The 72,089-nt window shown below is 41.9% G+C and overlaps 2 protein-coding genes across 2 annotated transcripts in view; both read right to left on the reverse strand.

Annotated features, from left to right (window-relative positions):
• Positions 1–36,929: 36,929 nt before the first annotated feature.
• Positions 36,930–49,784, reverse strand: LOC142152136 (TRPM8 channel-associated factor homolog). The gene is made up of 7 exons (XM_075208447.1): positions 49,168–49,784; positions 47,791–48,749; positions 44,654–44,748; positions 42,814–43,027; positions 40,705–40,944; positions 38,356–38,690; positions 36,930–37,411 (listed from the first exon to the last, which is right to left on the reverse strand). Exons 1-7 carry the CDS (start codon positions 49,782–49,784, stop codon positions 37,154–37,156), a joined length of 2,718 nt encoding a protein of 905 aa, XP_075064548.1. The 3' UTR covers positions 36,930–37,153.
• Positions 49,785–61,867: 12,083 nt separating this feature from the next.
• LOC142152137 (guanylyl cyclase-activating protein 1-like) overlaps positions 61,868–72,089 on the reverse strand; it is a 13,835-nt gene continuing 3,613 nt past the window's right edge. Inside the window, exons 2-4 of the mRNA XM_075208448.1 lie at positions 71,829–71,978; positions 63,343–63,433; positions 61,868–62,062 (exon numbers count right to left, since the gene is read on the reverse strand). Coding sequence (XP_075064549.1) covers positions 61,935–62,062; positions 63,343–63,433; positions 71,829–71,978 — 369 coding nt within the window. The 3' untranslated portion in view covers positions 61,868–61,934. The remainder of the gene's footprint in view (positions 62,063–63,342; positions 63,434–71,828; positions 71,979–72,089) is intronic.

Genomic DNA, 72,089 nt, shown 5'->3' on the forward strand with positions numbered 1-72,089 from the left:
GACTCCCTCATGAAAATGCACAATCTGATGTCTAAAGCAGAAGATTTTAAACCCTTTTCCACATAGCCCTCACCCCCCACCTTTGGAGTTTAGCTGTCAAAGGACGGATCTCCCAAATGTCACAGGGCGAAGTGAGCTAGGGATGTCCTGAGATCGTAATGTTCACAAGATTTCCTACCTTTGCTCATTCTGCTTGGCTAGCTAGATGGTTTTAAACTTTGAGGCTTCAAAGTCCTCCAAGAACATTATCTATCCTGGGCCTAGGTAGTTTTAAAAGATTAATGACACTTGCATAAGTTCAAACTCATGTCATCTAGCAAAGCACAAGTTGAGATTACATTACAAGGTTACATACCATATACATTGTCATACATGAATTCAACAGTAAATAACAATCAGTCATTAGATATACTACATAATCATCACACCTCCCCCTAAACCTAGGGCATGGAGAACTGTGACCTGTCACTGTCTCTCCTGTCCATTCACCACTTCTGCCCCTTGGTGCGAAAGGCCATCTGCGTTTCCTCATTCTGTGCCCTTCCGGTGCTGAATAGTGAAGTCATATTGCTGCAAAATTAAGCTCCATCTTAACAGCTTTCCATTATCCCCAGAAACTCTATTCAGTCATGTGACAGACCCGGGTTTTATAGTGGGAATATCGTGCCAAAAAAACAGTATGTCCACAGTGGGCCAATTGAACTTCCTGTTATTAAATGACGCCCAATGGCCAGATCTGTCATTGCTGTGGTGTCCGGAGAGGGAGGGGGGAAGCAGCTGTGGACCATGTGACATCAAAAAAGAGTGGATGGGGTAAAAAAGAGGAGGGTTAGGACCTTATCTAAAATCAGGAGGGGGTCTCTCCCTGTTTACTAACTATTGTTTTAGCAAATCTGCAACACAGTCTGAATGGCACCATCACCGCAGGTGGGAGACCACTGATGTCATGTTCTAGTTCCACCCCTGTTACCACCCAAACTCTCCACACCACCAATCACAAGAGGACAATGAGCAGGGGGTTGACCCAGGGAGGTGGCCAGGATCGGGTGTCTTGTGAAAAGGGACAAAAAGGATCTGTCTGGGGGAGGGGGGTTGTTGTTGGAATCTTGAGACAGCAAGGACTTGGACTGTTGGAGAGTAAGCGTATTCTCACAGGGCAAGAAAGGAATGCTTGAAGCAGGGGCTTCTTGACGCAGATCGGAGAGTGTACCTCTAGGACTGATTCTGTTACCACTCCATCGGGAGACACTAGCAGAATCTGGGGAATTGGTGAGCCTACATCGGTAGGTAGACTAATACCCTGGGTCCCACCAAGCTGGTGGAGAGTTGGCCAAGCAGCTGGGATCAGCAAGATACACCGACCCACCTAACGGATCAGAAACCCTGGCCCACTTGGATTGTCAGCTGTGGATTTTATTACCAGGAGTTTGGGCCTGCTAAGACTCTGTGCTTAGAGGTAACCTGCTGGGAACTTTGTTGGGGAGTTTTTACTTGCACTGGTGATTTTCTGACACTTGATATATTTGGTGGGGGAAAAAGTTTCTGCATGGGGAGCACTGTTGTATTTTACTAAATGTGTGCACTTTGTTTAATAAAAGGGATTATTATTTCTTTCCTGTCTCCTTACCTGTGTGACCTGTGAACCTAGAGGACCGGGTATCTAGTGAGCTTTGGTTCCAACCCCAGTGTCCTCACAAGTCAGCTTAGAGGATTATGGTCTGTAATAATGGTGAAAGCCCGTCCATACAGGTAGGGTTGTAGCTTTTGCAGTGCCCATACGATTCGTGGGCTTCGTACACAAAAATCACGGTGAAAACGCTAGATTAAATTTATTAAATCAGAGTTACAACTTACTAGTTAAGACCTGGGGGTAAATGTATCAAAGTGCGAGTTTGCCAGCGTGTTTACCCGCGAGTTTTAAAAAAAAAAAATGGAAATGTATCAAGCTGCGATTTTGAGACTCATGTTCACAATCGCTGGTCATCTCTGGCGATTTTGAGCGATGTAAACACTCACGAGTTTAGCAAACTCTCCTGTGTTTGGCAAACTCGCCTGTGTTGTAACAGTGAGTTGTCAATACATCACTGTTACACTGGCCCTGGTTAAAAGTTAAAGAATAGATAAAAGTTAAAAAAAAAAAAAAAAGCGTGAGGTCCCCCCACTATTTATGCTTAACCCTAGTGCTGCCTGACTAGTGCTGGTCCCGTGAAAATCGGGGAAAAATTTTGCGTGGGGTCCCCCCGATTTTCACTTTACCAGCACTAGGCAAACCAGCCAGGGTTGGCGGCACTATAGCAGGGGGATGCGCGGCAGGGGTCCCCCTGCCATAATGACTAACCAACCCTAGACTGTTCAGCGCTGGGCTGGATTCCCTAGGGAGTGGGGTCCGCCGAAAAAAACGAGCAGGCCCCCCTAGAAAGAACTAGCACTAGGGCTCTTCCTACTACCCCTGGGCTGTGGGTAGTAGGGTTATACGGGGAGAATTTTTTTTGGTGGAACTACAAGTCCCAGCCAGCCAGGTTGCCCTAAAAACTGTGGCCATGCTGTTGCTTGTATAACTACAAGCACTAGCATACCCACGGCAGCCAGGGCATGTTGGCACTTGGAGAACCACAAGTGCCAACATGCCCTGACATCCCTGGCTTGCTGGGACCTGTAGTTCCACAAAGAAAAAAGTTAAATAAATAACAACACCCTCTTAAAAACCACATAAATTTATTAAAAATAAAAACCCCACAATAAATACACTAACCACCCTCTTTTTAACCACATCTATTTATTAAAAATAAAAACACCCCAAATACTCACCAAAGATGTCTTCTTTCTTCATCCAAACGTCCAGGCTTGCCCCAGTCCCTTAATATTTATACCTCCAATCTTGCCGGCTTGCCTTAATATTTATACCTCCAATCTTGCCGGCTTGCCCCAGTCCCAGCCATTTTGTACCTCCAAAAACAATTGAAGAAAAGCAGGAACACTTCGCCCAGAAGGGGCCCATATTTGTAAGATCCCGACTCTGTGTACTTGCTTGCAGAAAAATAAAAAAAATCTTTCCCCGCTGCAAACACCTCCTACCTAGTAGGAGGTCCGAATCGCAATGCCCTTACGTTGGTTGCGTAAGCTAAAACTACAGTATAATGTGATTTTCCCACGCTAGTGGGGGAATCACCTAATACTGTAAATAGAGCTTACGCTACGCTACTTGCGTAAGCTCTATTTACAGTATTAGGTGATTCCCCCACTAGCGTGCTGGTAAAGTGAAAATCGGGGGGACCCCACGCAAAATTTTTCCCCGATTTTCACGGGACCAGCACTAGTCAGGCAGCACTAGGGTTAAGCATAAATAGTGGGGGGGACCTCACGCTTTTTTTTTTTTTAACTTTTATCTATTCTTTAACGTTTTAACACTGCCAGGGCAGTGTAACAGTGATGTGTTGATACAACACGCTGCTATCAAGCAGCGTGTTGTATCTGGCGTGTTTAGAAGCAAACTCTCCTGAGTTTGCTAACTCGCAGCTTCATACATTGTAGACTTGTATAGCTGCAGTGGCAAACAGTGGTGAGTTTGATCTCTGGCGATTTTGCAAGTAGCGATTTTGACAGAAGCAGAACTCTGGCGATTTTGTATGAAAACTCAGCTTCATACATCGGCGAGTTTCAACTCTCCCGAGAAAATCGCTGGAGTTGCAAAATCGCACTTTGATACATTTACCCCCTGATGTGTGAGGAAACACAATTGAGGAAAATAGGACATTTCAGTCTTGATAGACTCCCTCATGAAAATGCACAATCTGATGTCTAAAGCAGAAGATTTTAAACCCTTTTCCACATAGCCCTCACCCCCCACCTTTGGAGTTTAGCTGTCAAAGGACGGATCTCCCAAATGTCACAGGGCGAAGTGAGCTAGGGATGTCCTGAGATCGTAATGTTCACAAGATTTCCTACCTTTGCTCATTCTGCTTGGCTAGCTAGATGGTTTTAAACTTTGAGGCTTCAAAGTCCTCCAAGAACATTATCTATCCTGGGCCTAGGTAGTTTTAAAAGATTAATGACACTTGCATAAGTTCAAACTCATGTCATCTAGCAAAGCACAAGTTGAGATTACATTACAAGGTTACATACCATATACATTGTCATACATGAATTCAACAGTAAATAACAATCAGTCATTAGATATACTACATAATCATCACACCTCCCCCTAAACCTAGGGCACGGAGAACTGTGACCTGTCACTGTCTCTCCTGTCCATTCACCACTTCTGCCCCTTGGTGCGAAAGGCCATCTGCGTTTCCTCATTCTGTGCCCTTCCGGTGCTGAATAGTGAAGTCATATTGCTGCAAAATTAAGCTCCATCTTAACAGCTTTCCATTATCCCCAGAAACTCTATTCAGTCATGTGACAGACCCGGGTTTTATAGTGGGAATATCGTGCCAAAAAAACAGTATGTCCACAGTGGGCCAATTGAACTTCCTGTTATTAAATGACGCCCAATGGCCAGATCTGTCATTGCTGTGGTGTCCGGAGAGGGAGGGGGGAAGCAGCTGTGGACCATGTGACATCAAAAAAGAGTGGATGGGGTAAAAAAGAGGAGGGTTAGGACCTTATCTAAAATCAGGAGGGGGTCTCTCCCTGTTTACTAACTATTGTTTTAGCAAATCTGCAACACAGTCTGAATGGCACCATCACCGCAGGTGGGAGACCACTGATGTCATGTTCTAGTTCCACCCCTGTTACCACCCAAACTCTCCACACCACCAATCACAAGAGGACAATGAGCAGGGGGTTGACCCAGGGAGGTGGCCAGGATCGGGTGTCTTGTGAAAAGGGACAAAAAGGATCTGTCTGGGGGAGGGGGGTTGTTGTTGGAATCTTGAGACAGCAAGGACTTGGACTGTTGGAGAGTAAGCGTATTCTCACAGGGCAAGAAAGGAATGCTTGAAGCAGGGGCTTCTTGACGCAGATCGGAGAGTGTACCTCTAGGACTGATTCTGTTACCACTCCATCGGGAGACACTAGCAGAATCTGGGGAATTGGTGAGCCTACATCGGTAGGTAGACTAATACCCTGGGTCCCACCAAGCTGGTGGAGAGTTGGCCAAGCAGCTGGGATCAGCAAGATACACCGACCCACCTAACGGATCAGAAACCCTGGCCCACTTGGATTGTCAGCTGTGGATTTTATTACCAGGAGTTTGGGCCTGCTAAGACTCTGTGCTTAGAGGTAACCTGCTGGGAACTTTGTTGGGGAGTTTTTACTTGCACTGGTGATTTTCTGACACTTGATATATTTGGTGGGGGAAAAAGTTTCTGCATGGGGAGCACTGTTGTATTTTACTAAATGTGTGCACTTTGTTTAATAAAAGGGATTATTATTTCTTTCCTGTCTCCTTACCTGTGTGACCTGTGAACCTAGAGGACCGGGTATCTAGTGAGCTTTGGTTCCAACCCCAGTGTCCTCACAAGTCAGCTTAGAGGATTATGGTCTGTAATAATGGTGAAAGCCCGTCCATACAGGTAGGGTTGTAGCTTTTGCAGTGCCCATACGATGGCTAGACACTCTCGTTCAATGGTAGCATACACCACCTCCCGGGGGAGTAGTTTTCTACTTAGGAAAATTATAGGGTACTCCTCCCCTTGCGCTGACACCTGCCTAAGGACATCTCCTAGTCCATAGTTAGACGCGTCGGTCTGACTATAAATCTTCGTTTGAAAACTGGGGCCTGTAGCACGGGGACTGGGCCAGAGCATATTTCAGAGCTGTAAATGCATTCTCACAATCCTCTGTCCAATTAACCACCTGTGGTAATTTCTTTTTTGTTAAGTCAGTCAGAGGTTTGGCTAGGGTGTTGTAATAGGGCACGAATTATCGCTAATTCCCAGCTGTACCTAAGAAAGACATGACCTGATTTTTCGTGGTAGGGGTCGGCCACGCTGTGATAGCCTCTACCTTGCCTGGTTCTGGGCGGAGGGTACCTCCAACTACACGGTGCCCCAAGTACTGCACTTCATGCATGCCAAGCTGGCACTTCTCTGGCTTGATCGTCAGACCTGCCTCAGTAATTCGGCCTAACACACTATTCAGATGGATCAGGTGTTCCTCCCAGGTTTGGATGAACACAGCAATGTCATCCAGATAGGCAACTGCCTGTCCCTCCTGACCCTCTAGCATGGCATTGACCAGGCGCTGGAAGGACGCAGGTTCATTTTTCATTCCAAAGGGCATGACCAAAAACTCAAACAGCCCAAATGGGGTGATAAATTCGGAGCGCTCACATGTCTCGGGTGAAAGTGGGATCTGCCAGCACCCTCTACTGAGATCCACGATAGTGATGTAACGTGCCTGGGCAAGCTGATCTAGTAGTTCATCTATCATAGACATAGGATAAGCATCAAACACTGTGGCGTCATTTATACTCCTATAGGCTACACAGAACCGGGTGCCCCCACATTTTTTTGGGACCAGTACTATCGGGGCAGCCCAAGAACTGTGAGACTTTTAAATTACCCCTAGCTGCAACATCTCATCTATTTCCATTTTCATTGCTTCTAGCACTTCTAGGGAAGTACGATATACTGGCTGTCTTAGGGGAGTCTGGTTGCCTGTGTTTACATGATGTGTGACCAAGTGTGTTTCTTCAGGTTTCCCTGTAAAATGGGACTGATAGGACCGTAGCATGTCAGCTAGCTGCTCCAGCTGAGAGTCAGACACCTCTTCACTGCAGTTTGGGTCTTCCTTGGAAACCCTCCTCTCTAGCAACAGCTGCTAAGTCTACTAAGGGGTCAGACTCCTGATCGCTCTCAGGCAAGCTACACACAGCTAATACACCAGCTTACCTGTCATGATAAGCTTTGAGCATGTTGATGTGATATACCTTTTGCCTCTTTTGGCCCTCATCTTTTGCCACTAATAATTGATATCATTAATGCGCTGTACTATGGTGTAGGGCCCCTCCCAGGCAGCCAGCAACTTGTTCTGCCGCATAGGGATCAGAACCAGAACCTTTTGCCCCACCTCAAATATTCGTTCTCGCACATTGCGGTCATACCACAACTTCTGTTTTGCCTGCGCAGCTTTCGGGTTGCTCTTTGCCATCCCCATTAAGGACTGAAATTTTTTACTGAACTGCACTACATAGTGTACCACTGACATTTCTGAGGTGATCAATTTCCCTTCCCACTTTTCCCTAATCAAATCTAATGGGCCGCGCAACCGGCTCCCATACAGGAGTTCAAAGGTGAGAAGCCAGTGGGTTGCTGCGGTACCTCGCGGTATCCAAAAATGAGGTGCTGCAGATGATACGGGGAAGTAATTAAATGATTCACCTGCATCTTCTTAAAAATGCTCTGCATGAGGTTAGACATGAACTGGGTACCTTGATCAGTTAACATTTCTTTTGAGAACCCCACCCTGGAGAAAATAGTTATAAGGGCATCTGCTACTTTGTCTGAGCGAATGGAGGAAAGAGCTATTGCTTCTGGGTGCCTGGTAGCATAATCCACTCAGGGCCTGATCAGCCAATAGGCTGACCAGGCTGCAGCCTGGGGTGCTGGAGCCTGGGGGGCGCAGCGTCACGGAGATTAATTTTTTTCCACTGCCTTTTTTTTTTTTTAATTTAGGCAGCGCCGGGCCTGCATCATCGGGATCGCCCCTGGTGTAAACGGGGCGGCCCGACTGTCACTACTACATGACAGGCAGTCTGGCAGCGATCGCTGCTAGCTGCCTGTCAGGACGGCCGCGGGAGCTTCTTACTGTGGTCACGTGAGATCAGGACTTCCGCATCTCACGTGACCACAGTAAGAAGCGCCCATGGCCGCCCTGACAGGCAGCTAGCAGCGATCGCTGCCAGACTGCCTGTCATGTATAGCGCTGGAGAGAAGACTGCTGTGCAGGAAGAACAGGTAAGTCCTTATGTCTAGGGGTGGAGGGGCTGGTAACAATGCTAAAGGGGGCAGGTGAAAAGGCTAATGGGGCAGATAACAATGCTAAGGGGGCAGGTGAAGAGGCTAATGGGGCAAATGACAATGCTAAGGGGGGCAGGTGAAAAGGCTAATGGGGGCATATAACAATGCTAATGGGGGCATATAACAATGCTAAAGGGGGCAGCTGAAGAGGCTAATGGGGCAGATAACAATGCTAAGGGGTCAGATGAAGAGGCTAATGGGGCAGATAACAATGCTAAGGGGGCAGATGAAGAGACTAATGGGGGCAGATAACAATGCTAAGGGGGCAGATGAAGAGGCTAATGGGGGCAGATAATGCTAAGGGAGCAGGTGAAGAGGCTAATGGGGCAGATAACAATGCTAAGGGGGCAGATGAAGAGGCTAATGGGGCAGATAACAATGCTAAGGGGGCAGGTGAAGAGGCTAATGGGGCAGATAGTGCTAAAGGGGCAGGTGAAGAGGCTAATGGGGCAGATAACAATGCTAAGGGGGCAGGTGAAGAGGCTAATGGGGGAAGATAGTGCTAAAGGGGCAGGTGAAGAGGCTAATGGGGCAGATAACAATGCTAAGGGGGCAGGTGAAGAGGCTAATGGGGGCAGATAGTGCTAAAGGGGCAGGTGAAGAGGCTAATGGGGTAGATAACAATGCTAAGGGGGCAGGTGAAGAGGCTAATGGGGGCAGATAGTGCTAAAGGGGCAGGTGAAGAGGCTAATGGGGCAGATAACAATGCTAAGGGGGCAGGTGAAGAGGCTAATGGGGGCAGATAACAATGCTAAGGGAGCAGGTGAAGAGGCTAATGGGGCAGATAACAATGCTAAGGGGGCAGGTGAAGAGGCTAATGGGGGCAGATAGTGCTAAAGGGGCAGGTGATGAGGCTGATCGGGGCTGATGAAATGGTTAAGAGGACTATTTAAAAAACTAGAGCAGTTTTGGGGGGGCATAATCTTTGTATTATGTGGCGATTATGAGGAGGGTCTCTGTGGTTCTAGGGTCATTAAAATGCTAAATATTAGTCAGGTGGGGCTGATAGAGGTTTATATTTGATTATAGCTCTTTGACAACAATTTTCATATGTTTTATTGCCTACATATGCCTGTGCTATGGGGTAGTTTTATCTGGCCACAATGGACTGTTGTGTTTTGGAGCCTAATCATTCAGGATTTGTTGACATTTAGCATTGTAATACAATTGCTGCATATTTTCAAAACAGGAGCCAGACTTTCCAGAAGCCAGCTAGAAGACAACAAAGCTGCAAGAACAGGGAATAGAGAAGAGCAAGAACAGGTAAGAGAGAATGTACTGTCTAAATTTGAATGCTGTTGAATTCTCCTGAATATACATATTCAGGAGTATTCCTAAACGCTTATATTGGGGTGGGGGGGCGCTGCGGCGGTAATAGCCTAGGGCGGCTGGTACCCTTGATCTGGCCCTGAATCCACTACAGTCAGAATATACTTTTTCCCTAAGCTAATGGGAATGGCTAGGGGACCCACAATATCCACAACAACCCGTTCAAAGGGTTCTGATATAACGGGCAGGGGAATGAGAGGGGCCCTCCCCACATCACCAGACTTCCCAACAACCTGGCACACATGGCATGTGAGGCAGTACTTGGCTATGTCAGTCAGCATGCCAGGCCAGTAACAATTATGTACAAAATGAGCCTTAGTTCTGGCAACACCCAAATGTCCTGCTAGGCGTATCTCATGGGCTACTTTCAGCAACCTTTCCCTATAGGTTTGAGTTACAACTAGTTGCCTGTCAGCAATTACATCTGGATGCATACTCGTGACATTTTTCTCTCTGTACAAAAGGCAATTTTTCCAAAACATTCTGTCTTCCTTACTTTCCAGACAGGACTGACTGACCCTCCCCCTCACTGCTGATAGACTGGGATCAGTGTTTTGTTCTGTTTTAAAAGTGCCACTTCTGAGATTGTTGCACACAGTATGAGGCCATTCATTCAAATCACTGCCTGAATCTGCAGCTTCTACAGTGAGGAAGGGGGGTGGAGGGGGATAAACTTCTAGTAATTTTTCCTCCACACTTTCAGGGGTTAATGCACAGCTCATCTGTGCTGCTCTTCGGTCACTACTGCTAAAACATTGGAAACATTTTCATACTTTGGGTCACCTTCAGAACTGGGCACATGTAAATCGATCTGACTACCTAAAACATTAGCAGACATGGTATCACATTTAGGTACAATTTCACACATTTTGCCCTGATCAAATTCACAACCTAGGGCAGTGGTTCCCACACTTTGTCTGTGCGCGGCACACTTAGAGTCTCCATAATTTTTTTCAAGGCACCCCTCCATAATAATTACCGAGCAGTCCTGTTTTTTAAGTATTTGAGTCAAAAATAACATAATAACTATTTAGGTCAGGACAGAAATACTTAGTAATTTGTTTGCAAAAATAATATACAGTACATAAATCCAAGGGAAAAGAATATTTTTATATATTTTTTTCAATTATATGTCTGTCAAATAATAATTTACAGCTAATATTAAGAAGAATAAGATCAAACAAAATAAAACAACAACATGTACAAAAATCATCGCACTGTGCCCGTGCACCTTTACACTGTGTCCCTCCATCCACACACTCTGTGCACCTTTATCCACACACTCTGTGCCCCTCTTCATCCAAACACACTGTCTGCCCTTCTTCATCCACACACTGTCTGCCCCTCTTCATCCTCATTGTCTGCCGCTCTTCATCCTCACTGTCTGCCGCTCTTGCCCCACACACTGTCTGCCCCTCTTCGTCCTCACTGTCTGCCCCTCTTCATCCACACACTGTCTGCCCCTCTTCATCCACACACTGTCTGCCCCTCTTCATCCTCACACTGTGCCCCTTTATCCACACACTGTCACTGACTACGTCATGGGGGCATGTAAAAAATGACGCGATTTTGGAGCCTCATCCCCCATCATGCCCACCTTCCCCGGCAGGCTCCCGGAAGTCGACCTTAGAGAGTGGGCAGGTATGATTTTGATCACGCCACTCTGCAATATTCCACAGTTTCATGTTATGTACAAAGTTAGACATGTTTTATGTAGTACGGAGAAGCAGTACCCTTAGTTCTCATGTCTGCATTTATTTTAGAGATGCTCACTGACCCCCATGTTTTGGCTTTGGTTTTGGTTTTGGATCTGGATTACCTTCGGGTTTTGGTTATGCCAAAACCGCCCTCGCATGTTTTGGTTTTGTTTTGCTTTTTTTGACAAAATGCCACTTTTTGGGCTAAAATCACATAATTTAGCTATTATTTTGTACCTACATTATTATTAACCTCAATAACACTAATTTCCAGTCATTTCCAGTCAATTTTTAGCACCTCACAGGTCACAATATGATTTTCATATACTTTCGCCCAAAAGACTGTGCCATAGCTCACCCCCAAATAGTTGCCAGTGTTCAGTGCCAGTGTTCAGTGCTTCAACAGAAGTAATCGGCCACTCACATTGTATTGTGCTATAGCATTATTAATAGGCCTGGCAGTGTTCTTTAAAGTGTAGTGACATTGTACTGTGCCATCGATATGGATTCACATCAGTCGAGAGAAGACCAGGAGCACCAAGCGGCTGCTGTTAGAAAAACTTGCAACAAAATACATATATCAACAATCTTACAATAAGGAAACCCATCCCATATCCCAATAAAAAAGTCCACGCTCATAATAAATAAAGCCCATAAAAATAGAAAAGTCCATAGGCCTTCATGGCTAACTTAAACTGGTTATATGCACCATAATAAATCACAACTTTAATGTTAAAGCAAACTTTAACTGTACCAAAACTAAAAACAAGCATAGTGGAACTAAACTAGACATATGCAAGCACTTACTAAAAAAAAGGAACCAATCAAAATCTACTGGGAGGTGAAGAAATAGAAAGCCAACAGATGGAGAGGCCCCAGATTTCCGCCATCCACTAAGGGGGTTTCAAGCCACGCCAAACTAAAAACAGTGTGACCAAATCAAAAGCCCTAAGCCTCTTGAGCGCCCCGTAAATCCACTCAGGGTAACTAAGCCCCGAAAGACACATGAGAACCCATCATAAACCTCTATGTTAAAAGGACACCTCAACAAGAAATGATCCATTGTCTCCTCCTCCCCTGGACACTCCTCCCGTGGGCATCCACGATCATCAGCATTCCTTACCTTGAGGTTTCTCTAACATAGAGTCTCCCATGGAAGGAGAGCCAGGCAATGTCCCTGAGCTTCAGTGGTATCCTCTGATCAGTGATCAGAGATATGCCATCTGAGCAGACACTGCCCGGGCAGTTCCTCAGTGACAAAGTGAGACCGCAAGACTCTCCTCTCCAACTCCCTTCTAGAGGAGCTGTTGACCTCTCCCACCTCCAGTTGCCATTTCCTTGTCACATTCAAACCCAGTTTCACTGGGTAACCATGTGGAACTCGAATGCTCTTTACCGCTCCTCCCTCTACCCAGGAATTGAGGAATGGATGCACTCAGGCACGAAAGCCCTATACCCATCGAGGAGGAGTCTCCAAGATGAGACTGTGCAGATGTAATTTAATAAAGGTGAGCATAAAGAAGAGCACTGGGTTTACCATACCCAGGCCCCCCTCCCCCCTCGATCTGTAGGTCACGCTACGCTTAACAAGGTTCAGCCTGTTCCCCCAAAGCATCTGCAAGAACACTGCATTCACCCTGGCCCATAAAGATTCTGGCAAAAGGCATACATAGCTGATATACAAAAAGACTGGAATCAGGTAAGTGTTGATCAAGTCCACCCTTTCCCTAAGAGACAAATGCCATCCTTTCCAGTGTACCACTTTAGCGGAAGCTACTCCCAGCCTAATCTCCCAATTTCGCTTGGCATAATCACCAGGGTAAAAAAAGAAGGAGCGCAAATAGCCGTGGATATAATGAAAAACAAAGGAAAGAAAAACATAGATCAAAAGTAGCAATGTTTACACTTATTTGCAAATATAAGCAGTCCAGTGCATGTCTCCAGTAAACCTCTTCCTCAATCTCACTACCACTTACCCTACCTCTTGATGTCTCCGCGAGGTAGGGAGGTGATGTGTCCAGGTTGTTCCTCCGGAGCATGTCAGCACACATGTCTCCTGTATGTTTCCGACGATGTCTGTGCAGCTTCTCTCGGCGGCGGTTCCTGTTACTATGGTGTGCCGGATAGATCAAAAAGATGCAGTCAACCTTCAACGTGTTCCATCCACTGGTGACTTTGTCAAGAATACTGCTGCATTATTAGCAGGGCTTTTTATTCATTCTTCTTGATTGTTTTATTGCTTAATTAAAATGTATATAAATAAAGCTCATATGGTAATGTTGTCAATTATTTGACACAAACTACTGAAAAGTAAAGTATATAGTTATAAAAAAAAGGAAAAAGAGAGAGAAAAAAATAAAAAAAATAAAAATAAATAAATAAATAAAAAACACCACTTTATTGAATTAAATGTGAACTTGTTCAGTATGTTAATCTAAAAGGGTTGCAATACTGAACTAATAAATTCTTATAGGAATTGGCTAAGCTCAAAATCCAGATTTAGTCCGTGTGGAGCGCACGTTTTCATATGAAATATCCATCTGGATTCAGACCTAGCAATTTTTTGTATGCAATCCCCTCCTCTCCAATCTGGTCTAATATGTTCCACTCCCATAAATTTTAGACCTTTGGGATCTTGATTATGCACTCTGCAGAAATGGTCTGATACACTATGGGTTTTGAGTCCTTTTTTAATATTATAAATATGCTTGGATATTCTTTGTTTCAATTTCCTTTTAGTCATCCCTACGTATTGGAGGCCACAAGGGCACTCCAATATGTAAATTACCCCTTCAGTGTTGCATGTTATATTGGTTTTAACTGGAAAACAGTGTGAATTACTATTGGATTTTACCTCTTTTATATGTTTGTGGTCTTAATGCCAAGATGTTTACAGGCATTACAGTTTAAACAGAAGAAAAATCTTTTGGAGGAATGAGTGCCATTACTTCCCAAGATGGGTGGAATACAACTGGCAGTAAGAATGGATTTTAGATTGCTCGCTTTTTTATAGACCATTCTTTGTCTGTCTGGGATAATTTTATTGCAGTCCTCATCCATCTTCAACACATGCCAGTGTTTTTGAATAATGGTTTTTAAAAACACCTATATTGCTATTGCATTGAGTGATCATCCTAACTTCCTCAACATCAGAGGAGATTTTATATTTGTAATAAAGTGTGCCTATCAGTAGTTTTTACTTCATCCAGAGCTCTTGTGACTTTGTTGGCATCATAATTTTGTTCAAGAAATTTCATCTAATGCGTCTAAATTGACTACCTGGAATGTTATAAATCCATCTTCCTAAATGGTTACTCGATGGAGGTACAAATTTGTCACAATCCACCTCATTATGGAAGGTCTTGGTTTATTTGTGCTCCTTTTTCTGTTTGTATCCTTGCCATCTAATATAGGAGCTGCAGTGCAATTGGAGAGAGCGCTTATCTTTAACTTTTTATTGTATTTATCCATGGAAAGCAGCACTCTCAACATCATGATTATTCACCACTCTAGGAATAGAGATTTGAAAGATATATTTAACACAACCCTGCCTGGACATAATGATATAGTGATTGAAGACAACTTTTGTGCACAGTATATTCAATATGAGAAATTATGTGAAACAGAAACCAGGCTATGGTGGGATGTCATTACATTATCACACTATTTGAAAGAGAATCTGATACCTAGAGGTTTGAAGATCTCCAAAAACTCCACTTTCATACCCAACAAAAGTAATTTTTTTGAAAGATGGAATACTGTATTGGACAGCTGTTCTAGACAATTGATTGAATTGATTATTGAAGATAGAACAGCAACTCTTGAACAGATCAATACCAGCATTAATACTATAGAAACCAACTTTAGCCTTCTTAAAGATCTAGAGGACTTCAGTAGTCTTGTTGCCTTGACCAATGTAAAGATTGACAAATTAGAGCAAGATATAATTACTAGGAAGCAGAGGAAATTTTTGAGAGATGTAAAAGAGAAGGAGGCAGAAGATATTACAACTATTATATCATTTAGCAAATCAAAGGAACCTGTGACTGTACCTAAAAAGAATATTAATATTGGTAATAAAGCACCATTTATCAAGAAACCACCTAAATATGTAGATAAGAAAAGAACATATTTGCCTTATAATGCAAATAATTTTTATTATTCCCCGAAAAAAAGAAATTTAGATCATAGAGAGGGAACTATGAGGAAATCCTTTCTTCAGGGGGAGAAGAATGCAAGTGTTCAGTTGGGGACCACAGCCAAAACCTTAATGTCCAACATTCAGAAGGAAAATATTAATGTGAGAAAGAGGATTCTATCTAAAGAATCAGAAGATTTTTTTAGGCCTTCTGTTTGGGATCGAGGATGTGTTAACCAACTCCGCCGCAAATCCCACCCCCCAAGTAAAAAGAAAGAAATTTCGAGAGGCACACAAAGATGGAAACCACCAGAACGTAAGAAATCTGGTATTTCTGGGAATGAAGAGAAGAATTACATATTTAATCTTAGTCAACATACCCTAACTGATGATCAGACATCATTGTTGCAGAAAGGTCTTAAATTTGCACCACATCCACAACCTAATAAATTTGAGATGTATCTCGATCTGCACAAATTTGTGAGGAAGCTATGCCTCAACATTGAGCACTATTTACAGGATCTGGTCAAAAATCAGCATAGTTACCTTAAAGATACGACATCAATTTTGCAGATTTTGGATAACATCAAATGGAAAAGTTCTTACCACCTCGTTACATGCGATGTTAAATCGCTTTATACCTGCATTAGGCATGCAGAGGGATGTGAACATACCTATCATTATTTGTGTTCTCAATCAGCATTAGAAACAGCTCAATTATTTTTGGTACAATGGATCCTTTTATAATCAAGTAATAGGCACCGCGATGGGCACACGTTTTGCGCCCAGCTACGCTAACTTATTCATAGCCAAATGGGAGGATGATTGTATTTGGGAGAACAATCCATACCAGCAAAATCTCATAATTTGGAAAAGATACATAGACGATCTTTTCTTTATTTGGGAGGGAGAAGTATCAGTGCAGGAGATGTTGTCTGTCGCCTGCACCATTCCTGGGTATTTTTGACATTCAGCAACTGCATGTAGAACATTGCAGAAGCTGCAGAAAAATGTGATCTTACATGCCACCACTTGAAGCAAGAGGTTTTAACAAGGTGGAAGTCAACACTTTATATGCTTCAACGACTGGAGGAACACCAATATGCCATCAAGACCTACACATTATGCCACACTGAAGAATCTTTTTGGTTTTATGCAAGCTACTCAAACCATTACCTGAGTCGAGCCATATCCCTAATCAAACTATTGGAAAAACAGCTAGAGAAGCTGTAGGTGTGTATCAAAGTAAGCGATTTTGCTAAGTATGTTGACTTTGTCATCATCATCATTTATTTATTTATATAGCGCCACTAATTCCGCAGCGCTGTTGTTATGAGCGGCTCGTTCCAACATGTCCGGGACGCCGTTCTAGGTCAGCGCCTTGTCCCGGCAATGCTGAAAGCCGGGCGTGTGTCTAACACCTGTGGAGCTAAATAGCCCATTAATCAGTCTACTCCTGGGGGCCAATTACCCTATTCCACATCTCCCTGCTGATTGGTCCTTTTCAGTATTTAAGGCAGGGAGGGCTATAGCGTTCCAGTCCTCCACTGTTACTGACCTGCTGTTGGATTCCTGTCTACCTGATCTTCCGTTGTGACCTTTGCCTGTACCTTGGACCTTGCCTGTTTGCCTGTGATCCTGACCCTTTGGCTTGCATTTTGGACTTCGCTGTTTCGCTACAGACCTCTGACCTCGGCCCGCCTCTATATGTATGTGTTTGTGCCGCTGCTCTGTCACTATTCTTAGCCAGCCAGCCTTTGGCCAATATTGGTGAAAATATTGACAGTTATCAGGTGGTCCATTCAAAATAGACTATAAATGAATGTTAATTATATAAATCCTAATGCAGGAACAAAAACAGCTCAAAAGAACATGGTTTTACCTGTTTTGACCATTTTTTATGAAATCCAGATCCAACACCAAAACACATTAGGGTGGTTTTGCCAAAATCAAAATATGGAGGTGGTTTTATATCCAAAACCAAATCCAAAACATGGAGGTCTCCGCACATCTCTAATACAAACATGTATCAGTATAAACAAAGTATCCCTCCTCTGGTTTTAGAAACTGGGTCTGTATTCTCTCCTGTCGATCACTCTCCTCAAACCGAAATGCTATTGGATGACTAGAGAAAACTCCCAATGTCCTGTACTGCTGATATACCAGACTGACTCTTTAGGTCTCTGTCAATACATAAAAAGCGCACTTAACAACTGAAATGCCAAGACCAATAAGATGACATATGCTACTACCACAGCCCCCTCATGGCTGGACCTGTATGCCTCTGGTTCCTAGGAATCCAGCATCTTACAAGTTGGTTGAATCCTTTGTTCAGTGTATGCTTTGTTATGTGCGTATTGTCGCTAACCAATAACGATTGTCGAACCTCGATTTGTGTTTCCTAAGCACAAAGATTTATTCGCAATAAGTGGAATAATATGCTCAAGCGAAGTAATAGTAAATACAGCCGTTACTTATCGCAGGCGCTCTGGATCCAGTGCAGTCATTCAATCCTGAAGTCTGGGGACAAGATGTCTGCACTCTGGATCACAAGCTGCTGCTTATATACACAATCAAATACAGTAATACAATGAAGATGGTATAGCTTGCATCTATTGGTCCGGGTCTCAGGAATGTCCAAGGGGTCGTCAATCATTGGCTGGTTCATCCTAAGGAATCCAAAGGAGGGGGTCATCTCTGCAGGGGGTATGCTCTGCTCTTCCCACCCGGATTCCTTAGTCTTAAGTAGTTCATAATTCCCTATCATTCATAACTTGCGTATGCACTCTGCGATTCCCTCGCAGAGTGAACCAAACAGTAGGATATATAATAAGGTTCATTAGGATACCACTCATGATGTTATTCCTTTAACCCATTCCGTGTATTTCACTAATATGCATGTAACTCTGATATAACATATAAATACTACTATATTTCGACATAACTGACTATGTGTTGCAATTACCATTAATGTGTACTATTTTATAAGTATGCGTGTTTGTGCGAATGTATGGTAAAAGACCGATTACTGTTGCTGCCACGTGTAGTGGATGCGTACGCCTTTCACGCCGTAGCGTGCCCTTGTACGTCATAGCGTACCGTACGCATCTTTTCAGACAAAGACAACCAAGTTTGCTAGACTTTAATTGAAATGACTTTATCCAATTTGCTGACTTCGACAGTTCCACCCTTTGATAGTGTAATAAACTATCACCCAATCACCGTTTCAAGTTCAGGATTATACAATACTTCTTCACAGACCATGATCTCAGTATCTGGTACCACCCTTTCAGTCTCTTTCTCAGTGTTACTCCCATGAGACCGTTTTCCACACTTCAACACAGTAGGAACACATTTGACAACTAAACCAATTGCTAAGATGACACCCAGTATAAGTAGAAGGAGCTTACCTACACTCGCAATCATTTCCTGTACCCACTCCCCCAGACCGGAGAACCATTTTGCTGGGTTCAACCATGAAAACAAACCCGCCACCTTTTCCCCGACCTCATATAACGAAGAATTATGGCTCTTTCGAAATTCCCATTTCAGCTGCAAAATTTCATCCATCTTCCGGTCTATAACCTCTTTAGGGTCTTCAGTATTATTAGTAATGTACGTGCAACATTTGACACCGAACTGGGTGGCCAGTGTCACACAGTACCCACCAGTAATAGAGGTGAGATAATTTAGTACCAGTCTATGTTGCACCAACTCCTTTTTGTACGCTTGTAGCTCCCTTCCAGTATACCTGAAAGTGTCATCATACATCTCGGTGATATTATCTATTAATTTAGCTAGGTCTTGGATATATTTAAAGTTTAATGTTCCCCGAGCGGTCCTGGTGAGATCTAGAGCAACCATAACTTGGAAACCAGCAGTTTCACTAATCAATTTTGTAGCTATGGGTTCCTCACCAGGAATCATATTTCTCTTGCCACGGTGTTCATACTGTGTGTGTATGTATGGTGGTGATGTAGTCTTGTGAATATCTACCATTTCTTCATGAGTAATAGTCATGATTTCAGGAACCAGTTTAGCTAGGAAACACAAGCCCTTGGAACTCGGAGTCACCCAGGAATAAGCTTTCCTTCCACAGACAAAATACACATCATCAGGGAGAACATAAGGAACAGTATGCCCATGAATTATATCACACAGAGTTTTGATAAAACTACCCATGCCTAGTGTCTCCATCTGCTCTAGACACGTGTCGGCATTAATGATATTTTCACATTTATCTGTAGAGACTTTTCCAATAGATACCTTCTTATGTTTGGTTATACGCCCTAACTTGTGACTTCCATCAACATTCCTGCCTAGTAGTGACCTTGTGAGTCTCTCTCTAAAATGAGTGTGGCGAGCCATTGTCTGATCTGATAGGTCAGCCTCCCAATTCTCCAGGCGCTTTGCATGAGATATGTTTAGGCACAGCAAAGATCTGCCTATGGAGTATTGTCGAAGCGTGAGACTAGGGGACCTAGTGTTATTGTACCTCCCTTCTATGGGCCTCCCACCCCTTAATTCGAGTACTTCGGATATGTTTAGAGGGAATGGCACTAGTCCTATGTTATGCTGCCCTTGAGGCACGTGAGAGCACACCCAACACTCGGTTTGGTTTAGCACCTTACCCACCAGGGAGTGATAATCCTCCAAAGGATGCCCGCCTATATTCAGAGTACTGGGGGACTGGCATCGTTGGATGCATCTCTCTTCAACTAGGGAGTTGCAGAACTTGCAGATACAATACTCATCAGACAATAGCCCCTCACACTGCCTCCGAGTTCCTGAGCTAGCAGACCTTTTCATAACCCCTGGACCAAGTTTGATAATGGGCTGCTCAGGATATCCTATTAACTTTTCTTCGGCCTCCATTTCATCCGTATCACTCCCAGAACTCTCCTCCGTCCTCCATCCTCCTTCACAAAAATAGAATGTCCTAGAAAAAGTAAAAACAAGGAAAATCCTGGAACAAAAGAAAAACAAAAACTGCCACTCCATCGCTGGAAAGATAGTTCTGAGGCAACGTCTCTGGTTCAGGTGTCTCAACTGCAGGCTTTAGGTCTCCCGGAACAGGCTCACAAGTGACAGCTCTATGTCATCGGTCTGAGTCTTGTCTTGCACTTTCTCCGGATTATGGACTCTCCTGCAGTGGGTGGAATGGACCCAAGTGTCTCTCTCTGCAACCTTCAGTGATGTAGTACTGGTCAGCAGCACTTGATACGGGCCTTCCCAACGGTCTGTTAAACAACCTGAACGTAAGAAATTGCGGATCATAACATAATCTCCATGTTCAACATCATGACAGTTCGTCTCTGGCATAACAGGTAACAGCATTTTTAGTTTTTGTTGTTGTTGTTTCAGCTGTCTACTCATTCTTATAAGATATTGTACAGTCACTTCATTATTACACTTTAAGTCGTCTTGTGGACTCACGATCAAATGAGGTTGTCGTCCGAACAGTATCTCAAAGGGGGACAGATTAAGAGGAGGTCTAGGAGTGGTTCGAATGCTGTGGAGGACCAACGGCAAAGCCTCAGGCCATGCCAACCCAGTTTCAGCCATTATCTTACCTAGTTTATTCTTGATAGTACCGTTTACTCTCTCCACCTTACCACTGGCTTGTGGTCGGTAAGGGGTGTGAAGTCTGCTACTGATTCCCATGAGTTTACACATATTTTGGAAGATATCACCAGTAAAATGGGTACCCCTATCACTTTCAATGATTCTAGGGATACCAAACCTACACACAAAGTCTTGTACAATTTTCTTTGCAGTGAACACAGCAGTATTAGTGGCTGCCGGATATGCTTCTACCCAACCGGAAAACACATCAATACACACTAACACATACTTTAGATTCCTGCACGGTGGTAATTGGATATAGTCAATTTGTATTACCTGAAAAGGTCCGTCTGTAGGAGGGATGTGTGATGGCTCAGTTGGAATAGTTTTCCCAACATTTTTCCTCAAACAAGTAAGACATGACATTGCTTTCTTACCAGCTTGAGAGGAAAATCCGGGAGCACACCAGTATGCTCTCACCAGTTTGCACATACCTTCTTTACCCAGGTGAGTCAGGCCGTGTGCTGCTTCAGCCAGGCTTGGATAGTATGTTCGGGGAGCTACAGGCTTACCTTGTCCATCCCTCCAGAGTCCTGAGGACTCTTGACCACATCCCTTCGCCTTCCAGACCGCCTTCTCCTGCAGGGAACACAAATCTTGCATTTCAATTAATTTCTGCGTGTCTAATGTCTGAAAAACCATCATAGTCTCGGTCGATACAGTCATAGGTTGCCCTGCTGCCCATTTAGCAGCTTCGTCTGCCCTGTTGTTGCCCAATGACACTGGGTCTTCTTCAAAGGTATGGGCTTTGCACTTTATGATGGCTACTGTTCTGGGTAACTGTATCGCTGTGAGAAGTCCTTTTATGTGTTGTGAGTGTGCTACTGGTGTACCTGCTGCTGTCGTAAAGTTTCTAAGACGCCAAAGGGCCCCAAAATCGTGCACTACCCCGAAGGCGTACCTAGAGTCAGTATATATATTGGCTGATTTACCCTCTGCCAATTCACAAGCTCTCCTTAGTGCTACTAGTTCCGCCACCTGGGCTGAGTGAGGTGGACCAAGGGGTTCAGCTTCTACCACATCCTGATCGTCTACAACAGCGTAACCAGTACATAGCTCTCCTGTCTCTGTCTGTCTATGGCAACTTCCGTCTGTATAAAACGTAAAATCTACTTTTTCTAAGGGGTGTCACGTATGTCGGGCCTTGCAGTAAAGGTCTGATCCAGGTGTTCCATACAGTCATGCGTGTCAGTATTCTTGCCTAACTCATCATCAACCAGGGTCTCCTCACCTCCCACCCTTTGTGTCTCTTGAGACACATACGGAAGGTATGTAGCTGGATTTAAGGTGTTACATCGTTTGATGGTGATGTTTGAGGGTGCCATCAGGGCTAGTTCCCATTTTGTGAACCTAGCTGAAGAAACATGTCTGGTTTGGGCTGAATTTAACAGAGCTGATACAGCATGGGGTGTATAGATGGTTGAATTATGACCTAATACTACATCTTCGCTCTTACTTACTAAAAGGGCCGTTGCTGCTACACTTCTGAGACATGTTGGGAGTGACCTTGCCACATTGTCTAATTGTGCACTGTAGTATGCTACCGGTCTGCTAGCGTCACCATGTTTCTGTGCGAGGACACCTGCTGCACAGCCATCAGCTTCTGTACAAAATAGCTCAAAAAGCTTTTCATAATCAGGTATTCCCAATGCAGGTGCTCTTGTCAGACTATCTTTAAGGTTAAAGAACGCTTGCTCTGACTCTTCTGTGTGTACAACACGCTCCGGTTTTGAGGAAGAGACTAGCTCCTGCAATGGTAATGCTAGAATAGAAAAACCTGGGATCCAGGACCTACAGTATCCACACATCCCCAAGAAAGTACGAATCTGCTTCTGGCTCTGCGGCAGGGTCATGTGTTGTATGGCCTCAATTCTGTCGGTTGTCAGGTGTCTTAGCCCCTTAGTGAGGCAGTGTCCTAAGTATTTGACCTTAGTCTGACATGGCTGTAATTTATCCTTTGCCACCTTGTGCCCTGTTTGTGAAAGATGAAGCAACAACAATTTAGTATCATGCAAACATGACATAAAAGAATCAGAGCACAACAACAAATCGTCCACATATTGAATTAGAACAGACCCATTATGGGGTTGAAAGGATTGCAAACAGTCATGTAAGGCTTGGGAGAAAATACTGGGGCTGTCAATGAACCCCTGGGGTAGTCTGGTCCATGTGTATTGCACTCCCCTGTAGGAGAATGCAAAAAGGTATTGGCAGTCAGGGTGAAGAGGGACTGAAAAGAAAGCAGAACATAGATCAATGACAGTAAAATGACTGGCAGACGGTGGAATCTGCATGAGGATGACAGCTGGATTCGGCACTACGGGGAATTGGCTCTCAACAACTTTGTTAATTCCCCTTAAGTCCTGGACTAATCTATAGCCCCTCCCCCCACTCTTCTTCACAGGGAAAATGGGACTATTTGCTGTACTGGCTGTACGAATTTAAATCCCTTGTTGTAACAGCCTCTCAATAACAGGATATACCCCTAGTTCCACCTCCGGTTTTAATGGATACTGTGGGATTTTTGGAGCTATCCTACCACTTTTTAGATTGACCATGACAGGGGCTACGTTTGCCATCAGTCCAGTGTCCTGTCCATCTCTGGTCCATAGGGAACCTGGTATTCCCAGCAACATCCCCTTTACTTGAGATGGAATTTGTTGTATAACAGTAGAGTGTAACATTAACCTTTGAGGGGTGTCCAATATATCCTGTACCTCATGTGCGACTTTCTCCGGCATATCTAAGAACACACCATCAGAAGTACAGTATATGACACATCCCATTTTACATAACAAGTCTCTCCCTAGCAAGTTAGTAGGAGCCGCTGCAGCCAAGAGAAATGAATGCTTAGTATACAGAGGCCCGATAGTAACTTCGGCGGGTTTAGTTAGAGGATAATGTAACACTTTTCCCGTTACCCCCATAGCTGGAATAGTTTTACTGGTCACCTGTAGGTTGAAAGGAGAGGTTATCACAGATCGGGCCACCCCTGTATCTACAAGAAAAGTTTGTTTCCTACCAGCTATGTCAACTATCATTGTTGGTTCTTCACTCTGACTCTCAGTTAACCTCACTGGCTGTAGACTACAGGTATGACCTGACCACTACCGCTGACTATTGATTTCCCGCGCAGCATTTGCTGCCGTAATATGTGCGGGTAGATGTGAGTCTTCTAGTCTATGTGAATCCCTCCTTGGAGGATATCTATGTGACCCACCTTTCTGTGTATTGAGTCTTTCCTTTTTACACTCTCTAGCGTAATGTCCTTCCTCGTTACAGTTGAAACACCTGATCACTTTAGGTTTCCTGTTATATGGGTTGTATGCTGGTGGTCGTGTATGCACCCCTTCTAGAGCCTGTATACTTACCGTCATTAACCTATCACTTTTCTCTTCCCTTTTTCTAAAAAGGTTCTTGTCATGCTCCACAGCAGACTCCCTAAGAGAGTCTACCATGACGCCTCTCCAATTAGGTAATGTGGTTTGTACTCTCGTCTTTAAATTTTCTCTAAGGTCATCCATCAGTACCCCTACAGCTACCTCTCTGTGATGTGGATCCTCACTTATGTTGGATATCCCAGTGAATCGTGCGATCGCTGTTATAGCTCTAGCAAAGTAATCTGAGGCAGTTTCACTATCCTTTTGTTTAATGGTGAAAATCTTACTCCAATTTACTACTACTGGAAAACAGATGGCTAAGTGTTTGACAATTTGTTCTATATTCCGTTGGTTAATCTCATCAGTCAAGGTGTCATCTTCCTCCAACAAACAATCTTCAATAAATTTTTGTATGTTAGTATTGGGAGGAAGACACGCCCTCAACACTACCCGCCAATCCTTACTGGTTGGTTCGTGAGCATTTCCTAAGTCTTTAACAAATTTCTGACATTTAGGTAACTCTTTTCTAGGATCTGGGAATTCAGTCATAATGGAACGTAATTCTGATCTAGTCCAGGGACAATGCATTGTAACATTTCTTAAAGGAACTACACCATCCTTATCCGGTTTCCCATTGGGAACTGATATTGTGCGGACCGGGAACGCACCCTCTGGTACACTGACTTCAGGAGACACTACAGGATTTACTGGTCCTAGATTTAGAACGCTTTCACTCCTAGTGATCACGCTACTCTCACCTATCTCAGCCATTTTCTCATACTTGCGCTGAGCCTCTAGTACACTACCGGCATGGGCAATGGCCGAAATCACAGTGGGTTCATCTTCACTTTCAGATACACTTGATTTAAACTGGTTTAAAACAGGATACAACTTAGCAATTTTTCTATTTTCAGTTTTAACAACGGCTGTACTTACCCCTCCCGCCACATAAGGTGGCGGGGGCGCGCTTGCGCTGAGTTCGCCACGCTTCGCAACGGTTACATCCGCCTTGCGCGCGCTTTTCGTCACGCCTACTTCCGGTTTGCATTCGCTGCTCTGCCACGTGTTACTTTCCATTTGCCACAATTTTAAACAATCATTATGTTTATTCCTCACTTTCGTTGAGGTAATCAACCATACTTTATCTTTTACAGTATTTAGTACCTCTGCATTAAAACTTCCTATTGTTGGGAAAGGCCTATCACAAGTTTTGGTCATCTTGACCCACGTGTCACAATACACAGTTGCGTATGCACCACATTTCTTACACATGAGAAATTTCGCTGAACCAATAGGGCCTTCCTTAGGCAGTACACTGACCATCTCTAGCGTATGCTTAGCACCCATGTTGAACAATATACCTTCTACCCGGAACACAGACACACCGCAATGCTCTGTTCCTTCCGGCCAAATGTGAAATACAGACACACCGCAATGCTCTGTTCTTTCCACCTAATAATTTCAACTCTGTTGCTATACTCACCGCTAGAGATCTATAATGCTCGGTGAACGTATTTCCTTTAGCCGCGTTCACTCGCTTTTCTCGCCCCTGGCGAGGATCCCTAATACAGAAATATCACTGTGGGCCCCAAGGGCTATCAGCTCCTCGATACCCTGGCTCAACCACAAAAATCTGCTGAGTTTATTATCGCTGGGAGCGCAAGTTAATACAATCAACCTGCCTTTCCAGTATAATTCCTCCTAGCTGCTTCACCAATTCGCACTAACGGTGCGATCGGATCGCACTGCCTACCAATACTAATTATTAGCAAACCTTGTGATCTATTGGTAGCGCTTTGCGAAAACCCGGTTTTCGCCTTCGGTATACCTGCCCTGTATACCGTCCTTCAGTTGGGCAATCCGCCTCGTCAGACAGCAACTGAGCACAATCCACAATAAAACAGTGTATCTACGTTACAACATCACACACTATACACCTTTTCTGCGCAGAAAATCAAAAGTTCCCAACAACAGTAATAATATCTCAGAGGCTTTCACAAGTAATTATACTATACATGTACAATAACTATCAAAACGATTGTTTAACCACGTGGCAAGTCTACCGGAAGTTCGCGTACGCACAGCAGGAAATACACATACGCTAAGCAATGCAATACAGTTAAAACGCACAATGACAGAAAAAAGAAACAGTTTTCTCTTTTGTCCCTAGGTTCTAGTTAGCGTGCCCTAGATAATGCAAAACGGACATTCGGTTTCGCAACACAGAGTAAAATTCAGGTTTTGAACACCATGCGTTCTTACCCGTTTATGACGCGTCTCCACCCTTTGTTGAGGAACCGAAATCCGTTGGTCTTGCGTATCATCGGCAACGAAACCTCCAAAGCTCACGAGCCCCCAAATTGTTATGTGCGTATTGTCGCTAACCAATAACGATTGTCGAACCTCGATTTGTGTTTCCTAAGCACAAAGATTTATTCGCAATAAGTGGAATAATATGCTCAAGCGAAGTAATAGTAAATACAGCCGTTACTTATCGCAGGCGCTCTGGATCCAGTGCAGTCATTCAATCCTGAAGTCTGGGGACAAGATGTCTGCACTCTGGATCACAAGCTGCTGCTTATATACACAATCAAATACAGTAATACAATGAAGATGGTATAGCTTGCATCTATTGGTCCGGGTCTCAGGAATGTCCAAGGGGTCGTCAATCATTGGCTGGTTCATCCTAAGGAATCCAAAGGAGGGGGTCATCTCTGCAGGGGGTATGCTCTGCTCTTCCCGCCCGGATTCCTTAGTCTTAAGTAGTTCATAATTCCCTATCATTCGTAACTTGCGTATGCACTCTGCGATTCCCTCGCAGAGTGAACCAAACAGTAGGATATGTAATAAGGTTCATTATGATACCACTCATGATGTTATTCCTTTAACCCATTCCGTGTATTTCACTAATATGCATGTAACTCTGATATAACATATAAATACTACTATATTTCGACATAACTGACTATGTGTTGCAATTACCATTAATGTGTACTATTTTATAAGTATGCGTGTTTGTGCGAATGTATGGTAAAAGACCGATTACTGTTGCTGCCACGTGTAGTGGATGCGTACGCCCTTTCACGCCGTAGCGTGCCCTTGTACGTCATAGCGTACCGTACGCATATTTTCAGACAAAGACAACCAAGTTTGCTAGACTTTAATTGAAATGACTTTATCCAATTTGCTGACTTCGACAGCTTGATCTATACCCAATGTGCCACAACATGTGTCATCTATTACTAATCTGGTAAGTACATTCCTTTATTTTATAGCTAAGATCAATTGTTTACTATTTTCAATAGCTAACGCAGACTTACTATTAGCAATTCTCATATATTAGTTTCTAATTTAATTTCTGGCTAAGGGATACCTTTTACCCTTTCTGTGATGACTTGCTGAGAGGAATGTAAAGCTCATCATGAACCTAAACAGAAAAATATAAACAGCAGACATTACAACAACAAAAAGCAAGAAAAATAAACAACAGACATTCCCAATGACAGAAAGCGAGTTTCTAAGACCACTGGGAATCATAAAGTTAATCTCTGGCTTAGGTATACCTTTTACTCTTTCTGTGATGACTGGCTGAGAGGAATGTAAAGCTCATGATGAGCCTAAACAGAGAAAGATAAACAGTAGAGAGTACAACAACAAAAAGTGAGAATGATAAACAGCAGAAATTCGCAATAACCGTGGGCAGCACGGTGGCAAAGTGGTTAGCACTTCTGTCTCACAGCACTGGGGTCATGAGTTCAATTCCCGACCATGGCATTATCTGTGAGGAGTTTGTATGTTCTCCCTGTGTTTGCGTGGGTTTCCTCCGGGTGCTCTGGTTTCCTCCCACACTCCAAAAACATACTAGTAGGTTAATTGGCTGCTATCAAAATTGACCCTAGTGTCTACCTGTCTCCCTCTCTGTCTGTGTGTGTGAGTGTCTATATTAGGGAATTTAGATTGTAAGCTCCAATGGGGCAGGGACAGATGTGAATGAGTTCTCTGTACAGCGCTGCGGAACCAGTGGCGCTATATAAATAAATGGTGATGATGATGATGATGATGATGAATAACAAAAGGCAAATTTCTAAGACCACTGGGAATGATAAAGTTTATGATATACTGTCCCAGTCTCTACCTTTAGCCTATATGCAGAAGCTTACTTATTATTTACTGTCTACCAGTGTGACAGCAACATAATCGCAAGCTACATCTTTGCTCCAGAGACAACTTTTTCTCCTTTTAGGGTGACTTCCAGACAGAAATTCAAAGTTGCTTGACAGCCAGGATGGCCTGGGGACAGTGAGCAGTTTCTCAATATTTGCTCATTAGCTTATTATTTAATTGTTGTTACACCAATGATGTTAAGTACTTGCTTATTCTTTTCCATATAATTTCACCTACACAGAGGAGCACAGGGTTTTTAATAAATTTGCTTTCTCCCAGCTCTTTTTTTCTCTCCTAATATTTTTTCATTTTTTTTGACCTCTTTTATTTACTGTCTTTAACATACCACTGACCCACTCACACAGGGTTTCTAGAAAAAAAATGATATTCTTTCAGCATGGGTCTAGTTTTACCTTTACATATGATCCTTAGCTATTAGTGTGCCACTGCTGTCACAATTACAGTTTTATGTCAGATTTATATTATGTTGTATATTGTGTGTGCTGCAGACCAGGAACAAATGCAGAGTTGGACATGCATCTGTTTTATTAGTGTAAAATATGCATTTCTATACTGCACATGTCCACCAAAAACTGTTACGTATGTGTCTGTATGCAGATTTTGTTGCATCTTACACTTGCAACTTCTTACGATTAGAGAAGCAGTACTGGACAAAGAGGGTCTGGTCGACCGTAGCCCTAGTCCAATAAGGCCATATTCACTTGTGCCTGAGGTAGACCAGGATGCAGACGCATATGAGGATTCACAACACTATCTCCGAATGTCAGCTGTCAGAAAACAATTACTGATACTTGCTCTGCTCCACTTGTGAGTGGTGGTTCTTAGATGTTGGTTGCTGCCTGTAGGAAGATTCAGCCCTGTGTTTGGGGTTTGTTGTGGATTTCCGTGGTGCAGCTATGGTGGGGATGTTGATGTTGTGTAGTTCAGTTGTTTTATTGGGCATCAAGAGAGGGGGTCTTGTGGATGTAGCTCTGTTGAGAGAACACAAGGAAGGGAAGAGAGAGAGGCTTACCTTTATGGTATTTTAAGGATAAATGTATCAATTGTCCTTGTAGGGAAATCTCGGTGGGTGTTATTTAGAATAGTGTATACTTGACGTTCAAGTCTTCTTGTTCCTGAGGGTTTAAAGCTCTTTTTTTCTTTGTAGTAATATAGCTTTTATGCACATTGTAAATAGCTCATGATGTAGGTAGCTCATAAAATATGGTAAGAAATGTTTATAGATAGCAGCTACTGCAGTTCGTTTGCAAGAGTGGAGTTGATAGATGTCACGGGCACTAGGAGTCTTTGCCCAGGATATCACCAGATGATGATCTTACCAGAGTAGTGTGGGTTACACAGTGGTCCTCTGGTAGCAGGGTGACTAGCGGAACATATGACTCAGCAGATGGTGAGAGGATGCAAATAGAAAAGTCAATGACTAGCAGCAATCTGGTTAATGATTAGGTAGATATGAACACGAGGATCTTGATGGACGTGAAGAAGTGCAGGAAGGTAACAGGGAAGTCAGTGGTCTGCGTACAGCAAGTTGTACCACTGCTTATGGTGAAGAGACTTGTCCAGGTGCAGGTAGGTAGCCGGGAAGCCAGTGGTCTGCGTATAGCAAGTTGTACCACTGCTTATGGTGAGAGGACTTGTCCAGGTGCAGGTAGGTAGCGGGGAAGTCAGTGGTCTGCGTATAGCAGGTTGTACCACTGCTTAATAGGTGAGGAGGTGTACAAGTGTTGAGTGGAAACATAGAATGTAGACACTGAGAGCACAAGGAACCTGATCCCAAACAATATGCACAAGTCTATGTTGGTGTGGCAGGCGCTGCTTGACAGAGACAAATTCACTACTGGAATCCAGGCTAATAGCAGAAGGTCAATTAGCATATGTATCTCACGACTGAACAAAGAGGTAAACTTCCCAGCAGATATGCGGAGTAATAACACAGTCTCAGGGAGATAGAGGATTCCGTGGGTAAGTGGAGAACAGTCCAAGCGGATATGCAGTAAACGAATACAGTCAATAAAAAGTAAGCATACCGCGGTTCAGTTGAGCAGGCTGTCCACGAGAGGATACAGGAACAGCTGAGCGGCTGCACGCCAGCACGAGTAAAGAAACCACAGATGAGTGGTAGCGGTAATCAGGGTCCGGGTCAGCACACAGGCAGAGAGCTTGACACGGGTAGAACAACGATGAGCAATGCAGGAATCATTGGAGATAGCGAACACGAGTAGAACACTGGAGGTAATAGCGGACTGGAAGCCGCAGATGATTAGAGCAGGAATCAGCAGGGAACTGAAGACATAGTAGAACACGGGAGACTTGTAGCGGTCTGGAAACCGGCAGGAATCAGCAGGGAACTGAAGACATAGTAGAACACAGGAACACCTTCAGAGACTCACAGGGAATGAGACTCCAAGATCAGGCAACGAGGTAATGAACACAGGTGCTTTAAATAGGGAGCGTTGCCCGATCAACCAATTAACTAAAAGCAAAGGTCAGAAGAGTTTTTAGGAACTGCGCATGCGCAGACCATCAGGATGGCTGGCAGCCACGGTTCAGGATAGGTGCTGGCAGGAATACTGGAGAGCCACGCACCAGTGAAGAGGCACTCACGGTCCGGTGAGTGACAATAGAACTTGGGTTTAAAGCTCTTTTGCATGTTCTCTTTAGTCGTTAATGTTTATAGTTTGAATAATTAGTTTATAGTTATTGCCATAAGGAGTGTATGTTTAAAGTTTATAGATAGCTCCTGGGTGGAGAGTGTGAGGCTGAAGGTACAGGGTGGGGCATAAAGATCTCCCATATTTCAAGTGGACACTGTGTGAGCTGTAGTGGGGGTAAAGAGGTGGGGTAGATTAAATCGGTAGGTTAGGCTCTGCTGTTTTTAGTACCCATCATGAATTGGACCGATGAACATCAGGGCTTTGTTGTTCAAGCGTATTATGAGAACAACCATTCTGTGATAACGATGCAGAGAGCATTCCGTACACGCTTCGCGCTAGGTCGAAATGCATCTGTACCAGATTGGAAACCGATTTTGCTATGGATTTCTAATCTTTGGACAACTGAATCCACACTGAAAATAAAATCACCTGGCGAACCTAGGATCGTTAGAACGCCAGAAAATGTGGAAGCAGTGAGAGCATCCGTTCAGCAATCACCAACGGATTCCACTCATAAGCATGCCATGGCACTGAGAATATCAATTTGGAGTTTGAGGAGAATTTTACATGCTGATTCGAAATTACATTCTTTACAAAATGATGTTGGTTCAAGAACTAAGTGAGGAAAATTATGCCAAGTGCAGAGCCCTATGTGAGAAAATTGTTGAACAGGTTCCTGCTGCAGCCGTTCTTCTGAGTAGCGATGAGGCTCACTTCCATATTAGTGGAGCTGTAAACAAGCAGAATTTTCGCTATTGGGCTGAACATAACCCTTGTGAACTCCACGAATGATCACTCCACTCTCCTCGCGTAATTGCTGACTTATTAATCATATTTGTATACTTAAGTAACAAACTAAAACCTATCAGAAAATGAATGACATTGAGACACAATCATGACCTAGTTAGATCTATTTATACCAGTATACCCTACCTTTTGGTGTGATTACTAAGACACTAATATAAGCATAGGGACTGTATGGGTTATAATCACTGGAAAACTGTTGTTGTAACAAAGTGGGTACATATGAGAATATTTGGGAACACTTTGATTACTATACAGCTGCCAATGTAATAACAATTGCCAATGAATATATAGCACCCAGATGATTCAGTGACTATACTGAAATTAAATCAATGATATATAGGAACTAGGTATAATATCAATAATAAGTGCAATGCTATAACACAGTGGTTCCCAAACTTTTTCAGCTCGAGGCACCCTTAGGGTCACCATAATTTTTCCAAGGCACCCCTAAGCAAAAATAATTACTGAGTAGTCCCGTTTTTTAAGTAGTTGGGTCAAAATGACGTAAGATGTATTTAGACCCCTTCACCATCACATTGTGCCCCTTTATCATATCACTCTGTATCCCCTTCGCCATCTCACACCCTGTGTACCCCTCTTCGCCATCTCACACCCTGTGTCCCCCTCTTCGCGTCTCACACCCTGTGTCCCCCTTCGCAATCTCACACCCCGTGTCCCCCTTTTCACCATCTCACACTCTGACCCCCCTTCAGCATCTCTCTCTGTCCCCCTCCTTCAGTGTCTCTCTATCCCCCTCATTCAGTGTCTCTCTCTGCCCTCCTACTTCAGCGTCTCTCTGTCCCCCTCCTTCAGTGTCTCTCTGTCCCCCTCCTTCAGCGTCTCTGTCCCCCTCCTTCAGCATCTCTCTGTCCCCCATCAGCCTCTCTCTGTCCCCATCAGCCTCTCTCTGTCCCCCTTCAGCCTCTCTGTGTCCCCCTTCAGTGTCTCTCTGTCCCCTTCAGCCTCTCTGTGTCTCTGTTCAGTGTCTCTCTGTCCCCTTCAGCCTCTCTGTGTCTCCCTTCAGTGTCTTTCTGTCCCCTTCAGTGTCTCTCAGTGCCCCCCTTCAGCGTCTCTCTGTCCCCTTCAGCCTCACTGTGTCCCCCTTCAGTGCCTCTCTGTCCCCTTCAGCCTCTCTGTGTCCCCCTTCAGCGTCTCTCTGTCCCCTTCAGCCTCTCTGTGTCCCCCTTCAGTGTCTCTGTCCCCTTCAGCGTCTCTTTGTCCCCTTCAGCGTCTCTCTGTCCCCTTCAGCGTTTCTCTGTGCCCCCCTTCAGCGTCTCTCTGTCCCCTTCAGCCTCTCTGTGTCCCCCTTCAGTGCCTCTCTGTCCCCTTCAGCCTGTCTGTGTCCCCCTTCAGCGTCTCTGTGTCCCCCTTCAGTGTCTCTCTGTCCCCTTCAGTGTCTCTCTGTCCCCTTCAGTGTCTCTTAGTGCCCCCCTTCAGCGTCTCTCTGTCCCCTTCAGCCTCTCTGTGTCCCCCTTCAGTGCCTCTCTGTCCCCTTCAGCCTGTCTGTGTCCCCCTTCAGCGTCTCTCTGTCCCCTTCAGCCTCTCTGTGTCTCCCTTCAGCGTCTCTCTGTCCCCTTCAGCGTCTCTCTGTCCCCTTCAGCGTCTCTCTCTGTCCCCTTCAGCCTCTCTGTATCTCCCTTCAGCATCTCTCTGTCCCCCTTCAGCCTCTCTGTGTCCCCTTCAGCCTCTCTGTCTCCCTTCAGCCTCTCTGTCCCCTTTAGCCTGTCTGTGTCTCCCTTCAGCGTCTCTCTGTCCCCTTCAGCCTCTCTGTGTCTCTCTTCAGTGTCTCTCTGTCCCCTTCAGCCTCTCTGTGTCCCCCTTCAGCCTCTCTGTGTCCCCTTCAGTGCCTCTCTGTCCCCTTCAGCCTCTCTGTGTCTCCCTTCAGCCTCTCTGTCCCCTTTAGCCTGTCTGTGTCTCCCTTCAGCATCTTTCTGTCCCCTTCAGCCTCTCTGTGTCTCTCTTCAGTGTCTCTCTGTCCCCTTCAGCCTCTCTGTGTCCCCCTTCAGTGTCTCTCTGTCCCCTTCAGCCTCTCTGTGTCCCCCTTCAGTGTCTCTCTGTCCCCTTCAGCCTCTCTGTGTCCCCTTCAGTGTCTCTCTGTCCCCCTTCAGCCTCTCTCTGTCCCCTTCAGCCTCTCTGTGTCCCCCTTCAGTGTCTCTCTGTGCCCCTTCAGCGTCTCTCAGTGCCCCCTTCACTCTCCTTTACTTACCTTCTTCCCTGACGTCTTCTCTGCTGCAGCTCCTCACTGAGGCTGCCGGACATGATGATGTCACGCCCGGCAGTCAGTGAGGAGGAGGATCCGGCGCTGGATGATGGGTAAGTTTTTTTTTGTTTGTTTTTTTTCTTTCTTTTTTTTTCTAGGGCGATCGCGGCACCCCTGTGACAGCGCCGTGGCACCCCAGGGAGCCGCGGCGCACAGTTTGGGAACCGCCGCTATAACAGATTAAGCTGCAGAAATAGCAGCTGTTATCTTGTAACAATTACTTTGTTTCTTTTGCAAACATCCCCAGAGGAGCTATGTGAAATAAGTTGTAGCAGCCGATAAAACAGCTGTTATTTTGTAACTATTACACTATACATATCACTGGTACCTTTTAAAGATGATTAATATGGGCACACTTAGTATTAAACAACTTTCATTATTGTGTCATATAATTATGTGAGTAATAAAATAACTTGTCAGTGACGTTCTGTTTCTGAAGGAATAAAGGTAGATACAGCAGCTATGAGAACATTGATTACAATATTAAACGGAGTGTTATGCATGTTTAGTCGCTATCCAATAATGATTGTCGAATCCCGATGTGTGGTTCCAAAGCACAAAGTAATTTAATAGCCAAAAGTAGCAGAATAACAATGTGAAATAAAACAAGTACAGTGGCCTTTGTGTTATGTAATAGATCAGTGATGACTAACCTGTGACACTCCAGGTGTTATGAAACTACAAGCCCCAGCATGCTTTGCCAGTAGATAACTAGCTGATAGCTGGCAGAGCATGCTGGGACTTGTAGTTTCACACAACCTGGAGTGTCACAGGTTAGCCATCTCTGTCATAGATGAAGGTTTTTGGACCCTTACAAAATTGGTTTATCTCTCCAAAATGTATCCTAATATATACATAACTAGGCAACCTACTGATATTGACTAGTGATCAACTTGGAGAGGATGAGGCCAGCTATGTGTTACAATTAGAGTCCCCAAAGGTATAGGAGGCCTCCAGGCAGTCATAAAACACTTGAAAGCCTGAAATGCCCTGCCCTTAAGTCAGTAGATCTGATTCCACCCCATTTGTCCTCTGCATGGAACATTATTACTGAAGTTAAGTTAATTTTGCTTATTTGCAGCATATCAGTAGAGAATTAGGGTATATCACATTGGGATCACAGATGCATTTGCAAGTAACCAGATATGCTGAAGGGATGGATAAAGGCAAGACAGGAAAGTTGGAGAGATGACTGCGGTTTTGGAAGTCACGAAGAAAGGGAAATCTTATAGCTTCAACATTAGGTGGTTGAGCAATGGATTGGGACCACTCAAGACTATGGACTTGAAAAACAAAATTTGGAAATAGGGAACCTGCCACAACATGCATGTGATGGTGTCAAAACTCAACTGGACATCAATCGTGTCCTTGAAAGTTTAAACCACACATACACACATAAATTCTATACTCTACTTAGCACTTTAACTCTATGGAAAAAGTTTATAAGGTTTGTGTTGGTGTCAGGATCCACCTGAAACATCCAATAAGCTAGTATATCCCTCCTCTTGACACGCTCTGCCTTTTCTGTAGAACCACTTTCAACTAGCAAAACTTAGGGGTACACATTATTGAACTTGGGATTTCTTGTGTGTGAGAATACAATACTCCATCCATGCCCCCATTCTGACATTTTGACCTATGAATGCACATATCCTTATCTGTTTGATATGGATGCATTTGATAGGATGGGCAGAGAGACGATGTAGTATTGTGCAAAGGGGATCAAGATTTTGTTCTCAAGCACCATTTCTGGAAAACTGAGGCATCCTGCCTTATGAATGATAGTTCAAAACCAACTTCCAATTTAATGTATTTGGAACAAGCTTGTTGGTGTTGGTATCAAGCAATAAAGTATACTGTATACCTCAGAAAGGCAACTAGATATCCATCCACAGACTCTGGTCAGGCTTCAGAAGAACCCACTTGGCTTTAGCAGAGCTCAAAACTTTGATACTTAACTTCAAGGAGGAAGAGGAAATCTTGAAGAAACTCAAGTAGACAGAAAAACAAATGACCACAAGGGCAAACGCAGGATTTGATTTGTAGAGGGGGGTTTCCACATCATGCCGCCAGTGGGCGTGACCAGCATGCATGGGGGCGGGGCTATAATTTTAGACAGTGCTTGGCTGCTCTCCAACTCTTCCTATCCCCATAATATACATGGGCAATTCTGCGTGCACTACTGTTGGGTGCACGCAGCTCTCCCTTTTCAAGCAGAGCTGTGTGAAGCGGTGGCAGGGTTCAGCCACCTTAATTATACAGTGCCCCAGGCTTGGAGGGCGGTTTCCAGGCACTAGGAACCCCCCCTATCTTGCCTATGAAATATAAAGTTGGAACGTGACAAAATTAAAATACATATGTCCTAGAAAAGTCTCTACAATATCTTTGTGGGTTAGCCTATTCGACTACAGACAATTTCATGGTATTAACCCTATACTTTGGTCTGCTAATTGTTCAATGAAAAGAGACTAGTTTTAACAAATCCAAGATACAATAGAACAACACCTGAAAGAACAACAATTGGGGGAGATGTTATGGAATAAAAAAAAATGTAGACTTTGTCCTTTTGAATTTTTAGTTTTCATTTTTTTCAAGGACATTTTTATTATGTTTTTGGGTTTTCTTCTCAAAAATGTATGCATGTATTATTTATTTTTGTTTCATACATGTTCTGTGGCCAGATGAGGGAATGTGTTTAAAGTTTTGAATTTTCTCCACAGTCTCTATATCACCATTGTGTCTCAGACATAATTCCTTGTCATGCTTTACGAAAAGGTATCAAAAATTTGGATAAGTGTTGTTTGCATTTCCCTTTTGTACAGCTCCATAGAATATGTTAGCTCTATACATAAAATTAGCTGTGATTAAAGAAACTAGAAAACGCTGGGACTGTTGTGTTAAACTGATTGGTTTATTTACTAAAGACATTCATAAATTTAACATAGCATGCACTGTATATTACTATGCAGATACAGATGCTGTCAGGTCTTGATCAAAGAGAAATACAGGATGCTAACTTTTCTAACTTATTATTTCATTGACAATAACTAGCATAATAGAGCACTGCTCAGTGCAGGATTACCAGTATAAAATATAATAGCCGTAGCTGCTTTCTTATGACTTTATCTGTTTGTTGTAAACCTTCATAGGATTCTCCTCCCATGGAGGAAATGTGGAACATTTCTTGCCGGTTGTCTCCTCAATGGGCCAGCCCCATGCCTGGAAGAATGGAGCTAGGTTTTTATTGACGGCTTCAGAGAACTTCTCTGTCCAAAGATTCATCTTATCCTTATTGTTTTTGCTAACATTTGACATGGTTTGGTACTCAGAGAAAAGACGTTTGAAGGGATCCCAGCCAAAGCCCTCTTGTAGCTGAAAAACATAAAAAGAAAATGTACTACATTATATAAATATAAATTTGTTAAGTGGGCCAGCCACAGCCGAGGGCTCCTTAAGGGCATATAGAAAATCATCATCAGCAGCAGCAGCAGCTATTTATAAAATACTTACATATAGCATAGGAATTATATTTGCAATATAGAACCTTTGGGCCTGCATTAGAGTTAAGAGCATATCCAGCCAAAGCATGCAAATTTGTATATGGACAAATCATATTGCTACGCAAGGGGTGAAAATGTATTTTTGCATGCTGATTTACAGTTGCATCACGAAAAAGTTATCCTTTAAAAGAAGGCAAAGCTTAACAAGGCTAAAGTGATTTTGGGACTCCTAGAAACCATAATTAAGGTACAGGGGCTAACAAGTAAAGGGGACATCACAAAGCTCCCTAGATTAATGGGTCATTGTGCACTACATACTCTGCAAACATAACCAACAACAACTAGCGCCACAACCTCAGAAAGACCAAAACTAATATTGTTAGGCAGAAGTAACTACCTGTGTGTAGATTATGATTGGTACAGAATGGGTGTACTGTAGTTAAATGAAATAGGTGCCTAGAACCTGTATAGAGTACAAAGACCATATAAACACATAGTGCGCACCCTACTCAATTGTAAAAATGTTGCAGACCTTAGTAATGTAACAGCTTTTTAATTTTTTCCAATTCTATAGTGGAGTAGGGTATGTGCTTATGGTTTGATATGATCCTGCAACCATGTTATATATGCCAGCGTTCTGGTATAGTTCTGAGAAAACAACTACATATCAACACTCTTAAAAAATACTTGAAATAAAAACCAAAGCAGATATTTGATTTGAAATTAGAACCTCCTTTTGATAAATGGTATTCTTTAACATAGTGGTTAAGTGGGTTTGGTGTTTTAAGCAAAAACTATGCTATTTTTATCAAATACCTGAAGATAGGTCTCAAGAGCAGTCCATACACTCCACTCATTAAGTTTGGCTCCATTCTTTAAATACTGCTTCATCCGATCCTCCCTCTTTGATGAATTTAGCGCTGAATGAGCTTTATCCCGTGGGATTCCCAGCACCATCTCATGTACATATACAGACCATAGGTTACATGTGGCTTCTGTGGTGTGAGGGGGGAATTCCCATACACCCCTCTGCTGATTGTGTCCAAGCTCATGTATAGGTCCCCAGAGTCCTTTCTTTATGCCTTCAACATCCACTAGCTTAGATGCTGATTGAGTATTACCCATGATTGGGTAGCCCGAATGCATCAAACCTACAGCAATAGGAAGAAAGTGCAATAACTAGACAGCCTACTGTGACTGAGAGAACTAAGAGCAGCAACAAACAGTAGAAGAGGTCTATCTATCTATCTATCTATCTATCTATCTATCTATCTATCTATCTATAGTCTAGGCAATCTAAGGGGTGCTTGATTTTTTTCCCTATGTTTGCATATGAAGAAGCACCAGCACAACCTTTTTAGCAGGTATAGGAAGGTTTCAAAATCCCAAGCACTGCTGATGACATCACTATGCAGCACTCTGGTTAGATTTCAAAACTAGAAAGTCTTCAATATCTACAGAACAAACATATCCTTCTGCTAGTTTAATAATTGCAATCGGTACTATCAACAAAATATATTGGGCCATTTTATTACTCTGCATTCTATAAGTTCTGTACTTTACTACCCTCTTGTGGATAATATTTAAAATGCAGTTGTCATTGTTTATATTGTTTGTATAATGGTAATGGGACATAAGAGATGTCTGATCCTCCAGCATGACTCATTTTACTCATTATAAAGTTATTAAATACATCGTTATGCTTAGTGACATTTATAAACTACAAAAATATTGAGAGAGAAAAATAATCAGTACATCAAAAATCTTAGCAAGGTGGAATATGAGATAATGATTTAATTTATTCAAAGCAAATATCTGGTGGTGAAATCATTGGATAAGTAAGGGGCTTTGGCCATTATAAAATAACAGTGCCTCATCCAGAAGGTTTATTCTTACAGTACTTACCGATGGAGTATGTTTTGTTTTGACAAATGATGTGATCTAGCACCTTTCAGTAAGAGGGTGCGTTTATAATACAGATGTAGCACGTTGTAATAAGTTACATACTTTGTTTATGCAGATTATGCACATAGGTACATACATCATTGTATTTACAGGAGAGTGAGGAATGCTCTTAACCGCTCAGATCTGTCCATAAACTTCTGCAAAATTTACTAACTCCAAATTTCACTATACACATCCATATGCAGTTACAAGTGCTAATCTACAAGTACATTTTATGATATCACAATGGCACTTTACAATTGGCACTGACCTTTTTGCCATTGCTTCAATTTTTATATTGCACTCGAAAACCTCACCTTTTATGATGTGCATGCACCATGTGTCCCCTACATTATATATCTCAGTTACTACATGCAATCACATGTCTGAGCCCAAATTAGATGCACTATTCAGATCTGAGCCAAGTTAGGTCATACTTCTTAACTTTTTACTCTTTCCCTCTGGGAGATCCCAGAAGGGATGTGAAGTGTGAATACAGAGGGAGGCAGCGTGTTGCAAATTGTGTCATTTTGGCCCCGCAACGCAATGATGTGAAAGCATCATTTTGCCAAGGGGTGCGGGGTCAAAATTACGTGATTGCCAATGAATCACGTCATGGAAGCTCCCAACCTGCCCAGTGAGCTTGCAAGTGGGCAGGATTTGCCTGCTCTCCCTGAAGTCCGGGAGACCAACCCGGAATTCAGAAGTCTGGAGAGTGGGCAAGTATGAGTTAGATGGCCAGTATACATTGTGTTCTCAACATTTGCTCCCACGAAGTCCTGGGGGCATAATTACTAAAGTGCGGGTTTGAAAAAGTGGAGATGCTGCCTATAGCAACCAATCAGATTCTAGCTGTCATTTTGTAGAATGCACTAAATAAATGGAAGCTAGAATCTGATTGGTTGCTATAGGCAACATCTCCACTTTTTCAAACCCGCCGTTTAGTAAATATACCCCCTGAGTATCTACAGTATAGCCTGTGATACTACTGGCTGATAGTACTGCATCTTTTGTTTTACAGTGAACTTTGGCAGCAAGAGTTTACAGCAGATAAGGGAATAGAGCACCATTAGCTAACTACAGTACGGGATAATAACAGCTCTGGTAAATGGAGGAGCAGTTGTTTTTAGAGATCCATAGGGCACATGGAGGTTGATATTCATGGGAGGATCCTCTGATGCTCTAACAGACCAGTCCAATCCTAAATGAGGATAAACTTACCAGATGAGATCTGCACATCAGACACAATTCTTTCTGGGCGAGGAAATGTCTTAGAGATTGATGCAAGATCAGCTGTTGCCCACATAATCTCCTCCCATAGAGACATCAGATCTTCTGGATTCTCTAGTGAGCGAATACTGTCTGAGGGCACCGTAAGTATTATGTTTTCTGTAATAAGCTCAGCCCAAGGAGCTGGGAAATTCCGAATGGTTTCCAACCATGATGAAAGGCTAGTTTGTCCTGAGGAAAAGACACATTTTGTGGTTGATACTGTAATCTATAACAAAAAACACAACAGTGAGATAACAGAATAAGATATGTATCCAATTAATTTGTAAGATGAGGAGCAGGAATAGATATCCTAATGATATAATATGCTTAAGAAAACAGAAAAAAATGGATACCTTATTAAAATCCAACTTTATTGGTGAGATCATGTACTTTTCCTTCCTTGTATGCCCTGTATTCTTTATTTCTCCTGAAAATAGCACAATTGGATCTATCCCCAAAACTCAACAGGACATGTTGAAGACAGTTGGTAGATAAACTTTAGAGTAGCCTTGCACTCTTACCACTCCTCCATAGCATACTATCTCTGGCATTTGTAAACTAACTATAGAATATAGGTTGATACATAAAACATGTTTCATTGACGCCTGGCATAGAGACCTATCTGAGTCCTTAACCCAATCCCTTGGATTCTGCCTTTTAAGGTTACACACGCATCCTCAATTAGTGCCTCAGTGGTGGACCCACAATACATAACACTAACTAGGTAGTATGGATGCCCAGATATTCTGAACTTAATGTCTCCATCTGTATGATCTAAGATATCCCCCTACTGGGGCAATATCATTAACAGATGGGGAGATGCCGGCTTACATCTGATTATGTTTACTTGGGCTCTCAAAATATTTTCCTGTAAAAAGCACTCATCAAGCTCTTAAATAACACCGCCAAGACGGTGGAGATCACCGCCCCATGCTCTACAGTGGAGGAGTAGTATAGGCGTATCGATTTCTATATATCTATGGACAAAATTACCTTTCGGTGATGAACAGGACAAATATTTGAAATTTACCCCCACTTGGCTGATGGAATTCAAGGAAGCAAACACTTGCTACACCCACATTAGAATACCTATTTACCAAATATGACCTTTTAAATAAAAAGCACCTACCTCTATTATTCTCTTTACATTGGCCTAAAGACACTTGCCTAATAAGCTGCTTAGATCTTATGCCTCCAACATTGTCTCCTACCCTCACACCTTCCTCTCAGTCACCTTTCCTTGTTGGTCCGTCCTGTTGTTTTTCTTATTTGACAACAGATGATTCTGTATGGTTTGTCTCTGCTGCTGGTTTCTGTGATACTCCTGTTTGGATCCTGACTTCTTCCTGGCATTTGACTCCTGCTTTGTCCATCGTCCTGCACCTCCTCTTGTCATCCAGACCCCGGCTTCGTTTCACATTGCTTCTGCTTAGTCTTTGGTATATTGTGGATATCCTGGCTTCTTACCCCCTGGCTTGCCTGACCCTTCTGTTGCCTGATTCTCCCATGGATCATCCAGTGCCTCGTGCCTGCTGACTAACCTGATAATTCAGTCTCCCTGTGACTTCATCTGCTAAACCTGAATTTGCACTCACTATTTTTGCCTGATATCCAATGTCTCCTGCTTCATCTGCTAAACCTGGTAATCCTGGTCATCCCGCTACCCTGTGCTGCAATTCACCTTTTGTGTCTAGGACTGCATTTATTCATTATACTTGTTATTCCTGCTCTCTCGAACCTGTTGCTTCTATGAACTATACTTGCCATTTACCATTAACTGCATTTATTTGCTTTCTATGTAATGTCTGTTTATAATAAAGACAATTTTGGTTTAAGTATAATCACTCTCTGTGGGATTCATACTGGGATCCCTAACACCCATGAGTTCTAAAATACTGTACCTAATATAAGATCAGTGTAGTGTATTGCAGAACATCTCACAGCAGCATGTAATAAGAAATAGCAGCAAATAGCACAAAGTGGTATGAATGACAGTACAACTACCACAATGAGATCAGAAGAACATAGTAACTGGGTAACCCAGATACTCCTGCTTACCCTTTATAAATGTTGGAGCTGGCTCTCCTCCATAGACTGTAACTGGAACAATCCCCAACTGGATTTTTTCTTTAACAATAACATATAGAAGTCCTCCCCAGACGCAGGATATCACAACCTTCTCACCGAGAACTTTCTTTCTGTATACAACCACAGGTGCACGACACAAATTCTCTGCAGCACTCAGGTCATCTGACTGACAGCCAACCTGGACCTGTACAAAACACCAAGCAGACAGTATCCAATAGGGCAGGGTACTGATTGCATTAGTGGCAATATGACACATTATTCTGAATTATATGTGCTGTCATTGTATCCTCATTATTTTTCAAATTGCATAACTGCCTGCATAAATTCCCTATAAAGCCATATTGAGATTGCCCTGTAATGAACAATTGTTCCTCTGGGGCAGGCCCTCTGTGATGCCAGGCACCATAGGGCAGGAACAACAACTTTAAATACAGCTTTGACTGTCTGTTATTCAGCAACAGAGTAGTGGGTTGAAACTAATAAATAAAGATAAGCAAAATTACAATATTTTAAAGCCTTTATCTATTAGTTTTATTTTTAACTAATAATTCACTCCAATATTTTGATTTTCAAGTTAGAACTTTGATTTTTGTTTTATTACACTTTCTGCAATATGCAGACACTTCACAGTTTGATGTGCTCTGAATACTCTCTACCCTGCTCACAAACAAATCCAAAATCTCCAAACCAGCAGAAATCAGATGACTTATGAAAGTTGTTGAAACAGTTTACTCCTATCTATTTACAGGGAACAAAATGCAAATATCTCAGTTTTTAGATATAGAGAACATAGGATGTAGGATAGTATAAGTATGATAAGGTTTTGCTGTAAGAGGTGACTCTTATGGCCCCATGGTCATTAAGGAATTATTTCTACATTTTTGCAGTGTTTCTTATGGTACTGTATCTATACTAGGGGCCTATTTATCATAGGGCAAATAGTCAGGTTTCTTCTCCGCAATAAGGCTCGTAATTGCATCACTCTATAAATGAAAGTAGTTACTCTGCCAGCGGTAATTTTCCTTTGTATGGGAAAGCCTATTTCACAAAATACCTGGGTAGCATGGTGGCTTAGTGGTTAGCACTTCTGCCTTACAGCACTGGGGTCATGAGTTCAATTCCCCACCATGGGCTTATTTGTGAGGAGTGTGCATGTTCTCCCCATGTTTGCATGGGTTTCATCCAGGTGCTCCGGTTTCCTCCCACACTCCAAAAACATACTGGTAGGTTAATTGGCTGCTAACAAATTGACCCTAGTGTGTGTGTGTTAAGGAATTTAGACTGTAAGCCCCAGTGGCAAAGGGACTGACTGATGTGAGTGAGTTCTCTGTACAGCGCTGCAGAATTAGTGGAGCTATATAAATAAATGATGATGATGATGAAATACCTGTTCTGTTTACGCAATCTCAGGATGGAGTTAACTGCAATATTTTTTGAATATTTCTAAAATGCATTATTGTTTAAAATGTTTATTTCATTTTCAAATGAATAAAATATTTTTAGACTTTATTGCAATTTTTCTCCCTACATTAGGGGGAACTGAAAGTTACAACTGCAGAGACTAGTCCAGCAAAACGGTAAATTAACTCTTACTGCTCACTGGTCCAGTATCGCCGGGGTTGCTGAGTAACGCTCGCAATATTTTTTTTTATAAATACTGGCAATAATCAGCAATTAAAAACATAATATTTATCACTGAGATGAAGCTGGTTCGTTACAAATGTTGCAGCCAAAAACTATTTCACTTTGTCAAAAATAAAATTATTCACAAAAGCGCAATGCACATGAACAGATGAGGCTTTATAATTACCTGTAGACCTTTCCCCACAGCTGAGGCTGGAAACACAAGTGTTGCTGTTTTCCTGGGAGACAAGTAGAGTCCAGTACTTCTCCAGGCATCACCACCTGGGGCAGAATACCAGTGTCACTATACAGCAGTTTTTCCCAAACCCAGTCCTAACAGTGCATGTTTTCCATATCTCCTTGCTGGAGCACAGGTGTATTCATTACTGACTGACACATTATAATTATACCACCTGTGGATCTGTTACAATGTGTCAGTCAGTAATGATTACATCTGTGCTCCAGCAAGGAGATCTGGAAAACATGCACTGTTAGGGGTACTTAGGGACTGAGTTTGGGAAACACTGCTATATAGTATTTTATTTTATGTTTAGGGATCTTGTAAGGCTTTAAAGCTTGGAAATTATAATATCAGAGTTTTTTTTTGATACTAATCACCACTGTATAAAGTGTAAATTACATATGGACTGTGCTTTCTGTCAGGAATAGTTTGTAATAGTTTTCAGCAGGAGCAGGCTGGGCTCGGGGGCAGGGGGGCATCTGCAAACCCAGGCCGGTCCCATAGTGGGCTACCTTGGGCTAGTTCACTGAGCCACCTGCAATTTTTCACCTTAAAATGTTCCTAATAGGCTGCTGTGTTGAGTCTTGTTCTCCTGTGCTAAATTTTGCCAGCACTCCCCTGGTTTGCAGATTGGCACGTAATCAATGGATCACCTGATCAAAAACGCTCTTCAAGTATGTGCTTCAGAGGGAACAGAATAAAGCCACATCTCCATTTAAGCCATTTGATCTGCAATCAAGCTATTCCTTCTAAATGACAGCGACAATATAATATTTCACTAATGATTCATGTTGTTCCAATTTTCCAATTAAATAGTGAAGTGTGCCCTCCCAAAGCCCAAGAAGAGGGTAAAGAAAAGAAGAAAACACTCACCCAGGTTCAGGCGCTGTTGACAGCGAACCAGAAATGATTCATTGCCAGCCAATCAGTGGCCGGAGCAGTGATCCAATCAGGGCTCACCACCGGCCATTTGAATTCTTGGTGCTACAGCAAGCTAATCAGTGCTCGCCGCATCACCGCAATGTTTTGTTGTGCTATCGTAGCAACTTTACTGAGACATCACTAGTGTGAAGTTACATATTAGCCCAGTAGACAGTTTTGTGGGTGGGCTGCCTTATGTAGCCCCTTTTTCTAGACGATGATCCTGGTAGTGCAGACAACCATAAAAAGAATGCGGCAATTACCTGGTGAATATCATCTTTCACTTTTGTCATCTCTCGGGTGGAATATCTGTAGTCCAGCGCCAGGCCTAGACCAAATTGAGGTACCGGCGATAGGAGTAGAGTGCAGGGTCTGGTATACCCCCTTCCTTCCACTTTGAATTATTGCCCTTCAGTAATTTGTTGTGGTTTCTCCCCTAGTCTGAAACGGTGTGGGAAACAGTGCTGAGGAATCGGTTTAAACGGTAGGTGGAGCAGCCGTTACGAAGGTACGACGTTTGTGTGTGTGTGTTGTTCCCCGCAGGCACTATAGAAGCACCTAAAGGTTTACTTAACAATTTTAATCACAGATGTGCTCCAGCTAGTTTTACAGTTCTGTTGCGCACAGTCTATAGAGGATCACGGAAGATTCATAAGGGTATATTTAAGACCCTTTGCAATTTTTTACCCTTAAACTAACATTTCTTATCGCCACTATTCCTAATAAGATGTAATATAGATGTAGTATCAGAACAATATAACAATTAACTGAAGCCTGGATAGCTGCTCCCATAAGCAGTTGTACCGGTGAATAGTAAAAAACTACACTTGAGTTGCTGAATACAGAGGTGAAAGAATGTTCTTCCAGGTTCTGTCCCAATCTACTCTCTGTCCATAAGTGGCAAAACATTTATAGTTCTTGTCTTACTTGTGTCACAGTCTATACAGTTGTATATAAAATGGTCTATAGCAATGAAAGCAACAGCCATACCTGCTGGCTAAAGGTAAAAAAAGGTAAATAAAATCACACATAGAAGGAGAAAAACAATAAATGTATTTACAATTATCCATTTTGTTCTAATAGAAAGTCCAACCTAGTACCACTTTAGGACCATCTACGCCTGAATCAACTGTTACTTCTACCTTTCAACTTTTGCCTTAGATTAATCATGAATAAGAGGAAACATGTGGTCGTCTTTATTGCATGTGTCACTATTGTACATTTGAAAGGGCGTCCTACGGAAAGCATAGTATGAAGACCAATCTCTGCAAAATCCAAGTACTTTTGCAGGGAGAAAAAGGCTGTGCACTCATCCTAAAAACAGGGAATGCACCATATATTCTCCCTCTTTATCCCTTGAATATAATTTAAAAAGTCTTGTCCTGCAAACCGAAATCTCACTTTTGCATGTGGATGTAAATTCATACATCTAGCCAACACTCATCAAGGAATGTCTCTTCATCCACCTTCTCCAGTAGATGCAAAATTTTGCACTGCCACAGAAGCCAGAATTTTTATGTTTAAAAACCATGTGCATTGCTCAAATCTGAAATATTTGCGAAAAGCCATTTGCAAACAGTATTTGCAGTGCGGGGCCCACACTTGTGCTTTTATAAATTTTCCCCTTATGGTGTCTCAGTAAGTTGCTACAGTTCCTAATGAAGTATACAATCAAGGATATTCCACTCTGCTCTGCTGTGTGAATCCCGCAGTGACGCTTAACCAGACCCTCCCCCTCGCTTCAAAGCAGCATTTATCATTCTCCTTAATCAGTGGTTGCAGTAAGATGCACACAGTGCCCCATATCTCTGTGCACCATGTGAGGATTCTTATGACGGACAGTGGAAGTAGAGGAGATAGTGGTTGTGAAGCTTACTTCCTCCCCCTCCTTTGTATCCTTTCCCTTCCTGCTGTCAGTCTCTTCAATTCTTTCATAGTGAATGCAAGAGGAAGCGCATATGTATCACTATTGAATAAGACAGTGACCTGTCACATTTATTAAGGTATTGGTGAGAGAGGGAAAGTAGCCTATGGTCCAAGAAGCATGGTGAGGGAGAAATCTGATTATATCATAATTTGCTTATTTTAAACATTATTATTGGGAATACCAATATTTTTGACCATTTGAACAGTATTATTAAGTTAATACAAGGATACTCTACCAAGGTTTGTAGCATCAATCTTCACTGTAACTTGAGGTTTCCCTTGAAGATCCAGTTTGCCCACCTCCTGGTCATCTGCTTCATTTAGGCAGCTGACTTCTTGGGCTAAGCACATGATGAAAGCCTCTTTGGAGCAGCTTTTCACTGGGCACAGCTTACTAACATTGGGTAGATTACATCCCTGTACTAGGTGTACCAGCTCCTGCCTTAGTGATGAAATTAGAGGACTAGCTGGCAGTTTAAAAAAACTTGAGATGTCCTGTCTGAGCTTTGACAACCAAGAGCTCAGAGGTGGTGTCAGCTCTGCTCCACTCCTCAGGACACGCAGCAGCTGACAAACTGCTCTGAGAAAATGATATGTGTTAGCAGCTGACTGAGGATCTAGAGCTTTATAAATATCTTGTGTAACTGTTTTCTCCAGAATGCTAATTCCAAACTTATTAAGGATTTTGTTTCCTGGGTACTGAGAAAGCACATCTGGATTTGAATAAGACCAGAACCAGGAATGGCCAGCAATGAGCAGGCCTCCTCCCTCTGCCACAAACTGCTGGGTTTTTTCTATTTCCTTGTCACTATAAGAATTGCAGCAATATACACTGTACTCAGGGTCTATGTCAGAAATTGTACAAAGGATGTCTTTGCTCTGCAATAAGTGTATGAGGCCACTCAGGTTCTTTTTAACACCGATCTTCCCATTTTTTCCAAAATCTAACCATGAAATGGCATTCAGGATGAATGTGTGCAGCTCTGGCTTAGAAAGATAGCCTTCATGTGTCCCCACAACAACACGCCCTCTACCATAACATGCAGCACCAAAAAAACACTGATAACTGCCAGTCAGTCCAACAGGAAATGTCAAAGGTCCATGAAGCAGAAGTTGTGAAGCTGTAACGTTCCCAGTGATATCCAGATTGGTAACATTATCCAGAAGACATTTCAAGTCCCCTGAAAAGTCCACACTGTACAAGAAACAAGATTAGGATGATAATTATAAACACTGTATAAAAAAGCAAGACACAGTACTGTTGGATCTGGACAATAAGTCATATCAACAAAGTAACAGTTAACAAAATACTAGCATCAAACAGACACTAAGATAATCTTTTGACTCTGTGCCATAGAATGCATTAATATACTTAAGCGAATGTACAACAATATTGAGAAGTGATGACGATAAGCAAAACAGCTCAATGGAACGTTTAAAGAGGAATTTGGAAGTAAGGAAGCAAATCAATAGTCGATTGCAGAGAAATAGTAATATAAAATAGAATAAGTAATTGATAAGTGTTATAGAAAAAAATACTACTTTACAACATAGCACTGCAAGACAGAAGCCTGTAATAGTGTTTGTATGATTAATGTATGTATACTACTTACTCATTGTATATTGGGAAAAGTGGTGTCATTTTATTCACAATGAAGTTCCCTTTTTCACCATATTTGTCAGTGAAGTACACCCCAGCAGATGAGCTTATTTTGTTTCCAGGAAAATGGTACAACACATTCAATTCTCTGTGGCATTGAGACCAATACCAGGCTTGAGCTCCAATCAGCAGACCTCCACCTTCTCTCAAAAAAGTGACAATTTCTTGTGCCTGACTGTCATTATATCCAGTTATACAGAGCACTCCTAGACCTTTCTTCAAACCAGAGGTCATGTCAACCTCATGTCCAGTGGCAGAGAGAGTCTGTGCCAGGAGACTTAGGCTGCTGTCAACCCCAATTATGGCTTCTGAGGATGGTTTCAGCCAGGATATTGCATTCTCCAGGAAACCCATAAACTGTGCTTCATTCATATATGATTCATGAGCCATGACCACTATTCGGCCTGTCCCATACCTAGAGGCAGCGATGAGAACATGATTTTCAGGGGTCACCAACACTGGGAATGCAGTATCACCAACAAGTAGAAGCTTACAAGGCACACTGTCTCCTGAGAAATTCAGACTACAGAGACCCTGGACAAGTAAACGGTAATCTTCGTTAGCCACCATAATTCCTATAAACTGTAAAGATAAAGGATAGAAAGAAAAAAGATTATTAATAAAAACACATTCAATCTATGTTTCCAAAACATTACTAAAAATTCCATGAATGCCGACTGATATAGCCTATGACTTTTTTTTTTTATATATGAAGCATTCTTTTAGAGGTGGTATATGGCAAGTGCAGTACAATGGATTAGGAGGAAGAGGATGACTTGTATCTAGATATGTATTATAATTTGACATTTCAGATATTCAAAGATCTGGTATGATGCAGCTGGCATGGAACTGTATGTACAAATTTATCAACACTGGAAAATTATATGAACTGAAATAAAGATTATAACTCAATGTGATTCTATACATTAAAACAAAATATTATTTATTAATATTATGAAACTGTTAAATTATTACTGAAAATCTAAAAACTGAAAGTAGATAATAATCATGGAGACAGTAGTAAATGGTGTCATGCAAATAGCACATGTGTGTATACATATGCACAACTGTGTGCAATCTTGTTGCTAGTCTGAAATCATCATCATCATTTATTTGTCAGGTGACATAAACTCAACAATCCCAGAGTTAAAAATCACACAAAATACAATTGCACATAAAAACTGGTCAAGTATGGACAAAATTGATAAAGGATATGCAGATGTGAGACAACGAGTAGAGAGGGCCCTGCTTGTGAGAGCTTACAGTCTTACAGAGGTGGAACTGTGTAAGCACAGAATGGATCATTTGCTAACTAGAAAATATGCTTGAGTGGGGGTGTTTCCTAACGATCTATGTGTATGTGGACGCATCCATGCAAAGCTCCTCTAGGAGAAAATCAAAATGAATCAACATCCAACAGATTAAACCTCCAAATTATATTAAAATAACCTGGCAGATAACTGTTGGTGACTAGCCCCCCAACAAATCTGAACCACCAATCTGAGCCCACAGATAATCAAGGCCAGGACTCAGCCTACTAAACAAGACACCAAGAGAATGGGTATATACTTTTGTTAGATGTAAACCCCTATTTTTGGGAGGTGAGTGCATCTGATTTTAAAGGGATGATACATTTACCCCCTTATGTTTTCATTTTACTAGATACACACGATATGCAGTGTTAAGGATAGGCGCTGACAACTGTCTTTCTGTTTTGTATACTTTTGCATTTGATTCCCCTCCTAGCTACAAGCCAATCATGATGGAAACAGAACTTGGTCTCTCGATTACTCTCTGTGATCCGCTTTGCGACTGGGTGACAGATTTCATACTTGCTTCCTCTTGCAAAGGATTGTTTAATAGTCAATTGTTGTAAACTACTAGAAGTCTTCTTCTTGGTCTGCTTCTGGGTAAAAGATCCACCCCCAGCAGCAGTGGGCCTAACGCTCAAGGATTCTTCTGAGGAGTCCTGGATAGGGGAGGAGTCATCTCATCTTGGATGCAGGACTAACTCTGATCACTTGTGAGGATATTGATGATGAAGGTGTTGGGGGTGTAGATTGCAAGTGCTGAGATCTAGCTGAGAGAAGGGAGGTAGCTGATGCTGGACTGCTTGTTGTTATTTTTTTAGCATAAGTTTCTGATTTTCACAAAAGCTTTCCATGAACTCGCTTCAAATGGCGTAACATGGATGAGGTTCCTAGATGGTTAATGTCCCTCACTCTACTGACTGTGGCTTTACAATGCTACAAATGGCTAGACAACTGTTGTCAGGATTTGTGTAAAAATAATTCCAAACATAAGAGGTGGATTTTTGGTCTTATGCCCAGGCATGACAATGACCTTCTTCTTATCACTGGCAAGAACTGCTGCAGTCTTTGTTTGCAAGTGTATGAAAATAATATTGTGACCTATAAGGTGGTTAAAATTGACTGCAAATTACTTGAAATTAGTGTTATTGAGGTTAATAATAATGTAGGGGGGGAAAAAGCAAAATTCTGTAATATTGGCCAAAAAAAATAGAGATTTTAAACAAAAATAAGGATCCAAAACCAAAACAAAAAAACATGCGAGGGTGATTTTGCCAAAACTAAACCAAAACACAACGTTAATCCAGATCCAAAACCAGAACACAGTGGTCAGTGAACATCTCTAATAGAAACTAATTTTTAACAGCAGTGAACCTATACTTGACCATGATTATTTGTATTAAGGGTATGTGAGGATGCTGGGGTATATAAAGCAGAGGGTTTTTTTTTTAACAATTCCTGTGTCTGTGATAAGTCCTTGATAAAAGTGAACTGCACCAAAACCTTGCTCTACATAAATTATTTCACATAAACATATATGCTCCACAACAACAGACAGTGGGAAAGCAGAACACACAAAACAGGGACATACAAGGTAGACAAAGTAAATGTAAAGATGAAAATGAAAGGTAGGGTGTTCCCTGCTCATGAGAGAGCAAGAATTTAATGGGAAAAGGTACAGATGAGACAGGTGGGGCGAGTGTGGCTCAGAGTAGAGATTGGGATAGTTGTGAAAGTGTATCAGTGTGACTAGTATAGGTGGAAGCTAAAGAGATCGTTTTTCAAAGAGCTATTAAAGATTTGAAGGCTGTGGGAGGGTAACTGCAATTCATTCATCCACCCATTCTCTCTTACCCACCTCTTCTGTTTCTTACTTTTTAGAGGAGTTGGACACAAGGGGGGATTTCAGGCTCTGTGGTGATGTGATCATACACATCACCCTGCTTGTGGCTGCTCCTCAGTGTCATTGACTGGGAGCCTGGCACTGCACTATGATGTTACTGCACTGTGCCATCACTGACACTCTGGGGTGTATGAACATTTGACCACAGAGACTGATGTCACCCTCTTCTGCAAGGTAAGAAATGTCAGGGGAGAAGAGAGGGGCAGACAAAAAGCTTTTACATAAATAAACACACCACCATCTTCCCCATTATCAGCCAATGAAGAAGCGGGTATTTCATTTAAATGCCTGGGAAGGGCAGCACTCAAGGTGGGGGAAGCTGTGGGGGAAATAAAATGTGTGACATTATATCACTCATGCAATGTTTTAGGTTCCCCCAGAAACTCTGGTACTCTAGGTGACCGATCGCCACTGTTGGAATCCCCACCTTCCTATTTATAAGCTTAATATCTCTGAGATGTGACCACATAGGAGCACCAGGCTGCTGCATTACTATATTGACTGAGCTATTGCACTGTCTGGACTCAGAGTATGGCCAGATTCTCTACCCGAAGAAGAAACTGTACACCATAAGGAATAAAACTGAAGACTCAGGGGAGAACATTCATGGATCTATATATTAATGTATTTTATTTCCCCTTTACCAATGAATATTCCCACCATAAATATATATGGTACACACTACTGTGTGGTGTGAGATCATGTTCTCTCTTTATTTCCCAAACTAAAATAAATGATTTAATCAATTGGACAGGACATCCCACAGACATATAGAGAATGACTAGAAACTTCTTCTTAGCTCATGAAAGCACATCCTTAATATAATGCATTTGTCTTAAATTAACAGTGAAGTTTAATTTTCTTGTTAGAGAATTGTATGTTAGTTAGCGATAGATATACAAAAAGAACATTATAAACGACAACTGTTAGTGCAAATTTTCCAAACTATATTTATAATAGTATGTTATATTATATTATATTATGTTACATTACATCATATTAGAATTACTATAATACAACTAACATACAGATCATAAGTGCAAGCATATAAAAGGAACAATATAAGAATCTACAACACAAAAGATGAACACAGACAGTCATACACTTACAGACAAATTTGTACAGTGTGTAATACATACCCGTTAACGCAGCAGGACGCAAGTAGGAAATACAAAGCTGTAGTTACACCAGCAAGCAAGTTCTAGTTTTATACCTTGTGAAGGAATGTGGCATGGCAACACTTTTTAATCCTTGGACAAAGGGTTAGGTGTTGTGTGAGCAGCATGTAAGTGAGAGTGGTGTAATTTAGATAAGTGAAAACTGATTCCATAATAGGTTTGTATGTTTTGAATACTAAAACATTTACAACAAAGTGTCTTGGGCAGAGTTTGTAATAAAACTATTTGATGGTTCACTGGATAATTGGCCAAATACTCCAAAACAAAGTGGCTCTAGCAGGGAAGGCAACTGTGCCCTCTCAACTGAAATTGGAAAATTAAAAACTAGATAATATTATAAAAGATCATTTGTTCTGGCGCTGGCCTCACACCACTACTGGTTGATGCCTTAACATTTTGCAAAGGATTCATGTTGCATTATGTTAGATAGATCAATCAATATATTTTCCTGTTGTTGTCCTAGTTGATATCTAACTACTCCCCAATAGCACATGCCTAATTACTGATTATGGGAAGCAAATGCTAGGCCTTTAACCAAGACATTTTAGGTGCTAGGTCCACCTATCTAGAGGGCCCAATTTTACTGACATCACCAAGACAAATGCCAAGTGTCGGATGGAGTGGTGTAAAGCACACCGACACTGGACTGTGAAGCAGTGGAAACGTGTTCTGTGGAGTGATGAATCACACTTTTCTGTTTGGCAGTCAGATGGGAGAGTCTGGGTTTGGGAGAACATTACGTGCCTGACTGCATTATGACAACTTTGAAATTTGGTGGAGGTGGGATAATGATATAGAGCTGTATTTAAGGGTTTGGGCTAGGCCCCTTATCTCCAGTAAAGGACAATCTTAATGCTTCATCATACCAAGTCATTTTGGACAATGCTATACTTCCAACTTTGTGGCAACAGTTTGGGGAAGGCCCTTTTCTATTCCACCATGACTGTGCCCCAGTGCACAAAGCAAGGACTACAAAGACATGGTTTGATGAGTTCGGTGTGGAAGAATTTGACTGGCCCACACAGAGCCCTGACCTCAAACTCATCGAACACCTTAGGGATGAACTTGGAATGGAGATTGCGAGCCAGGCCTTCTCCTCCAACATCGTGTCTGATCTCATAAATGCTCTACAGAATGAATGGGCACAGTTCCAACAGAAACACTCCAACATCTTGTGGAAAGCCTTCCAAGAGGAGTGGAAGCTGCTATTGCTGCAAAAAGGGACCACTTACATGTTAAAGTATATGTATTTGAATACAATGTCATTACAGTCCCTGTTGGTATAATGGTCAAGCATTCAAGCATTCGAATATTTTTGTCTATATAGTGTATATATATATATATCTATATAGTGTGTGTGTATGTGTGTGTGTGTGTGTGTCAAAATCAGATACATCTCTAAGGGGCAGGATTGTAGTGCTATCTACAACGATTGTACCAACAGTTGAAAGAAAAAGTCCTGATCAGCATGCGTACACACTATACTTGTTTTAAAAGATTTACCCGCAGATCTGTGCTCTTCAACTGTCATGGACACTATGGAGATCCTGCTCGTAAGTACATACACACTGCAGGATTGGAAGGACGTCATTGCAGAGCTGAACGAGAATTATAGTTCTGCTGAACAATCAAATCAAATGATGATTTCTGCTTTAGAGCGATCCTCGTTCATCGTCTAAGTGTACACACTAATGCAATATCGGGACAAACGGTCATTTATCATTTGATTGACCCAAAATACTGTAGTGCTTACAAGTAATCTGCCTTTCCAAGAGCAAGTGGCCCAAGTATAGTACAGGTTCACTCAAAATACAAGCCTAAGTTGTTCAAATGTGCAGTGCAACAAATTTATGCAAGTCACACTTTTGTGTTCAAGTTTAAATCAGATCCAATGGCTCTGAGTACAGAAAGAGAGCAGCACAGTGGTTAGCATAGCTGCCTCACAATGCTGGGGTCATGAGTTTGATTCAGACCAGGGCCCTATCTGTGTGAGTTTGTATGTTCTCCCGTGTTTGCAAGGGGTTTCCTCCGGGTGCTCTGGTTGCGTCCCACACTCCAAACACATAATGTTAGTTTAATTGGCTGCTGGCTACACATGGACCCGTGTGCCTGTGTGTTTGTGCTTGTTTGGTAGGCAACTTAGACTATAAGCTCCAACAGGGCAGGGACAGAAGTGAATGATTAAATGTTCTCTGTATAGCACTGTATAATATGATGGCACTATATACATAAACATGGATAATAATAAAGAGAGGCCGGGGTTTCCTTATTCTAGAAAAAAAGTAGTAGTGAGATTAGTTTTAAAATGTAGAACATAGCCATAGAGATTTTTCTGTGTTTCCTAAAATCTAGGTCCCAGCCTCTAGAAGTGGTAAGTTTTACCCTTAGCTACAGCTTGGTTACATCTTTCTTTCTATTCAAAATAAGATATTTGTTTTAAATTAAGTAACATGAACCCATGTCTTATACCTGGGAAAGGATGTCATTTAAAACATATGTTGCTGCCTCTAACTTTGTTTGTCAACTGAGGTCAAATAAAGAGTTAAGTAAAAGGTTTACATACCCACTTGTGCAAGATTAAACACAGTAGCCATAGTAATTTCCTTACTAACAAGTTTGACATTTCAGTATCTAGGATCCCATTTATATTAATCTAGCAAAGATAATAATGACATAATTTCCTTCATATGCAAACACAAACAATAGATTATCAATAATCTGTATTAACAAATAACTTTTGAGAAATAACATTCATTAAAGATGTATTTATAGCTGTTATCATAAAGTGGTACAATTAATCACCTACTTTGCAAAGTCTTAATTAAAGATATTACTAAGCTTTGTTGTTTGATTAATACTACAAAGAATATGTCACCACATTCATTTTACGTTTTAGGGGATTTATTTTCTTAACAGAACTACTGTATATTGAAATGATTGTTGATACAAGATATGGCTGTTAATATGATAATATGCAGTTTCATCTATAATTTTCAAGTATAACGTTGGCATTACCTCAGTTACCTGTTTAGATAAGTAACCTAAACAGGTAACTAAGTTAGGGTGGGACACCTTTAAGTTATGTAGGTTTAAAATTGACATCACTAAAACATCTATATGATCATATTCTGTATTAACACTTTTTTCAGGAGCATTAAAGGTATGTGGAAGTTTAAGAACAAAAAGACATTTATCAGTTTTTGGAACTGCTAGTGATAAACATATACTAACATGTAGTGTTCATGTAGGTAAGGTGATCTATATGTCCAAGCATTCCATGCCGACAAGAATTGATTAGGCTGGTGATGAATTATGCTAGTTTATATCTGCCAAACATTATTGATAAGAGCAAGAATTGTGGAGGGGGTCAGGCTTCTTCCAGGTCAGGGCGATCAGGCATCTAGCTGCTGAGAGTATATGCTCAGTGAGTTTCCATATCTGTTTTGGGACTTTTGGTGCTGGCTGAGTTAGAAGATAAAATAAGAGATTTGGAGGGAGTTGTACCTGGGTGATCTTGTTTACTAGATCCTTAAGCTCTCACCAAAGATCTTGCTATTGGGACAGCTCCACCATATGTGGATAGAGTGCCCCGAGTGCTGCAGTCCTCCAACGAAGTTCTGAGGCAGTCTGATTTATTGCTTTTACTCTGGTGGGAACCAAGTACCGTCTAAGCAAAAGTTAATAAGATTTTTACGTGAGCCGGGTGCAGATTGATGATTTGGGGACCGCCTCTCTAATGCAAGACCATGTCCTCTTCCCAATGAACCTTGTGATTCACTTTGGTTAGTATTTCATATAGGAGCTCCAGGGAGTAAAAAATGGAAATGAGGCCTCTGGATGAAGACCTACATAGGCAAAATGTTGATAGGATTCATAGGAGTATCTTGCTATTAAAAAGATGGCATATCTGGATGTATTGGTATAAATCAGAGAACTCTGGGAAGACGCCCCAAGGAACTAATAGCCAGGAGAAACTTAATATTATATTTAGTCCAGGCCATGTATGCTCTGGAGTTGAGACCTGGAAGAAAGGTCACGTTATGCCACAAGAGGACCATTCTCTTTGCGAACGCAATATTTTAAAATAGAGAGTGCAAATTGTAAGGTGGGGCAATTGCAATGGTCCTTGGAGTCTATGCAGAAAAAGGTGTGGGGGGATATCTTATTTATTAGGACAGTTTTGACATCAACTCACATCTTTGTGTGCGGCGTGGCATGAGCCCTGACTGCTTTGGTAAGTTGGGCAGCTAAGTAATATTTATGGAGGCCAATGCCTTCATTCTTGGGGTGTCTGATAGTGTGAGGCCTTTTTCTGTACTCTAGTAAAGAATTTAAATTGCAGATCAATGCTGCTCAACATCAGCAATTCATGAAGTCATTAAAAATGTGCACCCACTGGAGATTCAGTCCAATCACAGAGCATGGAATACAAAGAAGAGATCCTCAATCATCAACAACTGACCTTGTGTATGTGGTATTTCGCTGTCTAAATAATTCAGTGGCATTGCCTGAGTTGCATATTTTTAACATCTTCCTTAATTAACCCTATAATGACTCACATCACTTCAAACCCCTTCCCCGCAATTTTATTTAATTCAGTACTATAATAATCCAATTGTTTCTGTACTTGTAATTTCCTATAAGGTGACCTGAATACCTCAGATAATACATTGTTTGTTTCTGCTCTCTCAACAAGTGTATTATTTTACAGCACTATGACTGGTGCAAAACCAATTTATTTTCTTCACTTGTCATTATTTAACATAATTGCTTATATTTGCTAAGTGTACAGAAATACCCAGACAATACATTGGCATCTTCATTAGTGTATTTTTACCACACATTAATTAGTTTGTACATTTGTATTTGTCATTACTTATATGGATATAAAATACCCAGGTAATACAAAGCCACATCAACTGTTTTTATTTTTGTGCCACACACTGGCACAGCACACTGTTCTTCTGTAATTCTCATAAGCGCCACTGACTATATAGTTATAGAAATATACAACGCATACATTTTGATATCAACCAGTGAACTTGTTTACACACAGACTAATTTTTGTTCTGAACTAATTTCTAGTCATTCTGTCCATACTCTCTTGTTACAATCACAATATCCAAGTTACACTGCAATGTGTCAGCATATTATTACTACTTCTACTACTCCGTAGAATGTAAGCTCTCTACCTATTATCTCATGTCTATTGGCCATCTCTCTGTATGTCCTGTCATATATTTTGCTATATGCTATGCAAGTCCCTATAGTTTTGCTCCCATTCATCTGTGCTACGTATGTGTAACTGCCTTATTTAGTTGCAATTTTGCTTACTGTATGAGTTATGTCTTATCTATATTTGTACGAATGTCCAGCACTAGAGAATCTGTGGCGCTTTATAATTAATTAATTAATTAATAATAATACTTTTCCAGCTGAAAATGCTTAAACAAGCCCTTCTGACACTACCTTTACCCTCATTGACAGGATTTCTTGGAATTAAAACCAAGCAGTACAAATCAGACAATGGGATCTATTTAAGAAGCGATGAAGAGCCAATATCAGAGATATCATAGATTTCTGAGTCATTATCCTAATTATTGGAGCTGTCCCCATAGCTCTATGGGGATAGCAGCATTTGCTCATTTGTTAAGCCGCAGCATATTAATGCCATCTCAGGATGGTGTTACTGCGATTTGCACCGGCACATATTGAGGGCTACTGTACTGGGGTCAAAAATAGACTCCTGTATATCATCATTCCACCACCACAGCTTTAGATACAGATTTAGCCACAATTCGTGAAGTTTGAGATACAATTTGGGGGTTTTATACACCTCTTTAGCTAATACTTTTGTCTTCATGTTAGAGTTTCTATGCTCGGTGGTAGTTATTAACGCAATCTATGCTATCCATATGCTATCATGTAGACTACACTGCGCAAGCTCATCTGGTTTACCCATTGGCTTATCTATGGTGGATAACACTGCTTCTATAATGCTGAACCCGCTTTGTAAAAAACAACTATTAGGTTTACTCTAGAAAGAGTAATTAATTGTTTATCCGCACAGACACACATCTGGAGATAAAAGGTTTAGTGATTTAGGGGCTGGTCTGATTAATGAATGATTTAAAATGTAAAATTTGGAAGGTAGGGAGGTATGGATAGCACCACTTCAGACATGGACTTTGGAGTCTGTCTTCAAGTTTGCACTCATTTTAACTCGTTTTAATATAGTGCATGTGATTTCAGCAATATGACCAGCTTATAACTACAATTAGATCACACTCCATAAGAATGCCACAATCCTCCTCAATTCTCCTGCAATTTTGTGATACAGACTCAGCAAGAACATAAGCATTCCTGTGACTTACCAACATGGCTTTTGTGCTGTCCCATTTTTTAACATCACCATTGCATTCAGTCTGGAAATGTGATCATTTATGATTAGATATAAACTAGCAGAACAGCATGTCACATTATATCTTCCTATGTTTTCTGTGCAGTGATTTAACGAAGTTGCACAATAAGAGTGTGATACTGACTTTGCAGTCACTGAATCTAGAGTGAATAGTTTGGCTTTGAATGATTGGTGCAGACACTGGAGAGATGTTACAAAGCATTAAATTCTCTGGCTGCGATACCGCCAACAGGAAGCACAGATTACACAATGGAAGTGCTTGTGTACTTTTTATTGCAGAACTTTAATTCACATCGCAACACAAATGTTGATCCAATTGTAACAAATTGGAAAGGGGTATTGGAACAAAAAACGAATCAGTGCTTGAGAAGTATATGGTGTTCTGAAATGAAGATGTGTAGGTATCACATGTAAATCAAAACATTTGGTCAAATGTAGAGCACATGAAGACCTTTACACATTTTTGATATTTACAGTTTATTTTATATTTATAGGATACAGCATTTTATTTACAGCTTACAAAAGGCACAAACATGCAAATAACAAAAATGCAGAAATCTGTAGGTACATTATACATATAAATGAAACTGCATGGTAATATATTGCAAACACCATGTAAATCCATGTATCGCCTTGGAATATACAACATTGCTTTGCAGAGCACTATACAATAAGAATATATATATATATATCATTAGCACTAGATGGCAGTAGAGTTTACATAGCATAAACCTCTTTGTTCCTTATGCTGTTTCTGAATAAAATCTGTTTGCTCAGCACTTGTAAGTATTTACATTTTGCATTATAATAATACATGTTTATATGAACAATTATTTACAAGTTGTGGTAAGGAGTCACCCATCCTCCATCACCCACTGTATTGATGCTCCTTTCTCTATCACAAATTGTTTTCTAATGAAAAGATTAGCATACTCTGATATATAACCAGGAAGCTGGAAATCATACATCTGTCCAAGAGCCTGAGAGATTCATCCACTTCTCAAATCAGCTGATGGCTCCTCACAATTATTTCACTAATATTATTAACACTCACAAGAAGCTTCTCGTCCCTAATGGCACACATTACTGTATGTTAGTATCAGACTTAGGGGCCGATACGTTTCTGCCACGTTAGTGTAGGAATAATGCGGCGCTAATTGTATTACCATTAACACAGTAATTTTAACCCGGTTTTTGCTTGCGGCCCCGAGGGCTGCGAGCACAAGTCAGCATTAAAATTATCGTACTTACAGTAATATTGCGCACTTTTACTTTATTAACGGTAATAGTGTGCAGGGCGCGTTATTCCAAGAATAACGTGGCCGAATATAATCTGCACCTTAGAATCTATGTATACTGAAAGTTACTTGTTGCGCAAAAGCACAAAACTGCACTAATCCAAACAGACATTTGCTGTCACTGTCAATAACTTGTATAAAACAGATAAATGCCAATTCTGATTAGTAGTAACGGGTTACTGCACGTTCGCCCAAAATCCCTCACCCTTGTGCCTCCCCTTTCCTCATCCTGTCGCGTCATGCCTGATACATGATAATTTGCGACTGCCCACGTTTGAGTGGGATACACCAGCAAACTTGGAACAAGAATTATATGGAGAAAAAGGCTATATGTAACAGCTTTAAGCGGACACATGAAATATTTTTTTCTCCAAAAGATTATTTTCTGAATAATACATATTTATAATTTAATATAAATGTTGCTGTTTAGTATAGTATTTGTTACTTTGCTTTGTAATCCTAAGTAGGTCTCCTGGTGGCTCTTTCACACCCCAAATGAATTCTGTCTGCTGACACTCATGCACAGTGGTACTATAGTGGTACCCCCAACATCTCCAAAGTATGCCATGTTACACCTCCCCACCACAAGCCACCTGCTGACCCTTTCTCGTCACACGCTGTGCCTCCGGTTGTTAATCATTGTCATTATGTGGGTCAGATCCAGACTTTTCATCATCACATCCATAAATTCCTCGTCCTTCCGAGCACCCTCCACAAACTCTTCCAGAGATAGCTCCCCTGTGAAAAGACAAAGATTAGGGTAACTTCTCCCACAAGTGCCAAATAGTAATGGGAGCTGAGCTCATTTCTAAGCTCTCACATATACTGTATATGCACAGATAGCAATGGGTTCAAAAGTTTTGAGGTAAAAATAATATAAATTTATAATATCAATGTCACAATTTCCCAATATTTTACTGCTTCTTGAAAATAGTTTTTCGTGTGTATTTTTTCTGGTTGCCTATTTTATGTCTATATTTGTAAAAAAAAAATCATGTTTTTTAAAAAACGTGAACTTTTTCTTTTTTAACATAAAGCTGACATTTCTGTTATTTTTTTTTAATACAAATCTTTTGTTAAGTATGTCAAGAATTCTCATTCAAAAAGATAGCTTAAGATGGTAACTTATGCCAATTTGTTTGCAGCTGCAGTTTTACAGAATAGTTCCTGACAGGATATTGGAAGAGAAGCAGTAATACAAGAAAACTAGGACTCGCATATATCCTGTTTTTCCTTAGAGGACCACTTTTTGTTAGCGAACATCTTTAATTTGGAATCATTTAAATAGTATGATAAATACCAAACTGCTTAACATCACTTTCAGATAATGAAACGCCTCACATGAGCCGTGTGGTGAAGACAAATGGCTGCTATTGGAAGGTTTTACCTGTCCAGATAGTGGATACATTCTAGCATTTTCCATGCTTACAAAAAAACATAGGAAATTAAATATTAAAGCCCTATACTTACAAACTGGACATATGGTTGCATGCATCTATTAAAGAATCATGTAATATTAAAATTAAAACCTTGAGTTTTATTGTAAATTATTGATAGTGAAACAGTGCAATGCCCCACATCCCAAGGATTTAAAACTGCTATGTTTTTTGTTTACAGTACTGTAAACAATGTAACTGTAAATCATAGTTGCCTACTCTCCTGGAATATCCAGGAGACTCCTGAATTTCTGTGATTCCTCCGGGACTCCCGGGAGAGCAGAGCAACCTCCCGGACAGATTGGTAAATTACATGGAGGGGACGGGGCTTAGTGACACAAATCATGCATCTTCTCAGCCCCGGCCCCTGCTGGTATAGGGCAAAATAGCTATGACCACTTAGGGGTGGGGCTTAGTGACACAATTTCCCGAGCCGCGCCCCCACACGCCCACCTGCCCCTGGACCTCCTGGAACCCAAAACAAAAAAGTAGGCAAGTATGCTGTAAATGTTACAGTATTGTTATACTTATGCCCCATTGTCAAGGTAAAGATAGCAGTTGTGTTTTATAATATATTCTCACCATCTCCATTTATATCAATCTTGTCAAATACTCGATTAGTAAACTCCTCAGCTGTGGTGTCATGGTCACAGCCATTAATTGCTCGCACTGCCTAATAGGGGAAAAACAAAAGACATTTCATACATACAAAATGCACAATCAGGTTTTTTTTTTTATTGAAAAAAAATATTTAAACTAAATTTAATTTAAACAAATATAATTAGCTTTGTTTTGGGTGGATTTTTTTTGTTAGATATCTACTAAAAAAAAATCGAAATTGTTTTATATGGTATCTGGCTTGTCCTTGAAGATATTTATAAATGTGGTTTTAACATACAATACTGGGTAAGTATTCTGCACAGTTCTACTAGTTACAGGAACCATTTTTAATTGGCAAAATATAACTTTCACTTTGAAATTGGGCCTGATTAAGGATTCAGGCTGCAATAGGCTAATACACTCATAGCCCCCTTCTTTTCCATGCCAGGCTAATATGCGCTAGGTAAAATCGAACATTATCAAACTTAACTATCCTTAACTTAAAATCTGTCTTACTTTAACCCTCAAACCCACCAATGTTTATGTTTCCCTATTTTCAAAACTCAGCTCCACTTGGCTTTTTTAAAGGGTCACAAAAATCTTTATCACTCATATAGCTAAACAGAGGTATGAACGAGCAGTACATCCTTGTTTCTCCTACTCACTTATCTTCAAGCGCAGCCCAAGGATAACTCATTAGTCTGATTCATAAGGGCATGTATACTGAGTAACTTTGAGAAGCTCAAAGCTTGACAGTACATTGACTACGAGCGAACGCCCTTTCCCAGCCCCGTTCACTCCCAGAAATTGTAGGCTGTAGTAAGTGTCCTTTGCGCACGTAGATGCAGTCAACATTGCAGCATTTTATGGCCCAGTTCTGGGCATGTGTAGAGTGATTTACACAAAATCTGCAGGAGCGTGCCATGATAAATCAGGCCCATTGTCTTCAGCCTTTACCATAGGAATATGTCAAGATTTAAACCTTACTACATTTCTCTTTAATGTTTTATTTTTATTTTGGAGAACCACTATTCTATTATATTTTAAAATTAATTTCAGTATGATTCAACCCTACAGGTCACAATTTTGCACCCCCAAAAATGTTGTGCACTCCCCCCCCAAAAAAAATATAGCTTTGTTTCCTAGATTGCAGCCTAGTCAGATGTTAATCAGTTCTGTATCGTTTGTGCAGATCCACTTGTATCAGGTGATTCCCTGGCTGTGTAGTAGAATTGCTATTGCTTGGGGAGTACTTGCCTTTGAAGCTTAGGTAAAAATTAGAACACCTAAAATGTTTAGTATGATCATGTTGAAACTCATGTTGAAATTCAGATAGAATTAATGTTGATTTAGTGTTGGATTTGACAGCAGGGGAAGACTTTGACATGAATTGGCCAGTTTAACATATATAGCACTAAGTGCTACTCTTCCTTGCTTTTAAAATAGATAACAGTTTCACATAGCTATTAAAGCATTGATAATGTTGTGCAAAGTCTCTTGGTATATTTGTTTAACATATCTGTGTTAGATTAGTGGGTCACATTTAAATTAATCCCCACATCTCTGCCCTTCAACAGATTATCGCTGTTAATAGCCACAGATTAATAATAACTAGTCTTAAATCCATCTAAATTGACAGGGCAGCTCAACGATCACCTTGAGACATGTCTAAGTACATTCTAAAGAACAGATTAGATGTATGATCAGTGGTCGAAGTGGATATTTAGGAGTAGTGGTATGGAAATTTAGACGTGGAAGTATGAAAAATGTAATGGGAATGCAAAAAGGAGGTAAATGCAAACCCCTAAATTTGCCTGTTGCCTCTATATAAAACCATGTATAATGTGTATTACATTTGTCAAAGAGGTATTTGATGTGTAAGTGTCAGTTGAGAAAATTGCGGGGAACAAATGGAATAGAGCAATGTGTCCTGGGTAAAAGTGTTAACAGGTGTACATAAAACTGTCCCATTCTCACTTCCAAATGCTCCAGTGTAGATATATTGTCCTGGGTTTTAATAAATGGCAAAACTAAACAAGGTTGAGTATAGTACATTGTCAATGGAAGTAGAAGGTGAGTGTTTGCTCCTACCACTTCCTGTGCTTTATAATAAAAATGTCAGGAATGATGAATCATTCCATCATCTTCTGTGATAATCCAAAAGATAAAAGACAAACAAACAAAATAAAACATGTCAAACGATGAGAACTTGCTCTTTGCAAAGCTGTAAACACGAATGGCCACCAAAAATAGCACCAAAAACCACCTTCTGTGCTCCTTCCACCCCACTACAGGTGGCGAAAACTATTCTCTTATATTATCCTCTCCACCTCAACATGCCTGAATCCCACCCCCTCTCACCTGCTTCGCTCCCTCTCCCCCTCTGCCTGCTCCCACCTTGCTCACCTCTTCACTATGTCCCTCTCCACTGAAATCTTTCCCTCATCCTTTAAACATGCTTTTGTCTCACCTATTCTTAAAAACACAATCATGACCTCACTTCGCTCTCTAACTACCACCCCATTTCTCTTCTCCCTTTTGCCTCTAAAATGCTTGAGCGGCTTATCTACAAACCCTTTCAGCAGCTATCTCTCTAACAACTCCCTCCTTGATCCTCTCCAATCTGGTTTTCACCCCCTCCATTTCACAGAAACTGCTTTGACCAAAGACACCAATGATCTTCTCTCGCCCAAATCTAGGGGCCAGTTCTCCCTGTTTACCCTCCTGGAGTTCTATGTGGCCTTTGACTCCGTGGATCACTCTCTACTAATCCACACCCTTCACACCTTTCTGACACCGTTCTTTGGTGGTTCACTTCCTACCTCGCTAATCACTTTTTCTCTGTTTCTACTTCTGGTTCCTCCACCCCACCATCCATCCTTCCTGTAGGAGTCCCACAGGGTTCTGTCCTGGGCCCTCTGCTTTTTTTTCTGTACACTTCCTCCTTCGGCCTCCAGTACTCTAGGCCAATGACACTCAACTCTACCTCTCATCTCTTGATCTCTCCTCTTCCCTCCTCTCCAGTTGCCTATCCACCATCTCCTTCTGGATGTCCTCACGCTTTCTCAAACTTAACATGGTCAAAACTGAAATCATTGTCTTCCCTCTATCAAGAGTCTCCTCCTCTCTCGACCTCTCTATCACTGTTGACAACACCACTATCTCATATGTTCCACAACTCCGCTGCCTGGGTGTCGTTCTTGACTCCTCCCTATCCTTCGCCCCTCACATTTATTTTATTGCCCATTCCTGTCACTTCCAGCTCTGCAACATCACCTGCATAAGACTCTTCCTCCCCAGGATGCCACCAAAACTCTTATCCACTTACTGATCATTTCTCATCTCAACTACTGCAACCTTCTCCTTACTGACCTGCTCCGCTCCCATCTCGCTACTCTTTGTTCTATACTTAATGCTGCAGCTAGACTTATCCTCCTATTTTGCTGCTCCACATCTGCATCCCCTCTCTGACAAACTTTATATTGGCTCCTCTTCCCCTACAGAATCCTCTTCAAATTCCTCACCCTCACGCCTTTGTCTGCAGTACATCATCTCCTCTTTGGATGCTGCTTTGACTGTACCAGATCCTGCTGACCATCCTCCGGTGTACTCTTTCTGTGGAGTCTCTTGTTATCACCAGTGTCTGCTACTAGAGCAACACTTAGTTCTTGCTATCTCCTGAGCATATTCCAGCATCCAGCTTCTGCTCCATGTAAGCCTTCAGCTCATGTATATAGACTCTGTCTCTGAGGATTTTCCTATATTCCTGCTGTTCCTGCAATTTATTCAGTGCAGTATCTGATTCATATTCTTGCAGCTACTACTCCCAATATCCGCTACCATTGCATTATCAATTTAATTAAACTCTGCATCTGTTAAATGTAATGCCTATGGACTTGTGCTAGCTGTATTTACCATTGCATGTATGCATCTAGCTATTATCTGTGTGATCCTTTTTTTAAATAAAGAATTCTGTTTTCATTTTCAACAATTCTCCTTGGTTTGCATACTGGGAAACCTGACAAAATCTCTGCATATATTGTACTATATCTAGAGCACAATCTTGAAGAAACTGTGCTAAACTCACTTTCTGTTGATCATCTCATACAAAGCTGGTTTGCATACTGGGAACCCTGACAGTATGAACTGGCCTAAAAATTAGATCCGGCAAGTTGCACGCTCCCTCCTCTTGAACAGGGGTTCCTAATGTGTTGGAAAAAGAACTCAGTGTTTGAGATCCCAGACACCATGTCTGCGATGTCTGAAATTACTCAGTTCTAGAGGCTTCAGTTTTGATGTTTTACAGCCTCGCTCTCAAATAACACAGGTCTATACGTTACTAGAGTTGCTTAAACAGTTTCCTGTTTTCGTTTCATGTGGTTCCTACTTGAATACATGTTCTGGAGCAATTAATCCTTCTTGTAGAGAGAATGTCCTGTCCGCAGTACATCCACCAGAATCTTCATTTTACTTTAAAAATATAAAAATACTTATTATTCTGCACCTGCTCAAAAGCATATGGCACCTGCCACTAAGGCTTCCAGACCTACAAGCCATCTACGTTTCCTCCACAAATATTTCCACTGGAGCAATGAATTTTTCTATCAGAAAGAACGTCCTCCAGAGACTTTTCTTGGTGATAAAGTTTCAAATGGTGCTGCCTCTGTTCTAATGCCTGTGGCCCCTGCCACTTAGGATTCTAGACCGGCAGGCCACCCACGTTCCTCTTTGTCTGAAGAGGAAAGTATGCACAGAAGCACCAACCGTCTCTGTCTCTACTGTTCAAGCTCAGAGCACTTGTTTGTGTAATGTCCATTACACAGACCCAAATTACACCCAGGTTATCCCAATGGTTCTCTGGGTTCAGAGAATAAATTTAGCTTGGGATTACTTTCTAAAACTGCTTTAAAGACAGCTATCCTCCAGCCTGCTCCAGAGAGGGCCATGCCCCTCCAACCTGCTCCGGAGAGGGCCCTGCCCCTCCAGCCTGCTCCGGAGAGTGCCCTGCTACTCCAGCCTGCTTCAGACAGGGTCCTGTACCTCCAGACTGTTCAGCCAGAGCTGCCTCACCATACTGTCCAGACAGAGTTGCATCACCGTACTATTCAGTCTGAGTTGCCTCACCGTACCGTTCGCGCAGAGTTGCCTCATGGCTATGTTCGGTCAGAGGTGTCTCATAGTGCCACTCGGCCAAAGGTGCCTCAAAGTGCTGTTCGGTCCGAGTTGCCTCATACTGCTGTTCGGTTAGAGTTGCCTCATAGTGCTGTTTGGTCAGAGGTGCTTCATAGTGCTGTTCGGTTAGAGGTGTCTCACAGTGCTATTCAGTCAGAGGTGCTTCATAGTGCCGTCTGAGTTGCGTCCCCAGTCCGGGCCTTCAGATTTGTGGGTCCAGCCCAGGCCTTCCAAGTTGTGTGCCCAGTCCGGGTCTCCTTCCGAGTTGTGTTACCTAGACCCCGTCTTTGTATTGATCTTGTTCCTGCTCTTTGCCTGGCATTGTGGATTTCCTGGCTTCAGATCCTTGGCCTGTCTGACCCTCTGTTTGCCTGACACCTGTGGATCATCCAGTGCCTCCTGCCTCCAGGCTAACCTGGAATCTTGACAGCCGTGAATCATCCAGTGCCTCCTGCCTCCTGGCTAACCTGGACTCCTGACACTGGTGGTCCATCCGATGCCTTGTGCCTTTTGGCTTAACCTGGAATCCAGGCACCCGTGGATCATCCAGTGCCTGGCGGTTAAACCTGAATTTTGTCATTGTTTATCCAGTGTTTCTTGATTCCCCTGTGTCTCCAGCCTCAGATCCTGACCTGGTAAACCTCCTACCCTGTGCTGCAGTTGTCCCTCTGTGTCTAGGAGCCTGTATTTATCCTTATACCTGCCATCCCTGCTTTCTTGAACCTACTGCCCCTATGTACTGAGTTGCCATTAACCATTCATTGCATCTGTTGGTTCCTGTGTAATTCGTACTATGCTACTTCCTGTTGTCTTGAATCTGCTGCCTCTAAGAACTGAGTTGCCGTTAGCCATTGATTGTACCTATTGCTCTCTGTGCTGTGTAGCCGTGTTTTCAATAAAGACATTCTTCTTTCATTACCATAACTCTCAATAGTATTCATACTAGGAATCCTGACCACTGTTTAGCCAGAGATGCCTCCTAGCTCTGTTAATCCAGAGATGCCTCACCGCGCAGCTCAATCAGAGATTCCACATTGCGCTGCTCGGTCAGAAATGCCTCAAATTTCTGTTTGGTCAAAGATGCCTTATAGTGCTGCCCAGTCCAGGCCTTCCGACTGGTGTGCCCAGTCCGGCCCTTAAACCAAGTGTGCTCAGTTCAAGCCCCCAGAGATACGTGTTCAGTTCAAGCCCTCGGAGATACGTGCTCAGTTCGAGCCCTCGAAGATACGTGATCACTCCACGCCCCCCAGAGATACGTGCTCAGTCTGAGCCCCTAGAGATATGCACTCAGTCTGAGTCCCTAGATTTATGCACTCAGTCCGAGCCCTCAGAGATGTGCGCTCACTCCGAGCCCTCAGAGATATGCGCTCAATCCGAGCCCCCAGAGATACGTGCTCAGTCCGAGCCTCCAGAGATATACGCGCTCAGTCCAAGCCCACAGAGATATGTGCTCAGTCTGAGTCAATGCTATCTGCTCCATCAGAGTTCAATCTTTTTGGTCTTATTTCACTCCAAGTTGGGGACTCCTGCTCTGCTGTCCCAGTCTGGAACTCTTGCTCTGTTCTAGCCAAAGACATCTGTAATGTAATCTCTGTGATAGATTCCTCTCCTGTTGTTTCAATTGGACACTCCGGTCCAACTGGTTCAGATAATAACTCCAGTTCTAGGATCTCCAAGACACCTGTTTTATCTGTCACCTCTTCTTCCAGTGTGGATCCCAAGATTTCCAAATCCAACTCTCCATCCAAGGTTCCTACTACCCCGTAATCCAAAATTGATTTGCTTTCTGTTATAGAATTCCAATCACCTACTTTTGATGGGGGACATGGCACAATTTTATGCCATTATTTAGTTTCAGTCTGTATCATACCTTTTCAATTAGCAAGAAAATCAAGTATATTTTATTTTGTCCAACTTTACAGGGAAAGCTCTGGAATAGGCAAACCCTTTTATTGAGACCAGAGATCCCATTCTTTAAAATCTAAAAATCTACTAGTTTTTATTGATTTAGTAATTAAAGGTTTTTGTCCATCGGATACAGACCCAACCTACCGTTCATCTGTTCCATCTTTTATATCTCCAAGTACTCCAACCTTGGAGTTACATTTGTGTATTGTCCAATTTGAGCAAACTTTTGTTCCCAAAAGACTCATAATTGGAAAGAGAACAAGAAGAGAGGGTTTTCTAGGTCTCAGCTCTCCTCTGACTTTGTTGATATATATTTTCCACACTTTGGATATCCAGTGGAAATCAATGATGAATTTACAGCTACTTGTCCGATTCTAGAATATGATTGTAACTTTTTTCAGCAATCCTCATTTACCTTGTTTGTTGAGTGTCTGGTATCCACTCAACCTGTCATGATCTGCCTCTGTCTGCAATACATCATCTCCTGTTTGGATGCTGCATAGACTATATCGGATCCTGCCTTCAAGGGATTAAGCCCTCATCATTTCTCCTGGATCCTGAACACCTGATCGTTACAGTTTGCCTTTTCCAGCAGATTGGCTGCTAGTTCATCAATTGTTTGCTGTTCCTGGTCTCACTCCTGTGATCTGTACCTGATGGATCAGACTCCTGCTTGGCTTATTGTTTTGTATCTTTTTTTTATGTGACCCTGACTTTGACTTAATTGAGTTTGCATCTGCTTGCTCCTTGGTACCATTGTGGATCTTCCGGTTTTTGATCCTTACTTGCTGACCATCCTCCTGTGTACTCCTTCCATGGAGCGTCTTGCTATGACCTGTGGACTATCCAGCATCTGCTATAGCAGCTACTGTTGCAACACTCAGTTTCTGAATATTCTAAGGATATTCCAGCATCCAGTTTATGCTGCAGAAAACTCATATGTAAGCCTTCAGCTCTTGTCATTTATAGACTGTGCCTCTGAGCATTTGCCAATATTCAGTATCTGCTATAGCTGCTACGTGTGCAGCACTCAGCTCCTGCTGTTTATTCAGGGCAGTATCTGATTCCTATTGTAGCAACTATTACTCCCAATATCTGATGTCAAATTGTATTATCAATTTCATTGAACTCTGCATCTGTTATCTGTAATGCCAATGGACTTGTGCTAGCTGTATTTACCATTGTCTGCATGCATCTAACTATTTAACTGTGTGATCCTTGTTTTAAATAAAGAACTCTGTTTTAATTTTCAACAAGTCTCATTGGTTTGCATACTGGGAAACCTGACAAAATCTCTGCATATATTGTACTATATCTAGAGCCCAATATTGAATAAACTTTGCTCAGCTCGCTTTCTGCTGATCATCTCATACAAAGCTCACTCTCACCTTGATTATATTAAGCAGCTCATGTCGATCAATGCAGCCATTCCCATCTACATCATAGAGTTTGAAATACCAACGCAGTTTCTGCTCAATCTTCCCTCGGAGAACCAGGCTGAGAGCTGCAACATACTCCATAAAATCAATGTATCCATCCTGCAAAAAAATGAAGTACAATGTTCTTTTTATGTATTTTTAGTTTGCAGTGATCAATTAATAATATGTAAATGTAACACATGGTCCCACCCAAAGAGTTTGTGACACTTC

This window comes from Mixophyes fleayi, chromosome 4 (genome assembly GCF_038048845.1).
Source record: "Mixophyes fleayi isolate aMixFle1 chromosome 4, aMixFle1.hap1, whole genome shotgun sequence".
Classification (NCBI taxonomy): domain Eukaryota; kingdom Metazoa; phylum Chordata; class Amphibia; order Anura; family Limnodynastidae; genus Mixophyes; species Mixophyes fleayi.

Bases quoted from the DNA above. Each gene is read 5' to 3' on its own strand.
- LOC142152136 (XM_075208447.1), bottom strand. From the start codon at position 49,784: ATGGTGGCTAACGAAGATTACCGTTTACTTGTCCAGGGTCTCTGTAGT. The intron at 48,750-49,167 runs GTAAGTAGTATA...TTTCTTGTACAG, and splicing joins CTTTTCCCAATATACAATGA to TGTGGACTTTTCAGGGGACT. The intron at 44,749-47,790 runs GTAGAGTATCCT...ATTCTGCCCCAG, and splicing joins GATTGATGCTACAAACCTTG to GTGGTGATGCCTGGAGAAGT.